Below are 72089 nucleotides of genomic sequence, written 5' to 3' on the forward strand. Positions count from 1 at the left end.
GCATAGTCATAGAGGTTAGCTATAAAACAGGTCGAGCAAATTTAAAACATTTTACTCCAAAAATGGAGCCATTTATTTGTGACATGTCAAAAGAATTGCACAGAAATATAAAAAGTTGATGCCATACTGTGCTGTACGTATACTGCTTGTTTTACAATGTGTATGTGTGTTCAGGAAGGAAGGAAAGATTATAGTAAACCCTGTCTGTTTTCTCTAAGAAGAGTCTGGCTGTGTCTGACAGCCAGATTTTTCTGTGAGGAGTCTGGATGTATCTGACAGCCAGATTTCCCTATGAGGAGTCTGGCTGTGTTTGACAGCCAGATTTCTCTGTGAGGAGTCTGGCTGTGTCTGGCAGCGAGATATCTCTATGAGGAGTCTGTTTGTATCTGACACTTCACAGCAATATGGGAACTAGTTGGACGTTTTAAATCTATGGGTGACCCACAAGTAGATCCAGGGAGCAAAATTCAGCTGAAGCAATAGTCAGTACACTCTGCTTAACCATGCATGTGTTGAATGAGGAATGTAGCGCTAGGGCTATATGAGGGTTGCGATCCTAGGCACTAGTTACATGAGTACCCCTGGTTGTATGTGCAATGTTATGTATACAGGTGCCAGGAATGCAGTAACGCAATGGGGGCCACTCAATGGTGACTCTTACAGAGTTTATTTTGCAGCAATAGGGAGTTAACGGTATTGAGGGGATAACCACAATGTAATACAATAGACTTGGCTGGAACAAATCAATATACAGTTGATGATTTGCAAAATAATGTGCAGTAACTTAAGACTCTAAGCAACAGATTCCTCAAACATTAATCTAATGTCAGTCTATTGTCAGGGAAACGTCAGTGTTACCCACTATCTTATGACTGTATTCCCCCTGCAAGATAACTCAAAATAGTTAATCTATTGATACAGTCAGTTTGCAATATACTATGGCACCAATCCAATTTGTACAAATAGGTTTCCCTTGTAAATACCGTACGTGATGCAAGAAGCAATGGCCCTACCCACTTGGCTTATGAGCTGGAGCCAATGTGCTGCTCTCAATCTTCGGTCTGCAGTGTTCGGCCTTTGGCATTTGACCGGTAGAGTCTGGTCTTCTGTAATGGGTATTCAGTATTTCTTGCTTGAGCGGTGAAGTCTGGTTCTCTTGAATGTGTATTCGGTATTTGGTCTTTGGATTCTCCCTGCAGTCAACATGGCTCAGGTTCTCGCAAGGCTCTGCTCGCTCCAAGGTGACTTTGGTACAATGGACACTGGCCTGATCTGCTGGGCTCATTTCTGCTTATGCCAACTCCTCCCCTTTTCTGGCCTCCTGAACTTTTATATTTTGTAACTGCGCCACAGCTGTCACCCAACCCGGTGTCCGCTTCAAACTCTTCCCTTGAGGAAACACTCTCGTCATGCTTTAGTTCCGGTAGGTTCTGTTTAACCAGCAGGTGTTGATGTTTGTTTGGAATATGAGTGTCGTGTCCAGGGATATGGGGTACTCGGTCCCAGGCAGTGTATGTCTGGGGAACATCACGCTGGTGGCCGTTGTCCGGTTCCATGCCCTGGGCCCTTTTTATGATGGGGGTGTATTTGCAAGGGATTAGGTTAATGTTCATATGTGATGCTACGTGCGATGTTTCGGCTATGGGGATGGAACCGCCGCTGTAGAATATCACTACTGGGGCTGGTGTTATTTGCAGCCTGGTTGGTAGGCCCTCCGCAAGCAGGGCCGGGTCCCAGAGGATGGGTGATGTGATAAATGTTAGAAGAAGGGAGTCCACACCAAAGTTCAGTGCAACTGGTCTTTACTCACTGCTGGTTGGTGATAACTGGTTGCCCGAGGCCGGCTGGTTTCACCTCCAGGTCCCCTTCGTTCCAATGCAAGTTTGGTTCTCTGGTACCTTCTTCCCCTGCACCTGTCTCTGGTAAATGGGTCCCAGTGGCGTAGAGTAACTGGGGGACCCTGTCCGGTGGTTTGTCCACTTCTGTCCGCCTGACGGTAGCGTGAACCCTGTGGGGCTGGAGTCTCTGGTCCTGTCCCCGGTTCTCCCTTTGCTACTGAGTCTTCAGATTTTTAGGGTCAGCGAGGTCCTTGATGGTTCCCTTGCTGTGCAGGTGATAACAGGTCGGCTTGGAGCTCTTTCCTGTTCTAGGGTCCTGTACTCCGTCGGTGCGTAGTTCCGGGAGTACTGCACCGTACTCCACCGGCAACCACTCTCCTGGGAACCAGGTCACTGTTAATCCGAGTCAGGATGTCACTTTGTTTTCACCTTTACACTACTCAACTCACTGTCAACTCCAGACTGACTTCTCTCCACAGTCCGCCCCTCCCACATGGTCAACTAGTGGACTAGACTGGCTCCACCTCAAAGCGGCCATCCATTGGTCCGACCCTAGCTAAGTACAATTGTATGGGGGAATGTTGGGGAAAACTGGGTTTACCTGAGTTTTTGGTTTTACCGGCACTGGATCTCCGGGTCCATAAGGGGGTAAGCCCTGCATCCTTGTGGGCATGCAGAACCTTGTAGCACCCTGATGGCTTCAGGGGCGCTACATAAGCAGCAACTGTTTGCCATCACCTTACATTCCTTTTTCCTTTTAACTCCTAGGACCTCAGGGGAGGGGCGTTTTATTTTTTGGGAGTGTTCCTAACTTTGCCAGCAGTTGAGCACATTCTCATACTTTCTGCCAATGTTCAAATGAATTCACCATGCGCATATCTGGAGAGTGGGATACCAAGACTGGGATGCTCAGTTCTACCAAGTTTTCCTGGGGTGGCCCTGTAGAAACATTTGGAATTTCAGATGGGGATTTTGCTTAAGGTATACTTTCTGCCTCAACTGTAGGTGAGGTTGCCACCTCATGTAGTCCAATGGGTATTGCAAACCATTTATTATCAATGTCAGTAGTCTTTCTGGCAGCAGCATTTGATGCTTCTTCAGAGGCTCAGCCATTTGCTTTTCTTCCTCAGATGTACAGGAGTAGAGCATGTTATAATGTAATATCCCGCCAGGTGCTTCCTCCTCTTTTGGTCGAACCTCATATACCGGGTTGTCAGGGTGAATTATTTTATTACTCGATGGGGAATAACCTGCAACCGATAGTTCAGCTTGTTCTTAAGGTGCTTAGCTCAGACCAATGTGTTGCCCAGGGATGGGGGGTACTCAGAGCCGGGCCAATGGGGTCACTTCTAGAGATATCACAGTGGCGTGACCCGGTCTGTGATTCCAGGCTCCACAACAAAAGGGGAATATGTAAAGGGGGGGATTGTCTGTGACGCCACCCATGGGTTGCAGTGATGAGATGGTGGCACCGCCACTGCCTCGGGGGACCGTGCCCGGGACTGATGGTGTGGGGCAGCAAGGTGGGATACCCTCCATGGATAGGGGAGTTGTAGTCCAGGGGCCCAATTGGGAGTTGTGGTGGTGGCCGGGATTGCAGGGCGCAGGAATCTCACAGTTTGGTTGTCTTGGTGTTGGATGAAGCTAGGCTGATGTGTGTGGTCAGAAAACACAGAGTCCTTTGTAAACCAACTTGACAAATGGCCGGTCACCGTTGGCGGGTGTCTTCGGGTCCCACACCCAGATGTACAGCCAGGGGCCCTTCCTTCCACACTCCCTGTCTGTCTCTCTCTTGTCTGGACTAGTCCGTTTGAACAGCCTCCGGATTGGGTCCCTCTCCCGGCACCGGCGGGCTACAACCCTGTCCCAGTCGCCTCAGGTTCCCCGCTGCCGGATCTCCGTCGCCTGTGGCCCTCACAGCCACCTAGTCCGGTAGTCCAGGGCTCCAACCCCGGCTACCACTTTCTCCAGGGAGCTGCAAGCCTCTCCTGTCAGCTTTCCACTGACTACAGCACAACTGAACTAAATTCTGCTCTGTCACTTCCTTAACTCCCCTCGCCCCCTCCCTTTTCCTTGGGAGGGGGTGAGTAGGGCCTGATTGGCTGCTGTACATCTGTGTGTGATTGTGTAGCTGCCAAGGAGAATTAACTCTTTCTGTGACTACCTGGTTTTACACCTGACCTCCCGGTGGAAGAAGCTTGTCCTGCAATGGAGTGACATCCAGATGATCTAACATGCAAAGTGTTTGCTCCACCATCCGTCTCAGTGTCTGTAGTTGATGTCGATGTCCTAACACCTAGTTACTAGTACTGACACATGTGTAATCTTCTTTAGGATTGATTTCCAGCTTGGTGATCTCTTGGCCACTTCGACCAAACAATAGCATGTAGGGTCTGTACCCAATGGTAGTCTGGCCTTGATTGTTGTACACCCAGATTAGTACTGAGACTAATTTGGGCTACTTAATTTTCTGATCCTCCTCCAGAGTCCTTAGCATCTACAACAGTATCCTATTTCATAGACTCCATTCCCATGAGCATGGTAAGTTGTTGTTCGAGACTTGTTGATGCCATAGAGTCAATGCGACTCGATGAGTGAACTTGTTCGGAAAAGGTTTGCCAATTTCAAAGTCGGTATGAGCCTTGGCGCGTTCGGCTCTTGATTGGATTTCCAAACACTTTTGTCAAAAGGTGGCAATGTTTGGTTTTGTTAGGTAAATGTTTGTGGCTTTTCTAATACCTTACTATTACTTTGGCTACGATAGTGGTGCTGTCTGATGAGCGGGGGGATGTGTTTGATGAGGAGAGGGGGTGAGGAGAAGTCAGAGGAGCGGAAGAAATTTTTTTCCTTACCTTTGTGTGTGTGTATAGTCCGGCAGCCAATCAATGCGCAGAAACCATCCACAACGTTCATTCACAAGGGCTTGTGTCATAGGCTGCCTAAGTCACATGTCCCTCTGCATATAAAATGCAGAAATATGGCGTTGGTGCCATTTTTTGATTTCTAAAGCTCAGGAACATTGCTGCCCCCGCTGCTGCTAGACAGCTTAGCAAGGGGTTTAATCATAGGTAGTTGAGTTAGTTAGGACGGAGGGTGATAGGGTAGCATAGGGAAGTGCAGGAACGTGCAGTGTAGGGAAAGGTGTGTGCAACAAATCGACATTTCATCATCTAATTGTGTGCTCCAGCTCAAACTTGCTATATCCTTATCTAAATAGTGGAAAATCAGTGCTCCAGCTAAAAATTGCTATATTGTCATGTAAATACTGGTAATTCTGCGGTGGAGCTAAAAATTGCTCTTTTATTATCTAAATAGTGGCCATTTTGTGGTCAAGCTTAAAAAATTGCTATTTCATTGTCTAAATAGTGGAAAATCAGTGCCCCAGATAAAAAATTACAATTTCCTCAATAGTGGTCATTCTGTACTTCAACTAAAAATTGCTATTTCATTACCTAGATATTGCAAAATCTGTGCTCCAGGTCAAAATGATCATTTAATCACCTAAATAGTGATTGTTAATTTAGTGATAGGTGTCCGACAGTTGTAAAACAACTGGTTAAAAGAGGGAAAGGGTATATAAAACATGAGTGGGAAATCCCGAGGTTGTGGTGGAAGGGGAAATATGCGTGGTTTTCGAGGTGTACATGGAGTAGGTGCTAAAGTTCCTGAAAGCTCTACTGAACAGGATTCTCTGATGCCGGCAGTAAGAGTGTGGGGGTCAGAAAACTGTTAGTATGTGATTTACATACACACGGTCATGTGCCAACTAGACATGCGTAGCCTTGCACAATGACAATGAATTAAGCGAGGTTGCACAGGTCTAGTGGGAATATGGCCAGATGTATACAAATTGTATACTTGCGCTCACATGACCGTGTACTCTTGCCACTAGCATGGGAGAATCCTAAAAGTGTGTAGTGTGCACTGTGAGAATTCAAAAACCTGCAGTCACCTAGAGTGACTGCAAACTTTTATCTAAAACCTGGACAAGCCCTTTAATGATAAAATTAAGCAATGTAGCATGCCAATCCTAACAGCGTGTAATATAGTCACTGTAAGGATTCAGCTCTGCTTATTGGTCCTACATAGGTAGATCATCACATAGCCACGTCACTTATTTTCATACTTATGGTCATATAACAATTGTCTTTTCTTCCTACTCTACTAAATTTTTCACTGAACATTGAGAGAATTAGGAAGAGCAGCTCGCCGGCATGTGAATGTGTGTCGCCCCCGCGTGAGCAGCCGAGCTGCTTGGATCCGGTGGCTCGAGAGGGCTCCGGACCCAGTGGTCGTACAGCTCCTCAAACCAAGAGGGGTTATGTACAGGGGATGGTGTGGAAAGTTTGTGACGCCACCCGTGGTGCGTGGTAAGGTGGAGTAACACCGCTGCAATTGGAAGTACCCAGTGGCGATGTTGCGGGCAGCCAGGTGTTTAACCCCTCCACGGGTAGGTAGATGCCCCGGGACTTGGTGAATGTGACGGGGGTGTGCCGTTGGGACGGTAAGGGTCACTTGCGTACTCACTAAGTCCAATAACGCTGACACCGACAACTGTAGTAAACCAAAGTTCTGGACACCGCTGACGCTTAGAGCGAGCACGCCTGGATCCCGTGCCTGTTTGTGTTGCCTGTTAGTCTGTGACCTTTTGTCGTGGCACCTTGTCTTCTAGTTGGTCCCTTTAGCCTGAAACTGATTGGGTCCCGCTCCCCAGTGTGGCTAACTGGGTGAGCTTGCTCTCAAGGTTCACTTTTTGGTTTTTCTGGACCGTGTAGTGGAAAGTCCTATCCCCCTCGTTGCGCTAGTAGCCCAATTTTAGAGCAGGTGGAGAACGGATCTTGAAGGCTCCGTCCTCGTCGGGTAAATTGTCAGGTTGCCTGAAGCTACTCCCTGACCTAGGGTCCACGTACCCTGTCGTGCCCTGGCCCCTGCCCGGTGATGGCACAAGGCCACCGGCTGTCCTTCTCAACAGTCCGTGCCCCTTGACACGATCCCCTGCGACCGGGTTCCAGCTCTACCAGGCCCAGACCAACGTCTGCCACCTAGTAGTACTAAGGAGCCCAGCTCCTGACCTTTATTCTTTAGAGTCACTCCACAACTCAACTGACTCCTGACACTCCTCACCCCCCTTACCAACCCCCCAAGTGGGCGACCCTATTCCACTCAGGCCGTCCACTGGTGTGTCTGGTGGGTGAGGTGCAGAGTGTTCCAAGGATTTTGATTAACCTGTTCTTGGCAACACCAAAGGTGAGGGTTTTTGGCAGTCCTTGGACTTAGGACATAGGCCTTAAGGGTCTAGGAGTCCCACTACCTAACAATGTTAATACAATGTGTATGAGGCCCTCATTTATGTGTGATTCAGGGTGCATCTAATTTTGGCACTTCTTGCATTGTCTGCATAGGCTTTTGCAAGGTTCAGTGTCCCTCCATCATAAATTAAACAGGATGTGTCTGACCATGTCATACACTTTTTGCTGGGGATTATAGCTTTTTTGTTTTTTTTGCTTGCATCATTTGACAATATAAAACAATACTCCCTTTTTAAATAGTAGGTAAAATGTTTAGTTAAATGTTGGACCATGAGGAAGGCGTGAATGAACGCTGAAACGCATAGTCCGGTGTGACTATCACCCCCATTATTTTGCCCCACACTGTGGAATGTTGGATTTTAATGGAATTGTGAAATAAAGTTTACAGTTAGGTCCAGAAATATTTGGACAGTGACACAATTTTCGCGAGTTGGGCTCTGCATGCCACCACATTGGATTTGAAATGAAATCTCGACAACAGAATTCAAGTGCAGATTGTAACGTTTCATTTGAAGGTTTGAACAAAAATATCTGATAGAAATTGTAGGAATTGGACACATTTCTTTACAAACACTCCACATTTTAGGAGGTCAAAAGTATTTGGACAAATAAACCAAACCCAAACAAAATATTTTTATTTTCAATATTTTGTTGCGAATCCTTTGGAGGCAATCACTGCCTTAAGTCTGGAACCCATGGACATCACCAAACGCTGGGTTTCCTCCTTCTTAATGCTTTGCCAGGCCTTTACAGCCGCAGCCTTCAGGTCTTGCTTGTTTGTGGGTCTTTCCGTCTTAAGTCTGGATTTGAGCAAGTGAAATGCATGCTCAATTGGGTTAAGATCTGGTGATTGACCTGGCCATTGCAGAATGTTCCACTTTTTTGCACTCATGAACTCCTGGGTAGCTTTGGCTGTTTGCTTGGGGTCATTGTCCATCTGTACTATGAAGCGCCGTCCAATCAACTTTGCGGCATTTGGCTGAATCTGGGCTGAAAGTATATCCCGGTACACTTCAGAATTCATCCGGCTACTCTTGTCTGCTGTTATGTCATCAATAAACACAAGTGACCCAGTGCCATTGAAAGCCATGCATGCCCATGCCATCACGTTGCCTCCACCATGTTTTACAGAGGATGTGGTGTGCCTTGGATCATGTGCCGTTCCCTTTCTTCTCCAAACTTTTTTCTTCCCATCATTCTGGTACAGGTTGATCTTTGTCTCATCTGTCCATAGAATACTTTTCCAGAACTGAGCTGGCTTCATGAGGTGTTTTTCAGCAAATTTAACTCTGGCCTGTCTATCTTTGGAATTGATGAATGGTTTGCATCTAGTTGTGAACCCTTTGTATTTACTTTCATGGAGTCTTCTCTTTACTGTTGACTTAGAGACAGATACACCTACTTCACTGAGAGTGTTCTGGACTTCAGTTGATGTTGTGAACGGGTTCTTCTTCACCAAAGAAAGTATGCGGCGATCATCCACCACTGTTGTCATCCGTGGACGCCCAGGCCTTTTTGAGTTCCCAAGCTCACCAGTCAATTCCTTTTTTCTCAGAATGTACCAGACTGTTAATTTTGCTACTCCAAGCATGACTGCTATCTCTCTGATGGATTTTTTTCTTTTTTTTCAGCCTCAGGATGTTCTGCTTCACCTCAATTGAGAGTTCCTTAGACCGCATGTTGTCTGGTCACAGCAACAGCTTCCAAATGCAAAACCACACACCTGTAATCAACCCCAGACCTTTTAACTACTTCATTGATTACAGGTTAACGAGGGACACGCCTTCAGAGTTAATTGCAGCCCTTAGAGTCCCTTGTCCAATTGCTTTTGGTCCCTTGAAAAAGAGGAGGCTATGCATTACAGAGCTATGATTCCTAAACCCTTTCTCCGATTTGGATGTGAAAACTCTCATATTGCAGCTGGGAGTGTGCACTTTCAGCCCATATTATATATATAATTGTAATTCTGAACATGTTTTTGTAAACAGCTAAAATAACAAAACTTGTGTCACTGTCCAAATATTTCTGGCCCTGACTGTATATATTTTTTTACATGAAGATAAGGATTTTTCTGACGTGCTTTTCCGCTGGATTTTGTATTTTTTTTCTCATCATTTGATAAGTATGTGATACATTCTCATTGATCATATATCCCAAGTGTGCAAGAATATAAGGAAACAAACATAAAACTGAAGGTTGGACCGCAATATTTGTTTTTCCTGGTGGAGAAAGGGATCAGCAGCATACGTAAGTGAATATATGTAAGTATATCGTATATTCTTTTTTTGGGAGCGTTCGTACAATGCAACAGATTAGTTGAGATTAGTTTGCTTGGGTCTCTGGATTCAACAATGATCATTTTTTGTAAACTAGCACCATCTGGTGGTCACATCATGGAAATAAATATTTTCGTTTTTGTCCAATAATGATGACACTGTATATTTTTTAAACATTATTGTCACCGTAGAAGGCACCTTCACACCTGAGACACAAGGAGCAGTTTGATCCCGAGGAGTCGGCCAAATACATTAGAGATACAGAAATTGTTTGTATGTAGTGATTGCTTTATTTGTGCAACTAAATATTAAGATAACGGAACCATCATTTTTCTCCAGGGCATTTTCTTACATTTTTATTTTTCTGTTGATCCACAATTCAAAAAAATGTTCAAATTTATTGAGGCGACTGTGAAGTAATTCTGACGTTTTGACCCCGCCTGCGTCTTAGTCAAGAGTCGCATATTACCAGCCACAGCGCTGCTGCGCTGGCTAAACCCAGGAGGACCTTTATCTTCAAGGTATTCTACCAACGCTATTAATCCACTCAAATTTCAATATCCCAGGCACCCATCTTTAAGCGACTCTTGACTAAGACCCATGCGGGGTCGAAACGTCGGAATGATTTCACAGTCGCCTCAATAAATTAGAGAAATTTTTTGCATCACAATCTATGAGTGCAGTGAATTTATTTATTATCTTGGATTGGACCCATTTTCACTTGCACCACCACCCACTTGTCTTTGTGCAGACCATTTTTTTTTATCTGATCCACAATTCAAAGGCAAAGTCTGATTCTCATTGGTTGATATTCAGTAAATTTAAATTGAAAATTACTTTTTTCAGTTTCAATTTTTTTCAGTGACCATTGAAGGTTTTGAGGGTAGAATTGCTTTTCAATGAATGACAGGAGCCTTAGCGCGCATGCGCAGATTAGTGATGATCTAGTTGAACCTTTTGGAGCACCAGCGCCTTCAGATGACAAGTCCTATAATGTGCTGCCGGTCAGTTGAAGGTGCCAGCTCTACAAAGGTTCGGGTCGATCAGCATGTATGCTCAAGCTCCTGTCAATCATTAAAACACAACTCCAGTGACCTCCTCTTGGCATTTTGCCAAATTCTGGCCCCGAATGAAAGTAACAAACAGGAAGCAGAGGCTACAGGACAGCAAAGGGTTATGTGACCCACACAGGGATGCGCTCATAGAAATAGCACTGGTGTTAAAAGTATATGAGAAAAGTGATTGTTGGGAAAAGTTATGACTTATAAACAGGGGTTAAATATTAGTGGAAAACCCCTTTAATGTGTAGAGATTGGCATGATCCAAGGTGAGGTTAGAACAGTTGATTATACCTGATTTTATTATTTCTTTAACCATCCCTGCCACTTTAAAATCTACCTATTAAAATATACAGAAAATGTACTAAGCTGTCACGGTGGCTGGGGAGAGCAGGTGACCGGGGCTCTTAGACTGGCCATCAGACTAGAGGACCCTAACTGTCCCTTATCTCAGAGGTACCTCTGAAGGTGAAGATGCCTGAGTCGCCAACCTGACCCTACTCTTGAGCAGCCCTGATCTTAAAGTCCCCACCTACCCCTCCGGGACAGGAGTGTGATAAAACCAATAGAGAAAGACAGACAGGGGAAACCAAAACTCTATCTCACACCACGTTCACGCAAGATATCAACCAATAAAAGGTTAGGAGGAAAATAAGAGTAGGGAGGAAATAACAAGATGATGAGAGAATTCCACAGCAGCTCCAAGTGTAACACCCTGGGGTTGAGGGGTTTTTACACGACTCGTTGCCTGGCCGGGGTGCAGATCCTCTGCATTGTCACGGGCTGGCCTAGCCTGGTTTCATTACCCCGAGGCGTACAGAAGGGAGGGAAGGCGGTGGATGGGATTAAGGATGGAGGATGGGGGTGGTAGCGACGGTTAGGAAAGTTTTATTATCGTGACGCCACCTGTGGTACGCGGCCAGGGATGGGCCGCCACTTCGGGTGCTGTACTCTGGGGCTGATGGTGAAGGTCGCAGCCGGGATGGTGTTGCTCCCCACAGGCGGAGCGGGGTTAGCCCGGGGAGGATGATGGAGGATGGACGGGTGGTGGTGGTAGTCTCCGTTGGCGCCACAGCGCTCGGCGACGGTGCCGGCAAATGAGAGGCAGAGGCAGGGGCTGCGGTTCCAGGTCTTTTACTCACTGGTGGTTCAGGCTCTGCCCCAGAGTATCGGTCTCCGCCACGATGGGCTCCAGCAGATCCCGGATAGTCGGTGGTCACCGCCGGTGCCCGTGTAAGTGTTTCTGGTGAAGTGTCCCCCATTTGCTATCCGGGACCCAGGCTGAGCCTCCAGCTCCAAGCCACGGGCCCCATGAAGAAAGAAAAACACTCGACTCCTGTTGTCTGTGTGAGATGTTATCCCAAGCTGTGCCCGGGAAAGTCTGCTCTAGTGAGATGGTTGCGCCTACTTCTTACCCCAAGTGGTGCCCGCCCCCAGTGGTTGTCCTAGTGACCGGGAAAGTGCCATGCCCGCCACCCTGTCTGCCCTAGTCCACCCCCCCTGTGGGAAAGCACCTTACTGTTGTATGTGTGTGTTTTGTGAAGACACCGGCAGTTAACCCCCTGCTAACTCAGAATGGATATTACCCCATAAAGGAGGTGTAATACCTGGCACCTGAAGCCCAGGGCGCCACACAAGCACCACGCAATATAATCACTAGCAAGACTGGGACACACCAGCAGACAGACCTACACAGCAGTAAGCTATAGTCGGCATGAGAAGTGAAATTCCACCATCTTAAAAAGGCGGGGAGTAAATCTGTTAGATTTCCAACATGTGATCCTAGAGGTAACTAGCAGGCTAGCAGAGAATTACTCTTGCTAGCCCGATCATTAATGAGCACACAGCTGTTTGACGCCCAAGCCTCCTTGTTCAACCAGAGAAACCACAGTGTACAGTGGAATCTGTAGTGTAAACGCGTCTCATGCCGCCATGACACTTGTCAAGTTTTGAGCAAAACTCTATCTGTGTGACGTTAGCTCCCCCTAATGGTGGCGACTAGTAGTTTTATTTTTTTATCATGAGAATACAAGCAAAATATTTGTAACTCTTTGCAAGAGATTTATCAATGTACATACATTGATATTTCATTCACACCAAGTGACATATTTTTCTTTTTCACCTCCCCCCTACACAAAAAACAAGTAATAACCATAACAAGGCTACAGCTTCACCATTATATATTGTATCAATGTACAATTCTGTTATTTTGTGCGATCAGTACAATCCGCTCTAACCATTTATCATTTCTGTGTAAATACTGAAGAAATCGCACAAATGAAAATAGTAATTTCTAACAATCAGTCTGAACAAAGAGCTGTCAACATGTCTAGGGTTATTCATATATTTTAGTATTTTCAAGGCTAATTATTTCCATAAATGATTTAGGTGTTTTAGATCATTTTTTGGTGTAAATGTTTAGGTGTAAATCTCATTAGAAGTATTTAATAGGTAAACATATTGCAATATGAAATGGACTTTCTAGTGGGAAAGAGGCTTTGACATATTAGCAGTAATATTTTGCTCTCTTCTTTACTATTATTTACTATTTTGAACTCTTCTGTCTAAACTCATTATAAATGCATCACTTAATGGCTTTTGACATATAGTTTTATGTATAAAGCTGTATGTTACAGGTTATAACAGTCTTTGGGAAGTTTTGGTACATTTTTTTTTACCAGCTCTTTATCCCTTCAGCCCCAGGGCGTTTTCCGTTTTTGCGTTGGTTTTTTCTTGCTCCCCTTCTTCCGAGAGCTGTACCTTTTTTATTTTTTTGTCAAACTTGCCATATGAGGGCTTGTTTTTTGCCGGACGAGTTGTACTTTTAAATGAAACCATAAGTTTTACCATATAGTGTACTGGAAAACAGCAAAAAAATCCAAGTGTGGAAAAACTGCAAAAAAAGTGTGATCGCACAATAGTTTTTGGGATATTTTATTCACCGTGTTCACTATATGGTTAAACCAGACCTGGGCAAGGGGCGGCCCGCGGGCCACATCCGGCCCGCCTACTCTCTGTGACCGGCCCGCCTGGCTCAGGGCGTCCTTGCTGGCCGGTCACTGATGAGAGCTCTGACCTGTTGTCCGGGGCTCCAGGCTCCTGGAGGCGCGTGGTCAGATTGCCCTCATCAGTGCCCGGGCAAATGCCGGGGCCCTGGAGAGCCGGGGGGGCCCACTCGGCCTCGTCAGTTCTGGTGACCCTTTGCCAGGGCCCACTCGCCTTAGTTCTGCTGCCCCCGGGCCGAGTTCCGGGGACCGCAGTCCTCGGCAGGAATCTGCAGCGCCGTCCCTTTAAGGAGCAAAGACTTCCTGGTTGAACTTAATTTGTGGGCGGAGCTACCGGCCGGCATCCTGCTCATCCCACAGATGAGAGTTGCAGTGCCAGCCAGCGACCCCCAGCACAGTGCTTCTGTCAGGCTCTGTGTGGGCCCCCTCTCCACCGTGACCTGAGCGGTATGTGCCCTCCCCACCCCCCGATTTATGGGCCCTGGTGAGCTGTATGGGCTCTTCTCCCCCTAGGTGTATTCCCTGCAAACCCCCCCCCCCCACTCCACGGTGCCGTATGTGCTGGGCCCCAGAGCCGCGTGTGTGTCTGTCTGTATGTATATATGTAGCTGAACTATGTGTGTATGTATCTATATATGTAGCAGAGCTATGTGTGTATGTATGTAGCAGAGCTATGTGTGTATGTATGTAGCAGAGCTATGTGTGTATGTAGCAGAGCAATGTGTATGTATGTATATATGTAGCAGAGCTATGTGTGTCTGTATGTAGCAGGGCTATGTGTGTCTGTATGTAGCAGAGCTATGTGTGTCTGTATGTAGCAGTGCTATGTGTGTATGTAGCAGAGCTATGTGTGTCTGTATGTAGCAGAGCTATGTGTGTCTGTATGTAGCAGTGCTATGTGTGTATGTAGCAGTGCTATGTGTGTATGTATGTAGCAGAGCTATGTGTGTATGTATGTAGCAGAGCTATGTGTGTCTGTATGTAGCAGAGCTATGTGTGTCTGTATGTAGCAGTGCTATGTGTGTATGTAGCAGTGCTATGTGTGTATGTATGTAGCAGAGCTATGTGTGTATGTATGTAGCAGAGCTATGTGTGTCTGTATGTAGCAGAGCTATGTGTGTCTGTATGTAGCAGTGCTATGTGTGTATGTAGCAGTGCTATGTGTGTATGTATGTAGCAGAGCTATGTGTGTATGTAGCAGAGCTATGTGTGTCTGTATGTAGCAGAGCTATGTGTGTATGTAGCAGTGCTATGTGTGTATGTATGTAGCAGAGCTATGTGTGTATGTATGTAGCAGAGCTATGTGTGTCTGTATGTAGCAGAGCTATGTGTGTCTGTATGTAGCAGTGCTATGTGTGTATGTAGCAGTGCTATGTGTGTATGTATGTAGCAGAGCTATGTGTGTATGTATGTAGCAGTGCTATGTGTGTATGTAGCAGAGCTATGTGTGTCTGTATGTAGCAGAGCTATGTGTGTCTGTATGTAGCAGTGCTATGTGTGTATGTAGCAGTGCTATGTGTGTATGTATGTAGCAGAGCTATGTGTGTATGTATGTAGCAGAGCTATGTGTGTCTGTATGTAGCAGAGCTATGTGTGTCTGTATGTAGCAGTGCTATGTGTGTATGTAGCAGTGCTATGTGTGTATGTATGTAGCAGAGCTATGTGTGTATGTATGTAGCAGAGCTATGTGTGTCTGTATGTAGCAGAGCTATGTGTGTCTGTATGTAGCAGTGCTATGTGTGTATGTAGCAGTGCTATGTGTGTATGTATGTAGCAGAGCTATGTGTGTCTGTATGTAGCAGAGCTATGTGTGTCTGTATGTAGCAGAGCTATGTGTGTCTGTATGTAGCAGAGCTATGTGTGTCTGTATGTAGCAGAGCTATGTATGTAGCAGAGCTATATGTGTCTGTATGTAGCAGAGCTATGTGTATGTATATAGCAGAACTATGTATGTAGCAGAGCTATGTGTGTATGTATGTAGCAGAGCTATGTATGTAGCAGAGCTATGTGTGTATGTATGTAGCAGAGCTATGTGTGTATGTATGTAGCAGAGCTATGTGTGTATGTATGTAGCAGAGCTATGTGTGTATGTAGCAGAGCTATGTATGTATGTACAGAGCTATGTGTGTCTGTAGCAGAGCTATGTGTGTCTGTAGCAGAGCTATGCTTTTTGTAGCAGAGCTATGTGTGTCTGTATGTATGCAGCAGAGCTGTGTGTCTGTAGGCATGTATAATGTGTATCTATGTATGTCAGTGTATATGTCTGTATAGATGTGTCCGTTCTATATGTATTTTTGTAAGTTTGTCTTTAAATATGTATGTGTACGTATGTGTGTCTGCGTGTTGATGGGGCCCACTGGGACTCTTCCGCCCGGGGCCCACAAAAACCTGGAGCCGGCCCTGACCCTCATCACACGCTGCGTGTCGGGTAGGAAACAGAGGATAGATCCTGAAGCTCCGCACAGTGTAGGCAGCGGAACGCAGGAATCTCTCCTCTGTTCCTTGCCCGACACTTTTCTCTGTGACACACGCGCACCCTGATATCGTCAGTACGGCGCGCGTGTGTCATTTGAAAAGTTCCCGCCCGGCAGGAGAAGCTGCAGAGGCGGGGGCCGTATGGAGAGAGGCAGCGGCGGGGGCTCCTAGGAATACAGCGTCGGCGCAGCCTGGCCATGTGAAGGAGAAGCAGCTCAGCGGGGGGCTCGTACGGAGGTGTCTGAGGACGGGAACGATAAGAAGAGAGGTGAGTGGTTACTAGTAACCTGCGGGGACAATGGGGGCGGGCAGGCGGGGGGCTGGGGGAGAGGGGTAACTTTTGACAAATATTTGGGGTGTAGTGGTTTAGTATATGGGAATGTAGTTTTACAGGTGTGGTATATGGGGGGGTGTAGTTGTTACGGGGGGCTGTCTGATAATAACCGAAAGGAGTATCAGACAGTCAGGGTCCACCGTGCAAAGACTTTGCTGCAGACTATGGCAGAGTGCAATACCTCTGTTAACTCACAGAAGGATATAATAAGTAAGTAAAGCAATTCCTCCCTTACTTGGAGGGTGTGTGGAATGATCTCTGTTAATAATCACAGAGACAAAGGCAATGTGTGCGAAATGGCACCTACCTAGGTCCGCTCTTCTAGTGGTGCAAAAGAGACGAACAGCAGCGTAAGCCGCACAAAGCTCCTACCTGCGTTCGCTCCACTAGTGTGCGAGGACACGAACCACTAGATATGGCACCTGCCTAGGTCCGCTCTTCTAGTGGTGCAAAAGAGACGAACAGCAGCGTAAGCCGCACAAAGCTCCTACCTCTGTTCGCTCCCCTAGTGTGCGAGGATACGAACAACTGCCAGACGCAGCATAAGGAACGTTACCCTAGCGGCAACGTCCACCTACGAGTAGAATCACAAGGCCCAGCCAGACCATGTGCCTCAGGCACCTGCCTATGTCCGCTCCCCTAAGAGGTAAGGATACGGACAGCAGCCGAAGCTGTAAGGTATAAGAACGCTACCCTGCCGGTAGCGCTCACCTAGCATAGACAGAGGAATGCCTAGAGGAACGCGCACAGAGCGTCTACTCATATGCATGAACCAAGAGGACTGAGCACCATGCGGCGTGTGTCAGGGTCTTATATAGACTCTGTGCCTCATCCAAGATGGAGGACACCAGAGCCAATCCGCTGCCAGAACGACAGGAGTGACGTCATGCTGGCCTATCACCGAGCAAGACGTCACAAGCACATGACCAGCGACCAATCGGCATAGAAGGTGTCAGAGACATGTGACCTCGTGTCAGCGATGATGTCACCCGCACATGTGCAATGGCTCCAAGATTGGACTTAGTCTCCGGCGCTCGCACATGTGCAGTAGCAAGAAATCTGGACTTAGTCTCCAGCGCTCGCACATGTGCAGTAGCAAGAAATCTGGACTTAGTCTCCAGCGCTCGCACATGTGCAGTAGCAAGAAATCTGGACTTAGTCTCCAGCGCTCGCACATGTGCAGTAGCAAGAAATCTGGACATAGTCTCCAGTGCTCGCAGCAACCGTAACAGTAGTGGTGTAGTTTTATAGGTGTGTAGTGGTGTAGTATAATACAGGTGTATATAGGAGTGTAGTATAATACTACACCCCTATATACACCTGTATTATGCTACACCACTACACCCCTATATACACCTGTAATATACTACACCCCTATATACACCTGTATTATACTACACCACTACACCCTTATATACACCTGTATTATACTACACCCCTATATACACCTGTATTATACTACACCCCTATATACACCTGTATTATACTACACCACTACACCCCTATATACACCTGTATTATACAGGTGTATATAGGGGTGTAGTATAATACAGGTGTATATAGGGGTGTAGTGGTGTAGTATATTACAGGTGTATATAAGGGTGTAGTGGTGTAGTATATTACAGGTGTATATGGGGTGTAGTATATTACAGGTGTAGTGGTGTAGTATAATACAGGTGTTTATAGGGGTGTAGTGGTGTAGTATAATACAGGTGTAGTATATAGGAGTGTAGTATAATACAAGTGTAGTATATAGGGGTGTAGTGATGTAATATAATACAAGTGTAGTATATAGGGGTGTAGTGATGTAGTATAATACAAGTGTAGTATATAGGGGTGTAGTGATGTAGTATAATACAAGTGTAGTATATAGGGGTGTAGTGATGTAGTATAATACAAGTGTAGTATATAGGGGTGTAGTGATGTAGTATAATACAAGTGTAGTATATAGGGGTGTAGTGATGTAGTATAATACAAGTGTAGTATATAGGGGTGTAGTGATGTAGGTTATCACAGGTGTAGTATATAGTGATGTAGCATATTACAGGTGTATATAGGGGTGTAGTGATGTAATATATAGTGGTATGGTATATAGAGGTGTAGTTTATTACAGGTGTAGTGTATACTGATGTATATTACAGGTGTAGTATGTGGCGGGTGTAGTGATGTAGTATATGGGGATTGTGTGTGTATGTATACATTGTGTGTATGTGTATATATATCATACACGCACAGTATATATGCGTGTTTGTGTGTGTGTGTATATATATATATATATATATATATATATATATATATATATAATGTAGAACCGAGTTAATTATATTAGTCCGGCCCTCTAAAACCATCCCAATTTCTCATGCGGCCCCATGGGAAAATTAATTGCCCACCCCTGGGTTAAACTGATGTGTCATTGTGATGCCTCAGGTCGGTGCGAATTTGTAGACACCAAACATGTATAGGTTTACTTGTATCTAAGGGGTTAAAAAAATTCACAAGATTGTCCAATAAAAGTGGTGCACGTTTTGCGCCATTTCCTAAACCCGTAGCGTTCTCATTTTTCAGGATCTATGGCTCAGTGATGGCTTATTTTTTTGTGTCTCGAGGTGAGGTTTCTAATGGTACTATTTTTGCGCAGATGCTACATTTTGATTGCCTGTTATTGCATTTTGCGCAAAACTTGCGGCGACCAAAAAACGTAGTTTTGGCGTTTGGAATTTTTTGTCGCTACGCCGTTTACTGATCAGATTAATTGATTTTAAAGTTTGATAGATCAGGCGCTTCTGAATGCGGCAATACCAAAAATGTGTATATTTTTTAGTTTTTTAACCCTTTAATTTTCAATGGGGCGAAAGGGGGGTGATTTGAACTTTTAGTTTTTTTTTTTTAAACTTTTTTTAACTTTTTTTTATTTTACTAGTCCCCCCCTAGGGGGCTATATAGATCAACAATCTGATCGCTCTGCCCTATCTGTAGATCTCAGCTACAGAGCCGAGACCTGCAGATATGGCTGCTTTACTCTCCGTGCTGGCACTATGCCAGCACTGAGAGAAAGTGACTCATGTTAGCTGCAGGCGTCATCACATAACCCTGTGCTACCATGGTAACCACCGAAAGTCATGTGATCACGCATGTGACTTCCGGTGGGGGCGGTGGTAAGTGAAAATAATGGCGCGCGCATATATGAGGTTAAAAATTGCGGGTGGAATGCGATTCCACTCGCAACATGCAGGCATACATGTCAGCTGTTGAAAACAGCTGATATGTGCATGCATCGCCGCGACCTGCCCACGGCAGAGGGCGGGGATTAACCTCATATGATCCATGACGAATATATCTGTCATTGGTCGTGAAGGGGTTAAAGAAAGAAAGGAGTTCAAAGTCTTCCAGCCTGTCAAATCTGTTTATAGGGGGTGAGAGTTCACTCTTTGGACAAAGAACTGCTTGGGGGTTTGGATTCTGGGAGTGTCTGCATTGGGGGGTTTGGCTAAGGTGGGTGGAGTCTGGGAGTATCTGCATTGGGGGGTTTGGGTAAGGTGGGTGGATTCTGGGAGTGTCTGCATTTACTATGCAGTTATATATTCTACTATTTACTATCATGTAAGAAATGCCTAAATTTATGGATGGTACATCTAGAATTCTGAGGGCTATAAAAGAGAAGGTGTGCATTTAATTTTTGGAGAGCTTTGTAAATCACATGCCTGCGTATTTCTTTAATTCTCATCGGCATCATAGAATGAATACCAGAAACTTTTAATTGAAGTGAGAATTACTTCAACACCAGCAAATATATATTTCTGGTCCAAAACTAATGTTATGTTTTTATGAATGGATCGAAGGTAGAGGTGTACTAGGAATTCAACAGAAGGGAAAAAAACACATGTGGCTGGGCTCTCCCCATTCTTGGGATCACATTGGGCGTACCTACAGTAACAAATAATGTCTCACTATCTAGTGGAGAGGGTATAATTATTAATTTTGGGAATGTCCTTTTCATATAAATCACTATACCAGACCAATGTTCACTGCTATACAGTAAAACCTCCTCCATAGGAAATATTCCCAGCTGTGTATACTGTACTAAGTAATAGTGCCTCTCTTTTTGACCGCTATATTGTAATAGCATGTGCCCCTTTGCAGGTTATAAGTCCCTCCTTATGAAGTAATACTGCCCCGAGTGTCTTTCATAAAGTAATAATGCTCCACATGCCACTTATAGGGTAATAATGCCATGAGCATTCCCTTTTAAGTTATTAATACCCCAAGCACCCCTTAAATTGTCATATTTTGAACTGGAGTCTTTGAGCAATGGGAAGCCAGTGAAGGGATTGGCAGAGTGGTGAGGCTGGGGAATAGCGAGGGGAGAGGTGGACTAAGCGGGCCGCAGAGTTTAGGATACTTTGGAGGGGTGCAAGAGTGTTGGAAGGGAGGCCACGGAATAGGAGGTTACAGTAGTCAAGGCGGGAAATAATGAGGGCATGCACCAATGTTTTTGCTGATTCTTGGTTAAGGAAAGCACGAATCCAGGAGATATTTTTTAATTGTTGTCAGCATGAGGTGAAAAGGGCTTGGATGTGTGGCTTGAAGGATAGAGCAGAGTCTAGGGTTACTCCGAGGCAATGAGCTTGTGAGACTGGGGAGAGTGAGCAGCCATCAACTTTGATGGATAGGCTTGTTGGATGGGATGAGTGAGTAGCAGGAATGACAATGAAGTCTGTTTTGTCCATGTTAAGCTTTAGGAATCTCGCAGAGAAGAAAGATGAAATAGCAGACAGACATTGTGGGATTCTGGTTAGTAGGGAGGTGATGTCAGGTCTAGAGAGGTAGATCTGCGTATCATCAGCATAGAGATGATACTGAAAGCCGTGGGACTCTATGAGCTGTCCCAGGACGAAGGTGTAGATGGAGAACAGCAGGGGTCCAAGAACTGAACCTTGGGGAACACCAACGGATAGAGGGTGAGATGACGAAGTGGTGTATTAATATATGTGTTTGCTCTTGTGAAGCAATAATGTCTCTTTAGTGCCCAATTTTATAGTAATCATTTCCTTTAGGTGCCCTTAACAAGTAGTAATGCCTCCAGTGCCCCTTTAATAAACTATATTGTCTTAAGAGCCACTACAAAGTATTAATGCCACCTAATGTTCTTGTCCCCCACCACTTCCCCTGTTCTTTCCTAGCTGTGGACTGTTGTAGTGTAGATAGAACTGCTGGAGCATGGAAAAAGCAAGAAACGGCCAAATGATTACCGTATACTGATTTGTTCATAGAAAATTGCTGCATGATCACTTGCGACCAGCAGATGGGGTCTGCTACCCACTGTCTGTCCATACACAGAGCTGTGCACCTCTGATCCTTGGTGATGTCTTATGCCATTTAGCATGCAAGTAAAAGAATACACCATCAGGTGAGGGCCACTTTGTTTTTATTTGCCTGACATTTTTTGGATTGTGAGTCTTGTTAGAGTCATGTTAGTTTGTGTTATCTCTTCTATACAAGGATAGAAAGAAAGCACCATGGAATAAATGGCGCAATAATAATAATAATAATAATAATAATAATAAAAAATAGACCTGTGTAATATGTGCATGCAAGAAGACTTACGGTATATGATGGGATTTTGACGGCAGAGCAAACAAGTAAATTTTCTCCTTTTAGACACACTTTCATTAAGACACCAGGGCAGCAGTGCAACGCTATTTACCTACAAATTAACCCTATATCTGCTGGTAAATAACATTTTCCGAGGTGACTTTTTAAAGCAGATATGTAAATGTAAAAATTCCATAATATAATTCTTCCGACAGAGGTGTATGTAATGACACGTAGCTCAGCTTCACTCCCCCTCCACCCACACTGACTGCCATGAGATGACAGCTGGAGTTGTTTGTAATCACACTCAGCTCTGCTCTATACTACACAGTAGGTGCAGAGATCAGGGCTGAGTGAAGGTCCATCATTACGTCTCACCAGAGAAGGCATTTACTTCTAACCTTCTGGGGGTGTGTTATTTTTCTCTCCTGCAAGATGCTACCTGTTTATGATTGGTCAACATGCAGTTGAAAAAGTACACAACCTAAGAGAAGAATCTTCGGTAATGCCCCGTTAGGCTTATGATAAATGAGAGTATCTTTGCTATGGAGAGAAGAAAATAAAGAAAATATATACAGTACAGACCAAAAGTTTGGACACACCTTCTCATCTCTAGAACAACTGTTAAGAGGAGACTTTGTGCTGCAGGCCTTCATGGTAAAATACCTGCTTAGAAATCACTGCTAAGGACAGGCAACAAGCAGAAGAGACTTGTTTGGGCTAAAGAACACAAGGAATGGACATTAGACCAGTGGAAATCTGTGCTTTGGTCTGATGAGTCCAAATTTGAGATCTTTGGATTCAACCACCGTATCTTTGTAGAAAAGGTGAACGGATGGACTCTACATGCCTGGTTCCCACCGTGAAGCATGGAGGAGGAGGTGTGATGATGTGGGGGTGCTTTTTTGGTGACACTGTTGGGGATTTATTCAAAATTGAAGGCATATTAAACCAGCATGGCTACCACAGCATCTTGGAGCGGCATGCTATTCCATCTGGTTTAGTTGGACCATCATTTATTTTTCAACAGGACAATGACCCCAAACACACCTCCAGGCTGTGTAAGGGCTATTTGACTAAGAAGGAGAGTGATGGGATGCTATGCCAGATGACCTGGCCTCCACAGTCACCAGACCTGAACCCAATCAAGATGATTTGGGGTGAACTGGACCGCAGAGTGAAGGCAAAAGTGTCAACAAGTGCTAACCATTTCTGGGAACTCCTTCAAGACTGTTGGAAAACCATTTCCGGTGACTACCTCTTGAATCTCATCAAGAGAATGCCAAGAGTGTGCAAAGCAGTAATCAAATCAAAAGGTGGCTACTTTGAAGAACCTAGAATATAAGACATATTTTCAGTTGTTTCACACTTTTTTAAGTATTTCATTCCACATGTTTTCATTCGTAGTTTTGATGTCTTCAATGGGAATCTACAAATTTTAGAGTCATGAAAATAAAGAAAACTCTTTGAATGAGAAAAGGTGTGTCCAAACTTTTGGTCTATACTGTATATATTTTTATTCAGATCTTATCACACCAGTGTAAGTTGTGCTGCTACAGATGGAACAAACATTTCTGTTCAATAGAGACAAATTCCTCCACAGAGGCCCGAAAATAGAGATTCTATATCCGGCATGGAGTGAAGCCAGGGGCGGTAGATATGGTGGAAGGGAGAGCAAAAGTAAGGTTAAGAGAATTCTCACCCAGCATGGAAATGGTCTTTAACTCCTTCATCTCAGAAGGGAAAGTACATATGCAAGGCAACAGTCAAATAAACTCTACAGCAGGCCTGCGATTGATTAAACGCTGAGACCTTCTGACTCCAAATCCCCCAGAGGTAACACCACGGCGCATCTGTGGCGCCCCTGAGGCTTCCGTCCCCACAGGACATTGCACCCATCCAGCGGTGTGATGTCCCATTCTGGGTAAGGAAAGGAGTGAACGTCGGTCCCCAGGCAAATCTACACAACACCCATTGTTAGGTACACACTGGGACCAGGGATAGTGGCAGCAACCCTCCCATGCTGCATGCTGGGAGGGGCCGTAAGACCCATCCCTGCTCCTATAGGGTACAGCTTAGCAACTGGGGAGGTGGGAGGAGCCACCAGAGTGCAGTCAGAGAAAGGAAGGTCAAGTGTAGGGAGTTGAAGAGAGTGAAGGGAAGGAGGAGGAGGTCTGCAGGAGGCAGACGAGAAGGAGAAGCAGAAGAAAAGCTCTAGTCAGACAGGAGCTAAGAAACGAAAGTGACGCTTCCTGGTGAAGACCCTGGGACTCAGAGGGTCCAGGTGACACCAAGCAGGGAACGGAGGGATTCCAGGGCCACGGATAGCTGGTGAGCTGTGGTGGCCTGTTCCACAGGAACATCGGTGGAGGGATCAAGCTGCAACAGGGGACGGTCCCTAGAAACAGAAGGAGTGAAAAATCATCTCCAACAGTGAAAACCGAGGCCCAGGGAAAGTTGCAAACTCCCCGGGCCACAGCCCACAGCAGAACCTCTAGAAAGGGGGCAAGTAACCGACAGGCGATCTCCCAGCCTGGAGGCTGTAGTGGAGGCCGAGCAGGTTCATCCTAAAAGAGCTAGGCTTAAGGAGACAGCTGAAGACAGAGACACTTTAGAGAGAAGGGTACCGGCTTTCATTCCAGAAATCACCCAGAAACGGCGGAGGTCCCTGACAGTGGGTTCCAGCCGTCCGAAGGCACCAGTGTGCACCTACCAGGAAGTGTGGGTAAAGATCTTAGAATTGCACCCTCTGGTGTTGTCTCAATTATTGTCGCCTGCATAGACTTCCATCACACCATAGACTCTCACACGCACCAACTGTGCCCCGGGGTACCGCTCCACCTGTGGGGAGCAGTACCATCCTTGCTGCCATTCCATCACCCCGGAGGCCTCATACAGCAGCGGCGGCTTAATAGCCGCAAACCACAGGTGGCGTCACGAACACAAACTTTATTCACCAGCCATATTTAACTGACACCCACCAGGGCCACGGAGTCGGGCCCCGCCATCACTGACGACCCCCGGACTAGTCCGGCCCGGCACCGGGTGTCCCATAGCCCTGGGGTGGGCGAGTCACATCACACTCATGACAGTTTTGTGGTCACTATTCCATGAAGTGGCCAGTTTTAAATGCTCAAACTGGCAAATTGTCCTCTATAAATATGACAATACATTTCTAATGTATAATCACTATACATAATATTCTCCGTTCTGCTGCCTCCATCTCTGTAATTGGTTCCTCATCTTCATCTTCAAAATGTTCTGTGCACAAGCAAGAGGAGCATTGGGGAACATCGTAACCAATCCACCCTTATCTTTTTCTGCCAGGATGGACACACCACCATCATCATCTATGGTGATCCATGCCACACCAATGGAAAGGCATGAGTGCAATGGCCAAAACTTTCCACAACACTTCACGTGCCTCCATTTTTAAAGTTGAAGTTGTGGCACTGATCTTAAAGACAGAAGCAGCAGAACGGAGCACAATACATATATTAACTATACATTAGTAATCTATAATCACTTTTAATAAAGGGTCCCTTTTAGAGGTGAGTGAACCCAAGGTTCGGAGTTTGTATAAAACACAGACTTTTAAAAAAAAAACAAAAAGCAGAGTTCGGGTTCCCCAAGAAGTGATATGTTTATGGCTCTTTGCTTGATTCCTAAAACTGAACATGGACAAAACAGAATTCATTATCTTTCCTCCTCCTCATTCAACCCCCCCACCTGACATATCCATCAATGTCAATGGCTGCTCACTTTTCCCAGTCCCACGTGCTCGCTGCCTGGGAGTAACTCTAGATTCTGATCTCTCTTTCAAGCCACACATCCAAGCCGTCTTCACCTCCTGCCACCTCCAACTCTAAAATATTTCCCGGATCCATACATTCCTTTCCCAAGAAGCTGCAAAAACCCTAGTACATGCCCTTATTATCTCCCACCTGGGTTATTGCAACCTCCTGCTCTGTATCCTCACCCATCCCCTGTAGACTGTGAGCCCTCACGGGCAGGACCTCTCTCCCCCTGTAGACTGTGAGCCCTCGCGGGCAGGGACCTCTCTCCTCCTGTAGACTGTGAGCCCTCACCGGCAGGGACCTCTCTCCTCCTGTACCTGGTATTGTTTATGATTATTGTACTTGTCCCTATTATGTATACCCCTTCCACATGTAAAGTGCCATGGAATAAATGGCACTATAATAATACATAATAATAATAATAATGTGGGTGAAGATCCGAACTGCCCAAATAGTGATTTCCATTGAGATTCAGGTCAAGTACGGGTCCCAAACCAAACTCTATCTAAAGTCCGGCTGATCCCAACCAAACCGAACTTCCATGGGTCCGCTAATCTCTAGTTCCTTTATCTTCTTTCAATCAGAACCAGATAGTTGATGCAGGTAATTTCTATAAAGTAATAGCCGTATTTGCTTTATTTGATCTTTATTTACCCCTTTTCTTCCATTGTTGAGTGTGCATTTTGTTCCTGCAGTGCAGCATATGTGGCATTGACTACAGTGACACGGTATTAATGTTTTCTGATGACATTACCGTGCTAATGTCAATGTCAGACTCCTTCATATGTGGGTGAATATCAACATGAATCCCTGACTCTTTGCACTTCTGTAACAATGAAGAGATGTTGTTTTCTGTCAGTCGAAGATACCTGTGGTAAAAACATGTAATTGTAATCTCATACATATACATACAAACAATTGTCATTATATTCTTTAGAATGGAGGAATTTGATTATCGGATTGTGTGATAACATGCTCCCTGTATACAGCTGCATTGGCTCATATAGACTCACTATTATCTATATACATGTTGTTTCCCAAGTCATTGTCTTGACCCTTTGCAAATATACAATGGGAGCTAAATACAATTCTAAAGATAAGCCAATTGAAGGCACTTCAAGGGATCCCTTAAAGTAACACTAAACTCTACAAATGCAAAAAAATTACAAATATACAAGCAGTTTCTGTCAAACGATGTCTGGCTTAAAACTCGCTGAGTGTCAGGACTACTTCTGATGCCGTTCACACAGCAGAGTCACACAATCCACATGATGCTGCTTTTGAGTTGCCCAGACAGGCACGGGAGTGGACCAGCTGTGCTCTTTTTAGTAATTGGGCTTGCAGGAGTTCATTTCTGCTAGCCTGTGGATTACTGCATGAATTACATGTTGCAGGAGAGCCATCACAGTCACCTGCGCCCATTTTATGATGGTGGAGCCTGTTCCCCCATGCCGATGATAGCTTTATGCGATCCCGTTCCTTGTGCTTTGATATCCTTTTGCTGGTTAATATCTGTGTTCTGTGGAAATACTCTTATTGTCTGATTATTTCCTCCCTTCTGTTAGTTTCCTCCTGATCACGTGTTGTCTATACCTCTGTGAGTGATTACTGGGAGTTTGAGTTTTGATTTTCCCCTCATCTTTATATTTGTGTGGGATTAATCACTCCTGTCCCAGCCCTCTCATGGGTGGAGGGAGGCGGGCCACTAGACCAGGGTTGTTCAGAAGCTAGGGTAAGGAAGGCGGCCCAAACATTGTCACCATCAGATGTACCTTTGGGATCAGAGCCAGATAGGGTTCTCCTTGCCTGAATTCCAGTTTAGGCTCCAATGTTCCTAGTGATCCCTTCACACTCCGTGACAATTTCCTCCCTTAATCTCTTAATCAGCCATATCCCGTTCCTTGTTTTTCCTGTACTGTGTGTGGCTGTAAGACAACTAACTTCAGCAGAATCTTCCCCCCACTGCATTGTCTGTACTAGGACAAAATATTGTTAAGCCCTGCCCACCGTTCAATGGAACGATTGCTTTAGTTGGCCATCACTCTACATAGCTGCTTGCAGAATGAATTAGAATTGAATTATTCAGTGATCTAGGTCTGATGGATATGTCTGTAACTTCCTTTGAACTTTCACACAAGTCTGTTTAGAGGAAAGTTCAGAAGAATGAAGACACTGTCATCCAGACAAGATCAATGAAGGATTCACTGTTAAAGGGGTATTCTCAAGTTAGTATTGTTTACTACAGTAATTAGAGTGCATGGAAATAAGCAAATTTGCAATTGACTTGCTTTTGCTATCTGTTGCATTAAGAGCTTTTATCTTTCATAGTGTGCAGTTTGTTTCCATAGAGCTCAGCCACTATTGCCTGCCCAGAGGATGGCTATACCATGCACAACAGATACATCACAGGAGAAGGGGTAACACCTAATATTCCAGCCAGCTCTCTCCAACACACTGATTTCTGCTCTACTACTCTCAAGAACTGTGACTCAGGTAGGAGTCCCTGCCCTGCCAGAAGCCAGAAAATAAAGAGACTGTAATAATTTGTATTGTGCATCAGAGTTTAAAATGCTTGAGTTTAGCTTTGGCTGTTTGAGTCATGCCCGAGAACCCCGATGCTCGATCGAGGACACTTGTTTTTCACTACTGCCTATCTCTGATAAGCTGTAGATGAGGCAGGTAATCTCTACTGCGCACTACACTTTAAGCAGGCATTACACACTGCGATATCGGTCCCGATATTGCTAGTGTGGGTACCCGCCCCCATCTGTTGCGTGACACGGGAAAATCGCTGCCCGTGCCGCACAACATCGCCCAGACCCGTCACACATACTTACCTGCCCGGCGACGTCGCTGTGACCGGCGAACCACCTCCTTTCTAAGGGGGCGGTCCGTGCGGCGTCACAGCGACGTCACTGAGCGGCCGCCCAATAGCAGCGGAGGGGCGGAGCTGAGCGGGACGTAACATCCCGCCCACCTCCTTCCTTCCGCATAGCGGCCGGGAGGCAGGTAAGGAGAGCTTCCTCGTTCCTGCGGTGTCACACGGAGCGATGTGTGCTGCCGCAGGAACGAGGAACAACCTCGTTTCTGCTGCAGTAACGATTTTTGAGAATGGACCCCCATGTCACCGATGAGCGATTTTGCAAGTTTTTGCAACGATGCAAAATCGCTCATCGGTTTCACATGCAACGGCATCGCTAATGCGGCCGGATGTGCGTCACCAATTCCGTGACCCCAACGAGTTCGCATTAGCGATGTCGTAGCGTGTAAAGCCCCCTTTAGAATGGAGAGGATTTGTAACAAGAGATAAACTGCAAAGTTGCTTATTTTTACAATCACTTTGCAGTTGTACCCATTTGTGATAATGAGAAAACCCCTAAGCACATATCAACAGATGGCCCCCTGTCAATCATACACAATGGATGGTGGATTGGTGATAAATAGGAAAAAGCTTAAAATTACAGGTGGCAAAGGCAGATCCAAAAAAGCAACAAGATGTATAATCTGGGTCTCATTTACCTGCATCTTAATGCATCGTCTGGTGTTATATAGGAATTTAAGGGTTTCTTACACTGGTCTTGCCAGGCTTTGAAAATCAGTTCTCGTAGTCTCTTCTTAAATGCTAAATCAGTAGATGAAGGATTACACTGAAACATATCTACAGATGATTTACGTGGCAGTGGAAATATGAGATCGAGTTCTTGGATGGAGATTCTTCTAAGCTTTGGCTCTAGCCGTCTGGTTGCACTTTCTCTATGGTGTTGGCTGAAACTTTTGGGCAAGGTAGAACTTTTTGATGTTACTCCATGGGCAGGTCTTCGAGCATTCATATCCATACTTATATCCATACCACTGAAAGTTACAATCTTCTTGTTCCTTTTATCTGCAATAAAAATAATAATAAACTGTTACAAAAAAATTCAGTGTTGTTTTTACATAAAAAATAATACAAAAAAAAAAATGGAAAATGGTTTGAGAGCTCAGGGGCTGAATTAGCTCCTCGGCAATGGTTGATGTTGCTGAGAGGGTTGTACAGAAGGGTGTGTGGATTAAGTTGAAGAAGAAAAGACAGCTAGATCCCTACAGTCACATGATGCACGGACATATAGACTGTTTTTCCTGTGTGGTTGTTAGAATAAGGGAGCACTCTATCCAGGATTTTAGATTCAATAATTGGTACTATTTTAAAGGCATTTCATTATTTTCTGGGCAACCCCTTTAAGCCTCTTTTTGATTCACATACATGTTTATTGCTTTAATATATTCTACTTTGAAGTGGAACCTGTCATATGATTAAAGGGAATCTGTCAGCAGTTTTTTGCTATGTAATCTAAAGAGAGCATGTTGCAAGGGTTAACATTCAGATTACAGCCCTGTGACTCTTATTTCAAAGTGTGTTTTTTGTTTACCTGCAATGTTAGTTTAAGCCTCTTATCTTTACCATTAGTGGGTCTCAGCAGCACTGAGTTGTAGTCCAACTCCACCCCCCTTCTGTGATTAGCAGCTTCTGTCTATAGAAATTTACACTGAAAGCCTGGCGTGGGCGTGGCAGCTTATTAAACTCAGCTACATGCGAAAAAATAAAATCTTTAACACTAGAACTACTGAGGTAGTCATTTTGACTACTTTGCACCATGTATTTCTATATAGGTGTCACGAGTCCAGTAGTTCTAGTGTTAATTATATTAGAATGGCTGTACTCCATAATCTAAGTGATACATAGTTGGATTCAGAATCTCTTTGTCTTCATCATGCTGCTCTCAGATGAGGTAGCAAAAACCTACTGACAGTTTCCCTTTAATGCTGTCTAAACTGTGAGCAGCATGAATCAGAGCTTGGCTGAACTATTGCACCCATGTACTGTATGTATTTCTCTATAATCCTTGAGGGTTTTAGAGAAAATATAACTTAAAGTTCTGAGGACTATAGGGAGAGATTGGACTTATCGGGGTCTACCCTGGCCGGCTCTCCCCAGCAGCACCTCTACAGATGATTGACAGATCCCAAGGAAGAGACCTTCCAGCACCTGGTGGAGCCGGACTAGCCTCATTTCTGGCTAAAGTGCGTGGTCAGATCTTCAAAGTATATTTTTTTATAATACTGGAGCATTTCAAAGAAATATATACCGTAAGTGGCTGCAATCATACAGAGAGGCTGTGGTTTGTAATGTTGGGCAACATAGTGACACAGTTTAAATTGCGGCAAGGACAATATCTGCTAGGATTTTGCATATTCTCCCTATGTTTGCTAGGGTTATCTCTGGTTTCCTCCCACACTATGATCAAGGAAGTAGATTGTGACAGTGTGCAGATCTAGCAGAGCTCAGTTGTTGATCTGTGTATAACCACGCCCACAACACAGTGTTCTTTGTGTATATGTATAGTATCAGGGAGTTACTAATCAGTGCTGTGGGCATAGTTGGACTAGGAGGCAAAAGGACAGTTGCCCTGTAGTGATAATCTCCTGCTGATAAAACACTGATTGTATTCAAACAGCAAAGCACAGCCAGGAGGTGAGATAGCATTGCTTCTAATACATGGTGCTCTCAGATTACATAGCAAAAAACTGCTGACAGATTCCCTTTAAGGGATTAACCTGCAGTCCATGTGGGGTCAGCTACTGAGCTTGCTCCATACATCCGCACCAGAAATAGGTTGTACTATTATGTTCTGTGAAGGGAAAGGGTTAATGCAGCTTCCATATATGAGCTAAATGTCGAATACCAAGAATTATTAACATTTACAATATAGACAGCTAATTTAAGTGTATTGATTACCTTTAATAACTTTGATTGCATTTTTTTGTTGTAAAGACAAATATTCTTTTCGGGATCCATCACAAGCTGCCATTGACGGATTTTATTCTCATTATGTGTCTTTAATAATTTAGTCAGCCCAGTTCCCCTACAGGTTCGATAATTAATGTAGAAATACTCAGTACTAATATTAAATATAATAAACATCACACGTCAATTAACCTATTAGATCGATGTTGATGCAAGCTAATTAGCGATTCATGTATTAATGAACCATGCTGTTCAAGTCTCGGGCAATCTATGGAAGGCTCCCAGAATAGGAGGAGATGGAGAGAGCTCATGGACACCTTCAAAATTTGGCAGATTTTACGGGCACTGCTGAAACCACCTGAAATTTCCAGGAAACCAGAAATTCTGAAAATTTTCTTCAGTGATGGATAAGACGTCATGTCCACAAGCTCTGTCAAGTGCAAGCTTTGTTCAGAGTGTGGCTAGGACATTCAATGACGTCAAGTATGGCAGTATGGTTAGGTGTGCCAGGAGTAATCAGCTTCTGTGGTGCCCCATTACCTGGTCGCCACAACAGCATTGCCCTCCCAAAGGGTTAATGCTGAGCCTGGAGGTAATTGGGAGGTCTATTGGCCAGTAAGTTTAACATCCAACGCAGTTCTCCCTCCGGCCAGCAGGGGTAGCTCTGAACCTGGAATTCCAGGGAGCATTCCTTAAGTCTGACTTGAGGAAGGAAGTAGTGTTCAGTCTGTAGAGAGAAGTGATAGCAAGCAGACGCAGAGTGTGCTGTCCTGTGGATCTGGGGCCTAGAGCTGGAGCAGCTTGGCCCAGGGAAGCAGGAGTAGCAGAGAGGCACAGAAGAGACTCGGACATCGGAGTCTGTGGCCACCAGGGCCTAAAATACTGCCTGGTAGCCGAATCCGAAGGGCAGGAGAGCTGCAAGCACCTGGCCCATAAACAGCCCGAAGGTACAGCTGCATCATCAGGGCCCGGTGTGGACTCCAGCAGAGAAGCACCAGAGAGGGCCTGCGCAGCCTACCACAGAGGGAAAGGGACGTACCACCGGTCCCAGCAGCAAGAAGGCCATTGCTAAATCCAGAGAGCAGGGTCTTATAATAGTAAAGAAAAGAACAGGAGTAGGCCTCATACTCAGCTGGCCAAAAAGATCACCCCAAGTACTTCCAGGCCGACCGGATCCCCTTCACCACCTGTGACGGTCTCCCAGGACTGGACTGTTCTTAAAGTAAAAGAGGAGAAGGTAAAGAGACTGTTGTTTGTGCCTGTTTCTTTCATTGCCTGTCGGCCCTGCACCGTGTTATCCACACAACACCATAGACTTTCACGAGCACAAACAGTGTCCCCGGGGCACCGCTCCACCTGTGGGGAGCAGTACCACCATTGCTGCCATATCATCACCCCGGAGGCCTCACACAGCAGCGGCGGCTTAATAGCCGCAAACCATAGATGGCGTCACGAAACAAATACTTTAATTGCTCCCAAGTCACCAGCCATAGTTAAACTGACACCCACCAGGGCCACGGAGTCGGGCCCCGCCACCACTGACGTCCCCCGGACTAGTCTGGCCCGGCACCGGGTGTCCCATAGCCCTGGGGTGGGCGAGTCACTTCCCCAAGGGGCCATTGGATGAGCACCACATCTTACTAAAACTCCCAGCTTACTGCTGGGAGTTGCCAGTTATAGTTTTTACTTGCTCTGGTTCTCTCCTGTTATTCAGCTCCTGTTCAACCTGTTTGATTCATGTTTCTGAGATTGGCTCATGTTTATATTATCCTTCTGCCTAAGTATTCTATTCTTGTTCCTGATCTCCTGGTTTTGATGCAGCTTTCTGACTACCCTCTGCCAGCTCGCTCCACTGGCCAGCAGTAGCATTATTGTGCTGCCCCAGTGCCAGCAGCCGGGCTGCTCAGATCCAGATCCGCAGTGGTTCGAGGGGTCTCCGGACCCGGAGGTTCGTGCGGCCCCTCGATAAAAGGGGGTTATGTACAGGGGGACTAGAAAGTTTGTGACACTACCCACGGTGCGTGGTAATGTGAAAGACCACCGCTGCCGTTGGGGAGCCCGGTTACGATGGTGTGGCAGCCTGATGTTTAACCCCCCCGTGGGTAGGGGGTTTGTGTCCCGGGGCCCGTTAGATGGATGGTGTTTGGGTGCCATGGGGGATAGGAACAGGGGTTTTCAGTGTACTCACTCAGTCCAGGAAATAACAAGACCGACAGCTTGTAAACCAGAATTCTGAGCACCACTGCAGCTGGTAGGGAGCACGCTGGGTCCGTGCTCTTGGTGTTGCTGTTAGCCTGTAGCCCTGTGCTTGGTACCTTTGTCTCTGTTGGACCCGTGGGTATAAAACTCTCCGGGTCCCGCTCATCCGTATGGCTAACGGAGTGAGCTTGCTCTCAGGGTTCATGCGTAGGATTTATTTGTACTGTATTGGGAAAGTCCTATCCCATCAGTGCGCTAGTACTCCAATTTTGGAGCGGGTTGGGGATGACACTTGAAGTCTTTACCCCCGTTGGGTAAATTACCGGAGCGCGTGAAGCTACTCTCCGGCCTGGGGTCCACAGACCCCGTCATGCCCTGGCCCCTGCCCGGTGATAGCTCAAGGCCACCGGCTGCCCTCCTCGGCGGTCCGTGCCCCTTGACACTACCTCCCTGCGACCGGGGTTCCAGCTCCTACTAGGCCCAGACCAACGTCTGCCACCTAGTACTACAGGAGCCTAGCTCCGTGACCTCTCCTCACGAGGGTCACCACTCCACCTCCTCTCCTTTCGCTCCCTACTGCTCAACTGTCACTTCCCTCACTTTCCCCTCACCAACCCCCCATGTGGGCGGCCCTATTCCCTTCAGGCCCCCCAATGGTGTGTCGTCTGGGTAAAGTGCAAAGTGTTTCTAGGATTTTGATTGGCTAAGCTGTTAGCAACACCAAAGAACTAGGACCCATAACCAAGGAGGGTGGATACCGTGCAGAAGGGCAGGTTGCACGATACCCTGCGACGACCTGATAGGCCAGGGGGTCACACTATGGAATCAACCAAAAGGCCGCCATGTACAGTAAGTTCAGATCCCTATACAAAGATTAAAAAGTGAAAGCCAAGGCCCCCCTAAAATCTACTAGACGGAGTAGTAGAAAGCTTTTCCATAGAAGCCCGATAAAAAGTTGTCAGCCTTTATTTGACAGTGCTCCTGTTACGCTATGTACAGGGAAGTACCAAGCGAAAGTGAAGGGAAACCCTGTGTCTAGTCAAGGAGGAAATGGTGACTTCTGACTAAAGCTACCGCTGGTCCTTGGAGTCCCTCACCACAACCTCTGTACCGAGCTAGATACCTGACCCTAGGTCACCACCAGTGGGCTCCTATTTACAGCATTCTAACATGCTGTATATAAGAGCCCAGGCCGCTGTGTAGAACGTAAAAATTACTTTATAATACTCACCTAAACGGACAGGGTGGTGCAGACTGGTCGAATGGGTGGCTCCGATCTCTGGGTGTGGCACCTCCTCTTTCGGCTATCTTTGTCCTCCTTTTTCTGAAGCCTGGGTGCATGACGCGTCCTACGTCATCCACACTAGCCGGCATTGAGGTCCTGAGCAGGTGCACTACAATATTTTGATCTGCCTTGCTCAGGACCTCAATGCCGGCTAGTGTGGATGACACAGAACGCGTCATGCACCTGTGACACCCTGGACCCCAGGGGTCACAGGTCACTACACAACACCATACACCCCCCCTTCCCTGGACAGGTTACACCAGTCAAACATTAAACCCTTGTTGCCTCCCTCCAGGCTTGATGTCTACACCAGGTGGGGTGGAGCCAGGCTGTTGGCCCCGCCCACCGAGGAGTTCACAGACCTGGAGGCGGGAAAAACACAGACAGTCAGAGAGTCCCGTTGTGGGCAGTAGAGTGAGAGGAGTGAAACTGTCGGTGTCTGGGTTGGAGCCCGGGCACCTCCAGCAAGGTCGGCAGACGGTGGTGGCCGTCTGCAGGAGTTGGCGAAGGTCAGCGGAACCGTAGGACTGGAGTCGGGCGGTGGCCCGCCGGTACTGAATCGGGGAGCCGATTGGAGCCAAGCACCAGGCAGGGTACTCAGACCCCGAATAGGCTTAAAGCCAACCTCTAGTCCAATATTCTGATTGCGGTCTGGACCTCAGGGGTTCATTCCCAACCAAGTCCCGAGTGAAGGCAAAAGCCCAACCGTTCCGGATAAGTGCCACCGCCAAGGGCCAGAGATCCACAGGGCCAGCGTCTGCGGGCAAAAGGGCTCCTCCGGCACGTATACGTCGGGGAGCAGACTACCGGTGCCCAGGCATTGGAGTCAACATACAAAACACAGTTGCAGGGAAACGACAGCCACCATCAACCCATCCAGGGAGAACACCGCAGCTGGCTGCGGGCCCCGTCCATCCAGCCATTTGGTTTACCAGAGACTCTGTCCATCTGTGTCTGAGTGAGAACACCTGTGCCACCCGGCACTGTGCTGCGCTGCACCACAACCCTGCACCCTGTCAAAACCCATCCTACGGAGTCCTCATCCCTTCTATCGGGCCCCGGGACCACCAGCCCCTACCCACGGAGGGGTCAATGTCGCGGGCAGAGGAGGGAACGCCGCTGCACTCACTAACGCTCAGGTCTGGCGCTGCTGCTGCTTGGTAGCTCGAGCGGTGGGCCGGATCCGGGGACTCGAGCGGCGCTCCTCGCCTGTGAGTGAAAGGGGGGAGGTGATTTGGTTTGGGGATTTAGTCCGTGACGCCACCCATGGGTTGTGGTGAAGATGGGCACCACCGCTGCTGGTGACGGGGGATCCCGGGAGCAATGGTGGGGAGCAGCTGGGATGTTGTTTACCCCCTCCGTGGGTAGGGGTTGGTGGTCCCGGGGCCCGGTGAGGTGATGGGGCTGCAGGGCCGGTGAGGTGCAGGGTTGCAGGGGCAGCGCGGCACAGTGCCAGATGGCACAGATGTACTCACTCAGCAAATGAGGCACAAAGTCTCCGGTAAACCAAACGGCTGGATGGACGGGTCCCGCAGCCGGCTGCTGTATCTCTCCCTGGACAGGTGATGGTGGCTGTCTCTCCCTGCACCTTAGTGTTCTTGTTTGACTACTGTGGCTTCCCAGCGGTAGTCCGCTCCCTGGTGTATGAGTGCCGGAGCAGCCCGTTGTGCTCGCAGGCGCTGGCCCTTGGGTCTCTAGCTGTTAGTGGTGGCTGTATACCCTCACGGTGTGGACGGTTGCCTTCAATCGGGACTTTTGCTGTTAGGAAACCCCAGGGGTTCCAGTCACATTCGGATTTGACTGTTGTCGGCGGCTCCAAGCCTGGTCGGGGTCCGATGGCCCTGCCTGTGTGTGCTGGCTTCACTTCGCTCCCCGGTCGGTACCGGCGGGCCAACGCCCGACCCTGGTGCTACGGTTTTGCGTTGCTCCACTACTCCTGCAGACGGCCACCACCGTCTGCCAACCTTGCTGTCAGTGCCTGGGCTCCGACCCAGACACCCAAGTGTTTACTCCTCTCCTTTCACTGCTCAACACTAAACTGTCACTTTTCTCGCCTCCAGGCCTGCGAACTCCTTGGTGGGTGGGGCCAACCGCCTTGGCCCCGCCCCCACCTGGTGTGGACATCAGACTCTGGAGGGAGGCAACACCTAGCTGCTCCCCGTCACCAGCGGCGGTGGTGCCCACCATCACCACAACCCGTGGGGGGCGTTACGAACTCTATCTATCCCTAAACCAATCCAAATCCCCTTTTCACTCGTGGGCGAGGAGCGCTGCTCGAGCCCCGGGTCCGGCCCGCTCGAGCCACCGAGGAGAAGGCACCGGATCAGAGCGCGATCTCCCCGTGGAGCCCCCGCGACGGGGATGCTGGCCCCTGCCCCCGACACACCCAAGCCTTAGAAGAAGGAGGACAAAGATGGCCGAAAGAGGAGGCGCCGGTATCGGAGAACGGAGACACCCATCTGACCAGTCTGCACTGGACCACCCCTTAGGTGAGTATTATAAAGTGATTTTTATGTTCTACACAGCAGTCTAGGCTCTTATATACAGGATGTTAGAATGCTGTATATAAGAGCCCCCTTGTGGTGGCAGCAGCTTATAGGACTCAAATCTGGTGACAGATTCCCTTTAAAAATGATATATTTCATATTCTTTACTAATACTATAATAAAATTATGAGATAATATTCTAATTAATTTCGTAAGCGTTTCTTTATACGCTCATTGTCATCCTTCACCCTTATTTATCAGCATTTTTTCTTCTGGATATAATTGTTTGTGTTGTAAAGTTCCAATTTATTTTAGTCATTTACATTTGTTCTCGCAACCTTCAATTCTGAACTGTTTTATCCAATATTATGTCCTTGTTCTCTGTTGTTACTTGAAATAAAGATGTCCATGATTTTGCAAAGAATTTAACTTTTCATTGTCTGGAGGTTTTTTTAGAATCATGGTTCAGTACTGAATGCTTTTCTTTTAGCTTTGTTCACATCCTGTTTTAGCTTTCTGTCTGGGGTATACAGTACAGTGTAACCTTGGTTAACGAGAACAATCCGTTCTGGGAGTGTGTTGTTAACCAAGTTACTCGTTCAGCAAAGGAACATTTCCCATAAGAAATCATTGCAATGCAGACAATTCGTTCCACAACTTGTTAAATATCCCATCCTGGTCCCCTATTGTGCCATTCTACACACGCACAAACACACGCACAAACACACACACAAACACACGCACACACGCACACACATATTATGCTCCACTTACCTTCCGTTCCATCGCCGGCCTCCTGGGACTTGCTGTTCGCTGGTACGGGATGTGTATCGGGTAACCATCATAACGAGGGAGGAACTTCCACTGCCAGAGCGCTGACGTCAAAGACAGGAGCCGCTTGCCTCTGATTGGCCAGCGCACTGCCTTTGAGTAGCGGCTGACAGGGGAAGTTCCTGCCTCGTCACGATGCTTGCCGAATGCCGATACACATCCTATACCGGCGAACTACAGGACCCAGGAGGATGGCGATGGAACGGAAGGTACACATATTATGGTCACCTTACCTTCCATTCCATCGCCGGCCTCATGGTTCTTGTAGTTCGCTCGTTAGGCAAAATACTCGCTAACTGGGTTACTCGTTAAGTGAGGTTCCAATGTATTTTAGAACTCCCCCCAAATAGTCCCCTTTTTAGCTCTACCTAGTACTGGAAACCTATACATCTGGAGCTTTACTAAGTGTCTTAACTACTCAACTGTAGAACTCAACTTTTACTGGTTTGGAGGAAATAATATTTAGCAGTTACTGAGTTGATCAACACTCTTGGTAGTTAGATTATTTCAAGGGCTACTCTCAAAATCATTACTTTTCCCCTATCCATTTGACCCATATCGAACTCAAGAATGGGATTTTAAATCCCAAGAACTGGGCTGCGCTGAGCCCTGTCTTGAATGAATCAGAAGCGGCTTCATTCATTGTCTCTGGGTCTGCTGGAAATAGCTGAGTGCTGTATTCTGCTTTCTTCAGTAGTCCCATAGATAATGAGTTGAGTGGAGGTTGAGTATCTACAGTGTGTGAGGTAGTGACCACCAATGTCGTAAATGGTCACTATGTGTCACAATGGAGAAGGTCCCCTGCAAAATGAACCTGAAACTGTTACTATGTTCCACAAGTCTTGGTATTGTATTTAAGGGTCAGGTTCCCTTTAAGAATAGCCAGTGTGCTGGATAGGTCTGGTTAATCACATACCTCGCCCATGGATGTTTTTGACATGTTACTGGTAGGCCACATGATTCTTTAATGGAGTCTGTTGTTTAGCACATGGCAGACTGTGTGGAGTCTGTGAGCAGTGTGTGGAGCAGCACTGTAGGAGAAGCAGCATAAGAGAGAGTGCTAATCTCTGACAGGCAGGAGCCTCTGTGTATGGAACATAGCTGAGGGACGTCAGCCTGTGTTGAGGGACTGGCAGAAGCCAGACTGAGAGAAAGCATTGTTGACCTTAGGGAGAACAACATATCCACTGCGGAGACACCATCACGTGTTTCTCAACGCAGTGATTCTAGAGCAAAGCCCCCTGGGAAGTATGCAAATGAGAAAGCCGCGGAGACACCATCACATGTTTCTCAACGCTGGCAGGAAACTAGCCAGGTCTTTCACCGGGAAGGAACAACCACGGGAAGGGCAGTCTCCAGTCAAGGAGACCACCTATACCAAACATGGTATCCATCCACAGACAGCCGTTTCGGGGTATTTGCCCCTCATCAGTGTGGAGTAGGAATCTGGCTACTACTCCACACTGATGAGGGGCAAATACCCCGAAACGGCTGTCTGTGGATAGATACCATGTTTGGTATAGGTGGTCTCCTTGACTGGAGACTGCCCTTCCCGTGGTTGTTCCTTCCCGGTGAAAGACCTGGCTAGTTTCGTGCCAGCGTTGAGAAACATGTGATGGTGTCTCCGCGGCTTTCTCATTTGCATACTTCCCAGGGGGCTTTGCTCTAGAATCACTGCGTTGAGAAACACGTGATGGTGTCTCCGCAGTGGATATGTTGATCTCCCTAAGGTCAACAATGCTTGCTTAAGTAGTCTTTTACTAGGCATTGCCCCCACTAGCCAGATTCCTACTCCACACTGATGAGGGGCAAATACCCCGAAACGGCTGTCTGTGGATGGATACCATGTTTGGTATAGGTGGTCTCCTTGACTGGAGACTGCCCTTCCCGTGGTTGTTCCTTCCCGGTGAAAGACCTGGCTAGTTTCCTGCCAGCGTTGAGAAACATGTGATGGTGTCTCCGCGGCTTTCTCATTTGCCAGACTGAGAGAGACTGCCAGTAGGCAGTGTGTGTGTGTAAGCTGCCAGGCTTCCATGAAGAAACCTCATGGAGAGGTGTGTGGACTCACTTTAGTGAATGTGTGGAGAGACTGCTAAATCTCTTGAGAAGAACGGACTGAGAATCTGTGCATTAATCCTTAGTGGGGTCAGTGTGATCACTGGGTGAGTCCACAGTTAAACAGACTGTAATACTGTGCATATTCCTTTAAGCTGGAAGAGGCGTTTGTGTATAAGTTGTAAATGTGGTTTATGTGGCTTCAAAAACACCAACTGGACTTTTAAATGGAAAAGTGTTCCTGTGTGCTTCAGTTATAATAGCCAAGTGAGTGTCCCCCAATACATTCAGTGAGCGCAGCCTCACACATGGCATGCAAAAGTTTGGGCACCCCTGGCCAAAAATACTGTTATTGTAAACAATTAAGCAAGCTGAAGATGAAATAATCTATAAAAGGTATGAAGTTAAAGATGACTCATTTCCTTTGTATTTTAGGCTATTTTTATTTTTTAATCTCTTACATTTTTAACATAAACAAAAAAGGAAAATGTGTCAGTGCAAAGGTTTGTACACCTTGCATGGTAAGTACCTAGTAGCACACCCTTTGCCAAGTATCACAACTTGTAAACGTTTTTTTTGTAGCAGCCAAGAGTCTTTTGATTTTTGTTTGAGGGTTTTTTCTGCCATTCTTCCTGGCTCATTTTGCATGCACTGCTTATTTGAGGTCTAGCCACAGATTTTCAATAATGTTCAGGTCAGTGGACTGTGAGGGCCAATGTAAACCTCAGTTTGCACCTTTTGAGGTAGTTTATCGTGGATTTTGACTAGTATTTACAATCATTATCCATTTGTAGAAGCCATCCTCTTTTCAATTTCAGATTTCTACAGATGGTGCTGTGTCGATCAAGAATTTTTTCAAAAATGTAATTGAATCCATTCTTCCCTCTACCTATGAAATTAAGCCCAGTGCCACTGTCTGCAACACAACCACAAAGCATGATTGATCTACCCCATGCTTAATGGTTGGCGAGATATTCTTTTGCTGAAATTCTGTGCCCTTTTTTCTCGACCTACACTTTTGATCATTGTGGCCAAAGAATTCTATTTTTTAAGTTCATCAATCTACAGGACTTGTTTCTAAAATGCATTAGGCTTGTTTAGATATTTTTTTTGGTGAAGGACACAGGAGAGGTTTTCTTCTGTTGACTCTTCCATGAAGACCATATTTAAGCAGGTGTCTCTGAACAGTAGACCCATATATCACAACTCCAGAGTCTGTTAAATCCTCCTGAAGGTATTTTGGTCTGTTAATTTGGTGATTTAATTTTTACACCATATTCCTGCACCCAATTTACACTTCCTTGCAGAAAACCCCACATAAAAACTGCATGTGGTATCATGTGGTAGTGATATGATTTTTTTTTTTGCCAGGAGGTGTAGATTGGGTGCAAGAATATAGTGAATTTCAGCACCAAATCTACATTTCTTGGCAAAAAAAAACGGCTGTTTTCTGCCAGGAGATGCAAGTCTCACCTGAGGTGAGGTCACTGAGTTTACTGAGGTCCTCTGATGTCAGTATACCTGTGATACCGGTGGAGGACCATGGGAACCTCTGGCTGTGACTGCAACTTAGCTGAAGGATGTTACTGCTGATCGCAGGGCTCACTTAGTCTCTGCCTGAACCTCACAGCATGCGGTCATGTTCGATGGCCGCTTGGTGTGAGTTCAGATGTAGCAGAGCTGGAATCATCATGGGACCTTGTGTGGATTACCTGCAGGGGTGGTTTGTGGGTTAATAAAGTGCTGAAAGAGGAGGCTTTTTTGTCTTTTATTTCAAATAAAGGATTTTTTCGGTGTTTGTGTTTATTTACTTTCACTTACAGATTAGTAATGGAGGAGTCTCATAGATGCCTCCCATTACTAATCTAGGGCTTAGTGGCAGCTGTGAGCTGCGATTAACCCCTTATTACCCTGATTGCCACTGTAAAGTCACATCTAATGGATGCGGCAATTTCAGGCGGCTGCAGGCCGCTATTTTTAGGCTGGGGGGCCCAATAAGCATGGATCTCTCCAGCCTGAGTATACTAGCCCCCAGCTGTTGGACTTTATCATGGCTGGGTATCAAAATTGGGGGGATCGCAAGCTGTTTTTTTAAATTATTTATTTAAATAATTAAGAAAAAAAAAAGGTTTGTCTTAATTTGATAGACAGCCAAGATAAGTGCACGGCTGGGGGTGCAGCTTGAAACTATATGCTTTATCTTTGCTGGGTATCATAATATGGGGGGACTCTAAGACATTTGTTTTATTTATTTTTTAATTTTTAACCCACGATACTGACCCACAGACACCGCCTGTGATTGGATGCAGGCAGATGCTGTTACACAGGCTGGGGGCGTGTCTGACTGCAAACAAGCACAGACACCAGGACAGCCAGTGGGCAGGTGAAGCAGTATATATGCATTAGTGATAATTAGTGTCCCTGGAAAAAGAATGAGAGGCCGCAGGAGGAGTTACAGTTGCGCTGGAGCCTTGGTAAGTATGAAGCGCTTGCTTCATTCTTATTTTCTTTATTTTTTCTTTATTTTTTTTATTGAGTTGCTAGACCCAGCTCATTAGCTGTAATTCCTTGAGAATTCAAGGACTAGCTCAGCACTCGGGTACGTTTGAAACCACGCGGATCCAGACTTTTATAGTCCAGAGCCGCCAATCACTAGTGAAGACCCTTTCAACTTTTTGAGAGTTGGGTGGCGGACATCATCTCTGAAAATAGGGTCCCACAGCTGCACCCCAACAGTTTGAGCAGCACTCTTAGAAAAGTCAATGCCCTGAAATCACAGGGGATGTGTAGCATCTAACATTGTCACTGAGCAGGGCCAGCTCCAGGATTTTGTGGGCCCCGAGCGAAGTCTCAGCAGGCCCCATGCACACATACAAACAAACAAACAGATACGTACACATACAAGCATACGTACATATACATATTTGAAGGCAAATTCCACAAAATACATATAAACAGACAAACATATATACGCACAGTCATATACACTGACTTGCATAGATATACACATTATATATGCACACACAGACACATTAGAAATAATATTAATATGGCGAAGACGGCAGCAGCCTCACTCACCTTCCTGCTTGTCTCTAACCAGCTCCTCCTGGGCATGTGGCTGTGCATGCTGTGCTGCGTGATGGACATCACTTTAACAGACCTAGCTGTGCACAGTGAGACTGCTGTATATACATCACAGGCAAGACTGGGGGCAACAGTATGTACATCACAGGGGAGGCTGGTGGCTACAGTATATACATCACGGGAGGGGCTGGGGGCTACAGTTTATACATCACAGGAGGGACTGGAGCTACAGTATGTACATCACAGGGGAGGCTGGGGGCTACAGTATCTACATCACAGGAGGGGCTGGGGCTACAGTAAATAAATCACAGGGTAGGCTGGGGGCTACAGTATATACATGACAGGGGAGGCTGGGAGCTACAGTTTATGCATCACAAGAGGGGCTGGGGCTACAGTATGTACACATCACAGGAGGGGTTGGGGGCTACAGTATATACATGACAGGAGGGGATGGGGCTACAGAATATACATCACAAGTGGGGCTGAGGCTATAATATATACATCAAAAAGGCTGGGGCACAGTATATACATCACAGGAGAGGCTTGGGGCATAGACATTATTGGGGGGACATCCACATTACTGGGGGGAGGCATACACGTTACTGAGAGGCATATATGTTACCGAAGGGCATACACATTACTGAGGGGCATACACATTACTGAGGGGCATACACGTTACTAAGGGGCATACATATTACTGAGAGAATTACACTTTACTGCGGGGCATACACATTACTAGGGGGGGCATACACATTACCAGGGGGCATACACATTACTGGGGGGCATAGAAATTACTAGGTGGGCATACATATTACTAGAGGGCATACACACTACCGGGAGGCATAGATGTTACTGGGGGGCATGCACATTACTGAGGAGCATACACGTCATTGGGGAAGGGGTCATACAGCTCTGGGGGCACATACAGTTCTCGTGTTGGACACATACAGCTCTGGGGGGCCCATACAGCTCTGGGGGCACATACAGCTTTTGGTGTTGGGGCTCATACAGCTCTAGGGGGGCCCAAACAGCTTTAGTGGCATATATAGCTCTGGTGTTGGGGCCCATACAGCTCTAGTGTTGGGGCCCATGCAGCTCTGGTGGGGTCCCCATACAGCTCTGGTGGGTGGGCCCCATAAAACTCTGGTGGGTGGGCCCCATACAGCTCTGGTGGAGGGACCCCATAAAGCTCTGATGGGGAGGCTTCATACAGCTCTGGTGAGGGAGGCTGGGGGCATACTGTTCTGGGGGAGCCATACTGCTCTGGTGGACTTATACTGCTCTGGCAGGCCCATACAGCAATGGGGTAAGGGGGGACGGGGGGGGGCACATACAGCACTGAGCCTGGGTGATGTTGCCTGGCGCTGCTGCTCCTCCCTCTCTAGTCTCTTCATCTGTGGGACAGGAGTGCAGCACGTCGCGTGGTAACTCCGCTCACAGATGAACTTCTATACATGTGCACCAAAGTGTTCAGCAGTGAACTCTGGGGTGCAGGTTCCGGGTTTAAAAAGCCGACAGCCAGGAAAGTGCGGATGCCGACCTGAAAACTGCGGTCCCTGGAACTTGGCCTGGGGACCGCAGAACTGATCACCGCCCCTGACTATGGCGAGTGGCCTTCCCCCTGGTTGCCCAGGGCCCTGGAACTTGCTTGATTATATTCTCTTTTTCAGCGATATTCATGGACCCCAGACCTTCTGGGAGGGTCTTTTGGAAAAATGCTCAAATTTCCCAATGACTTCCATTATACTCATTACTTGAGTCGAACACCTGAGCACTCCAACTTGCTTGATTCGAGTAACGAGCACCTAAGCATTTTAGTGCTTGCTCATCACTAAAGTTCATAAATACATTATCTCATTATCTGTATTTCAAAATGGTGCCACTAATCAATACAACTCATGCTGCAAACAATAAGCCCTTTAAAAAAAATAAAATAAATTAAACTTAAGATGTTTCACCCTGAAGGCCCATAATAGGAAAGACTTGAAGGGGTTAAATATATAAGGTTATAATGTTCCTCAAAGGACATATGGGGAAACGTGTAGTGCATAATATATAGGCTTTCCCTCCTGGGTGGAGTATAATAATTCTTCCACTATTCTTATTGCCGGCTTTTATCTCACCTGTGCTACTTATATTGTGAACTGGTTGATGAAGGGTGCTGAAAATATTGTGCAGGTGATCAGAAGACAACGCAGTAGATTTTTCATCTTCTTGATGATTTTCAAAGAGAGCAACGCTGCTTGGTTTCTTAATGTAAATTTATAAAAAAGAAATAAAAAAAATTAAAAACATCAGTGATGGATACAGAAACAGAAAACAAGAATTGAAAGCTACAATGTGTAATAATGGCAGAATGGCAGATTTATCAGGTGTAGGCACAATGAATATTGAGGTACGACTACTGGTGTTGTAGGTGCAGTGTACAAATACAACTAATATCTCTTGTTCTGATAATTGGCTAGGGACTGTATCCGTGTATCTAAGGCGTTGTTACACTACCATCATGTAGGTATGATCGATTTGTTTTTAAATAGCTCCCAATGATGAATCCAATTGAAATATAATGATGCATGATAGGTTTCCAAAGAAGATTCCGGGGTGTTTACACAATAAATAAGAATATTAGTGCTGTCTATGCAATTTTTGCTATCTATAACTCACTGAAATGAAAATGAAGCAAAAAGACCTGAGCATAATAGTGGATCCCAGATTCAACATAAGCTAACAATGCGGTGCTGCAGCTAAAAAAAGCCAACAAAATTCTAGGATGTACAAGATAAGCATTCAATCTAGATCAAGAGAGGTAATTATTCCCATATACTCTGCCCTGGTCAGACCCCACCTGCAAAACTGTGTACAGTCTGGGCACAGCAATTCAAGAAAGACATCGATATACAGTCATATGAAAAGGTTTGGGCACCCCTATTAATGTTAACCTTTTTTCTTTATAACAATTTGGGGTTTTGCAACAGCTATTTCAGTTTCATATATCTAATAACTGATGGACTGAGTAATATTTCTGGATTAAAATGAGGTTTATTGTACTAACAGAAAATGTGCAATCCGCATTGAAACAAAATTTGACCGGTGCAAAGGTATGGGCACCTCAACATAAAAGTGACATTAATATTTTGTAGATCCTCCTTTTGCAAAAATAACAGCCTCTAGTCGCTTCCTGTAGCTTTTAATGAGTTCCTGGATGAAGGTATATTTGACCATTTCTGTTTACAAAACAATTCCAGTTCAGTTAAGTTTGATGGTCGCCGAGCATGGACAGCATGCTTCACATCATCCCACAGATGTTCAATGATATTCAGGTCTGGGGACTGGGATGGCCATTCCAGAACATTGTAATTGTTCCTCTGCATGAATGCCTGAGTAGATTTGAAGCGGTGTTTTGGATCATTGTCTTGCTGAAATATCCATCCCCTGTGTAACTTCAACTTCGTCACTGATTCTTGCACATTATTGTCAAGAATCTGCTGATACTGAGTTGAATCCATGCGACCCTCAACTTTAACAAGATTCCCGGTGCCTGCATTGGACACACAGCCCCAAAGCATGATGGAACCTCCACCAAATTTTACTGTGGGTAGCAAGTGCTTTTCTTGGAATGCCGTGTTTTTTTGCCTCCATGCATAACGCCTTTTTGTATGACCAAACAACTCAATCTTTGTTTCATCAGTCCACAGGACCTTCTTCCAAAATGTAACTGGCTTGTCCAAATGTGCTTTTGCATACCTCAGGCGACTCTGTTTGTGGCGTGCTTGCAGAAACTGCTTCTTTCCCATCACTCTCCCATACAGCTTCTCCTTGTGCAACGTGCGCTGTATTGTTGACCGATGCACATTGACACCATCTGCAGCAAGATGATGCTGCAGGTCTTTGGAGGTGGTCTGTGGATTGTCCTTGACTTGTCTCACCATTCTATTTCTCTGCCTTTCTGATATTTTTCTTGGCCTGCCACTTCTGGGCGTAACAAGAACTGTACCTGTGTTCTTCCATTTCCTTACTATGTTCCTCACAGTGGAAACTGACAGTTTAAATCTCTGAGACAACTTTTTGTATCCTGCCCCTGAACAACTGTGTTGAATAATCTTTGTTTTCAGATCATTTGAGAGTTGTTTTGAGGAGCCCATGATGACACTCTTCATAGGAGATTCAAATAGAACAACTTGCAAGTGGCCACCTTAAATACCTTTTCTCATGATTGGATACACCTGCCTATGAAGTTCAAAGCTCAATGAGGTTACAAAACCAATTTAGTGCTTTAGTAAGTCAGTAAAAAGTAGTTAGGAGTGTTCAAATCAAGAAATTGATAAGGGTGCCCATACTTTTGCACCGGTCAAATTTTGTTTAAATGCGGATTGCACATTTTCTGTTAGTACAATAAACCTCATTTCAATCCAGAAATATCACTCAGTCCATCAGTTATTAGATATATGAAACTGAAATAGCTGTTGCAAAAACCCAAATTGTTATAAAGAAAAAAAGGTTAATATTAATAGGGGTGCCCAAACGTTTTCATATGACTGTATTGGAGCAAGTCCAGAGAAGAGCAACTAAGATGGTTGAAGGTCTGCAAACCATGTCCTATGAAGACCGGATAAAAGAACTAGGGAATGTTTAGTTTGAAAAAGAGAAGGTTGAGAGGAGACTTAATAGCGGTCTACAGATATCTGAAAGGTAGTCACAGTGCAGAGGGAACTACCCTATTCTCATTAGCACAAGGAAGTACAAGAAACAAGTAGTCAGAGTAGAACAGGCAACCACGGGAGGTGCTGAACTCTCCATCAATGGAAATGTTCAAGCGGAAACTGGATAAACATATAGCTGGGATGATTAGGATAACCTGCACTCACAGTGGGTTGGACCCAATGGCCCTTGAGGTCCCTTCCAACTCTATCATTCTATGATTCTATGAACAGAGCCAATATGAAGAAAGCCTAAAACATGCAAACCAATAACATGTGCAAGCCCATAATGCAGGCTGTTGAGCTCAAAGAGACTCTTTAGGTGGTTTCATTGCGTAATGCATGGCTGCTTTACTATACCTAGACACCACTTCTATGCCTATAGCTGCCGCCGTTCTCAAGTTAATGGCAGTGGACAGGATATGGGTGGACACACTGTATGATCATCAATGGATAGTAGTACTCAATATCTGTACTCCCACCATGAGCATATGGAATACACTCCATGCCAAGGAGACTCTGTGTGCGGATGTGACTTTGGGAGGGGGGTATGACACAGGTTTCTTTAGGCTGGTGTCGTCACCTCGCTGGCAATTTTCATCGTAGACAGTCAGTAACACACACAACACCAGAGTTCGCATAGCCAACCAGAATCGTTCACTTTTATTTACCTCACCATCATGACAGACATGGCCTTCCTTTCCTTCCTCTTAGTGTGGGGTACTGCTTCTTGACCTGTCCTCCCCATCTTGGATCTTGTCTTCAAACTCCGGGGTCTGTGTCCCCTTCCCCCTAACTCCGTTCATCTTTGACCGATTCTGGGCTGCGACAGCTCTATAGTTGGATGTTGCCCTAAGATCATCAGGAGTGAGCCGTAGGCTCCGGACCTCTCGAGGTTATCTCAGGGTCTCCTGACTAACCCTAGCCCCAAAACGGCATCTTTTCACACTTGAACCCTATTCTCTACTGGTCCCCTCTCAAGCCTTCTCTCCAGTTCTCTTTTCCACCATCTGCCACTCCTCGCTTCCACTACCTTAACCCTATCTTATCTAACATCTAATCTAAAGTTGACTCACTGCTAGATGGCAGCAATTGATAGACACATACATCGTATAATATTCAACAATCTATAAAACAACTTACATGTATACTGTACTACAGTACCAGACAGAAAGAATACCGTGCTTAGCAGAACTCTATTTCCCCATCAGTGTTTATCCAGAACAGTTATGAGTGTGACTGTGCCTGATACTGTAACTCAGCCCTGTTTCCTTGCCTATGTTAAGCTTTTGTACCATGGTCATGTGACGCCCTGGCCTATCAGGATGTCACAGGGTATTGTGCAATCTGCCCTTCTGTGCAATATCCACCTCCTCCTTGGTTAGGGGTCCCTAACCATTGGTGTTGCCAAGAGCAGCTAATCAAAATCCTAGGAACACTCTGCACCACACCCACCAGACACACCAGTGGACGGCCTGAGTGGAATAGGGTCGCCCACTTGGGAGGTTGGTAAAGGGAAGGTGGGAAGGTCAGGAGTGTCAGGAGACAGTCAGTTAGCTAGTGACTCTCAAGAGGAGAGGTCACGGAGCGGTGAAAAGCGGAGCTGGGCTTCTTGAGACTACTAGGTAGCAGACGTTGGTCTGGGCCTGGTAAAAGCTGGAAGCCCGGTAGCAGGGGATCGTGACAAGGGGCTCGGACTGTCGATGAGGACAGCCAGCGGTCTTGTGCCATCACCGGGCAGGGGCCATTGCACGACGGGGTACATGGACCCTAGGTCAGGAAGAAGCTTCAGGTGTCCTGACAATTTACCCGACGAGGACGTAGACTTCAAGATTCGTTCTCTACCCGCTCCAAAATCGGGGTACTAGCGCATTGAGGGGGATAGGGCTTTCCACTCACACGGTCCAGAAAATCCCAAGCGTGAACCCTGAGAGCAAGCTCACCCAGTTAGCCAAACTGGTGAGCGGTACCCGACCAGTTTTATACTCAAGGGACCAACAAGAGAAACTAGGTGCCAAGGTATAGGCCACAGACTAACAGGCAACACCAACGGGCATGGGATCCAGGCGTGCTCCCTCCAAGCGGCAGCGGTGTCCAGAACTTTGGTTTACCACAGTTGGTGTCAGTGTTATTGGACTGAGTACACAAACAACCCCTTACCGTCCCAACGGCACCTCCCCGTCGCACTCATTGAGTCCCGGGGCATTCCCCCTACCCGTGGAGGGGTTATAACATCTTGCTGCCCGCACCATCGCCACCGGGTACTCCCCATTGCAACGGTGGTACTCCATCTTACCACGCACCATGGGTGGCGTCACGAACTGACCTTACAATCCCCTGTAAATAATCCCCCTTTATTCCGAGTGGCTGCGCGACCCTGATCCCCGGGTCCGGAGATCCCTCGAGCTACAGCGGATCCGGATCCGAGCAGCCTCGGTGGCTGAAGCGGGGGCGGCACAGTCATATATTTAGTTGGGGTAGGGAGGCTGGAATAAGGATTGTGCTTTAGATCTACTTTATATTCAAAACCTGGAATGGATGCCCAAAAAAAGAGGCTCACTTCTGCATTTAGCTATAAAATACTGTAAGTTGCAACAGCACTGCAAATTGTTTATACAGCCTTTCCGCATTCGTAAACCAGCTTACTAGAATGACCAGCCCACTACATTAGTATATCAGTCTTTTAGTATCACAGCCCAACTGCATTTGTAAACCATCCATTTAAGGGGAATCTTTCAGCAGGTTTTTATTATGTAATCTGGGAGCAGTATAATATAGGAGCAGATACCCTAATTCCAGTGATGTGTCCCTTATTAAGCTGTGTGCTGTAGTTTCAATAAAATCAATGTTTTATCAGCAGGTGATCATCACTGCAGGACTAGAACTCACTTGCAGTGACTTCAGGCTGATTTGTGTAACTATCATGCAAGTGACACCGAAAAATATAGTGCACATCGCGACATAATGCAACACAAGGGGTACACTGGGGACACTTTAACAATGGTGAACCCTAGCGCTAGTGAGGGGAAGATGGGACACTTCCTTCACTCCCATGGAGCTGTACCCTACACTCTTAACCAGTCCCTATACAGGTTCTACACCTGTCGCCCAACAGGATACCTGAGACCCTGGCAGACTCTGTAATAGCCTTGGATAGTGAGCTGGCAGGAGATGGGCACAAGCCCCACCGCTGCACTACTAAAACACCAAGGCAAAGAAAAACAGTGGGAAACACTACAAAAGACTGCTGCCTGTCAGCACCAAGACTGCAGCCTACACAGCAACTTGCAGAAAGAGCTCCACTAGCTCCTTCCACCTCCAGACCAAGCATCCAAATGAGTAAGAGAATAAATGGCACCCTCTACTGGGAGCAGAGGGTATATAAAGGGACTGGGAGTGGTCCAAACTGGAAACACCGGGGAAGGTAATGAGAATTCTTGCAGGCAAGGAATACTGACATTAATGCTCTCCTCCCCAAAGGAAAGGGAATCCATTTAATCTGCAGAGTCTAAAGGCAAAAAGACTCTGGCCCAGAACCTGTCACTAGTCTATACAACAAGAAGATGATTGACAGTAACCCTGCCTGCAACACTTATAGCCAACTTGCAGACAATGTACAGTGTACACAGGATGCTGGCAATCAGCGGTGTGGGCGTCATTATACAAAGCTTTCTGAGCCCTGCTACATTCACAACAAAGAAAACAGGGATTCTATCAAAATTGCACCAAGCAATCCAGCAAATGATCCAACCCTGAAATCAGGGTCTCTGTCCATACATCATGCTGCTCTTAATTACATCGCAAAATCCTGATGACAGGTTCCCTTTACTAGTGAGGGCACTAATATGAGGGGCTGCTGATAAGTCTTTGACTTTGTGATGGATTCTTTTTTTGTTTCTGTGGTAACGAATGTTACAGCACATGAAACCCTTATGTGTCTAATTTATGTTTTCAAAATTCTATGTTTGTTGCTTATGGCAACAGTATTCTACGCACGCGGGAAAACAAAATGGCAGAGTCTAATGCGATATTCACAGAGAGCAAGAGCAGAGAAGGGATAAAATTCTTGTTTCTACAAGGAAAGTCCGTGAAGGATATTCATGGTGATATGTCGCAGACATTGGGGGATCAATGCCCTTCATATTCCACAGTTAAGAACTGGGTTGCCAAATTTAAAACGGGCCACTTCAGCACCAATGATGAGGAACATCCTGGACGACCGAGAGTGGTTGTTGTTCCAGAGATCGTCGATGCTGTGTACAACCTCATACGGGAGAATCCATGAATTTCAGCCAAAGCAAAAGCAGACATCATGGGGATTTCCCGTGAACGTGTTTCTGTCATTATCCATGAACATTTGGACATGAGGAAGCTATCTGCAAAGTGGGTCCCCAAATGTTTGACAACAGATCAGAGAAGCGTGCGAGTGAAAACTTCCCGATCCATTTGTCAGCGTTTCTGGACTGATAAGAACTTCCTGGATTGACTGGTCACTATGGATGAGACCTGGATTTATTTGTATGACCCAGAAAACAAGGAGCAGTCAAAAGAGCAGAGGCACAGTGGTTCTCCTCGTCCAAAGAAGTTCAGGGTGCAAAACTCAGCCACTAAGATCATGGCGTCGGTGTTCTGGGATAAGGAGGGCGTGTTGCTAGTGGACTACCTTCAAAAGGGTTCCTGTTGTGAATGTTAGTTATGTTTTGGCTGCTGGGAGGCTCCCTCTGGTGGCCAGGAATGGTTTGGACTTGGACCAGGTGTGTTGTGCAGTGGGTGTTTCCCTTGCTAACGCTCTGCTTATTTAAATCCTGGTCTGATTGCAGGCTGTTGTCGGATGTCAGTTGTTCTTTGTATCTCCAGCCTGCTTAATCCTGCTCTACACCACATCTACTCCAGATAAGTGCTTGCTCTTTATTTATTGTCTGGTTCTTTTGTTTATCTGGGTTTGTCATTTGCTGTGGTTATTTTCAGTTTATTTGCTTGCAGGGATTTTTTCCCCTCAGTGGCTTTTTGGGGAACTCCCTGCAGTTCTGTGTGGAGTATAGCTCCTTTGGGTCCATGTGTTTGTGGCTTGTTGACTTTGTTATGATTCTTGTTTTCTGTTCATTGGTATGACAAGGGCACCTGGTATAGGACGGAGTTCAGATCGTGCGATCTGAGGGCCTTTTTGTACTATCAGGAAGTTGGTATTTTGCAGGGCTTTTCTCTGGCCACCATCAGTCCCTTTCCTGTCCTTTCCTATTTTAGTCAGCAGGGGCCTCACCTTTTGCTAATCCTGTCATCTACCTGTGTATTGTGTTTTTCCTATATCACCGCAGTCTTTGAATGTGGGGAGATAGCTATTCTTGTCTATTTTCTGAGGCAGAGAGTTATTCATCTTTCCTACCTTTAGGATAGTTAGTTCTCCGGCTGGGTTCGCGGTGCTCAGGATGTTAGTTCACCCCTTGGCTACTTCTAGTTGTGATGGTTAGTAAGGGGATGGCGGCCAGATTAGTTGCCAATGCTCTTGTCACCTCTTGCCAATGATTGTGGTGGTCTTCCATGGTTCCGGATCATAACAGGTTCCACCATCATTGCAAGGTATTACACTGAACTTTTGGACCGATTGAAGGCAGCTCTGAAGGCCAAAAGGTGCGGCAAGCTGTCCAAAGGAATCTTGTTCCTGCAATACAACGCCTACGCTCACACTGCACAAGCGACCACGGAAAAACTGGCACTGCTGGGCTTCCAGCTGGTTGACTACCCACCTTATTCACCAGATCTAGCTCCCTCCGACTATTATTTGTTTACAAACCTGAAGAAACACCTCAAGGGTACCAAATTTCACACCATTCCTGATGCCATGGCTGCTACAGATGCCTGGTTTGAGGCACAACCGAAATTCTTCTTTTTACTAAGCTTACAGAACTTTAAATACCGATGTAAGAAGTGTGATGACATCAGTGGAGAGTATGTGGAATAAATGTAAAGTTTCATCATCCTATTGCGTTTCTTTCTGGGTAAAGCCAAAGATTTATCAGCAGCCCCTTGTATCCCTGATGATTGACTCTTTTTATATGACTTAATTATTGTACCTTATAAATGTTGTTAAGTCCAGATTTTGAAACATTTGATGCATCTGCAAGTTTTGCCAGGTTTTTCCTTATCTTCATCTCTTCTCGTTTCAGTAGATTATCATTGTGTGACCTCATGGATTCTAGACAGTGGTTGAGTTTCTTAAACTGGAAAACAAAGCTCTTAATTAGCATTATTATTATGAGTATTTTCACTCGGTAAATAAGTTTTTATTTATTTTTATGTATATTAGATTGTTGTAATTTATTATGAAGACACGTCTGATCAAAGTGGGTTCAGATACTGGGACCTTCAAGGTAGGACAGTACTTAGATTTGGTCTGCACTTTAATGAAGATGTGATTGGGTATAGGAGCGCTCAGAGCAATGAAGTTGTTCAATGCTAAAACATTTTTCTTGGCCAAATAGAATTAGTTTTCCAGGACTTAAAGGAGCCTGTTAGTAATATTATTGTACTTATTATTTGTCTGCCCCCAAAAAATGATGCTTTTTTTGTAAAGATCTCTGGTGCAAGTCATGATAAATCTAGACTATATGTCATGTGCAAATTAGGTTGAAGATACACAGGGGGCATGTCACTGCACTTTGACGGCTTCTTCCATACGTTCAGTGGTCCAGTCAGGGCTTCCATCCAAACCCCCACCAAAACTGGATTCATACGTATGTGCTGATGGGGTCAATGATGATAGTGATGCAAACAGAGTTATCGTGTGCTCTGTCGTGCACCATTTTCAGGACTGATGGGTGTGTGAGCAAACTCCCTGGTGCTGAAATTCTGCTCTCAGTGAATGACTATGGCATTTAAAAGGATAACAGAGATAGCGCTGATCACTGAAGTTAAAGTCAGATGACAACCTTGTCATGTAGCCAGCATCAGCTTTATGTGGAGTGGGCTCAGCTCCTGAGCCCGCTCCAAACACCCTGACATGCTACATGACATAAAGACACAAAATGAAGCGTAAAGGGGTTAATATCAATCAATATCAATCATGACTATCAAAACTATTAAAAAATAGCATAATATGTATCTTATACATAGTATGATGAAAATGAAAAAAAAAATGGCAGAATTAAGTGGAGTATGATGCCCTCACAGTGCCCCTCCTTCATTATGATGCCCTCACAGTGCCCCTCCTTCATTATGATGCCCTCACAGTGCCCCTCCTTCATTATGATGCCCTCACAGTGCCCCTCCTTCATTATGATGCCCTCACAGTGCCCCTCCTTCATTATGATGCCCTCACAGTGCCCCTTCCTTCATTATGATGCCCTCAAATCTGGGAGTATCCTGCTGGATCTAGGATGACTGGGAGGTATGGGGGATCTTTTGTAGGATATAGATAATATACCTAATACATAATATACATATACAGGAGATAGACAGGTGGAAGTATTGTAGCCTTTATATATATATATATATATATATATATATATATATATAGATAGATAGATATGACTAAATGCGTGGAAGCACATACCGTATATGTATTTTCTCATTTGGAGATCTTCCAAATTTATGCTTTATTTTACAGATGCATCATTAGTACATGGACACTTTCTGCTCCAATACCTGAATGGATTCTCTATTATTAGAAACTCGCACTGCTTTTGCCCTGTTGCGCTGTAGCCCGTGCCTCGCTGCACCTCTCATGTTCATCCCCTCTGCATAGGACGAATCTCTGGTGAATGAAAGATCGTATCATCCTCCATGTGTACCGATGGCTACCATAGTGGGTGAGAACTGTACGTTCCTCCGCTCTTCATTGTTAGGAATGTGCTGTGCTACCATGGCAACAAGTATGCAGATACAGACAACTGTGACATCAAAGAGAGGAAATATCTATCTATCTATCCCTCTATCTATCTATCTAATATCTATCTATCTATCTATCTATCTATCTATCTATCCCTCTATCTATCTATCTGTCTATCTATCTATCTATCTATCTATCTATCTATCTATCTATCTATCTATCTATCTATCTATCTATCTATCCCTCTATCTATCTATCTATCTGTCTGTCTATCTATCTATCTATCTATCTATCTAATATCTATCTATCTAATATCTATCTATCTATCTATCTATCTATCTATCTATCTATCTATCTATCTATCTATCTATCTATCTATCTATCTATCTATCTATCCCTCTATCTATCTATCTATCTATCTATCTATCTATCTATCCCTCTATCTATCTATCTGTCTATCTATCTATCTATCTATCTATCTATCTTTTGACACATAAATAAATTATATGGTATATATAGAATAATCATATTTGTCAGGGGCCCATCAGTTAAATTCATCCTAGGGGTCCACCGAATGTAAATATCACGCGACCCTGATTCACATATTCCTAGCCGACACATTTTCCCTTGAGAAAAAAAGTTGGCTGCAGCTACATCTCCAATGAAGTATATGGGGGGGAATTCATAGGATTTCATTCACTCAAATTGTATAGATCCTAGAGAGGCCATTTATCTTTTGGCTGTTCCTGTTCAGCCCATGGACCGGGCCAGCCAAAGGGCTGGAAACAGTGACATACCACCTGTGAGTTGGGGGAGCCCAGCCACGTTATCATACACCCAGTGTCTTAATTTCAACAACATTGGATTGGGGAGCTATTGGATCCCTGCTCCACCAATCATTCTGTGCATGCGAGTCTCAATGCAGAAGATGTGACTATGACACTAGATCAAACTTGATTCACGGGGCTTAATTTCTCACACAGAACAGACTTGATCAGCGCATCTAAGGTACGTCGGTGAGGTGATTAGTACTTGTGGGTATGTGTTTCATTGACAGTCAGCACTTGTTGGTAGAAACTATGGGGGCATCATACTGTGTGTCTGGCTATGTGGCCATTGTACTGTGTGGGGGGCTTCAGAGTCATCGTACTGTGTAGATGGCTCTGGGGGCCATCATATGGTGTGGCGTGCTGTGGAGTCATCATACTGTGTAGATGGCTCTGGGGGCCATCATATGGTGTGGCGTGCTGTGGAGTCATCATACTGTGTAGATGGCTCTGGGGGCCATCATTCTGTATGAAGGACTGTGGGAAATCATAATTTATATGTGAGATCCAGAGAAGGACATATCATTGGTGCAGACTGTGCAGCCGCACAGGGGCCCAAGAGGTAAGAGGGCCATTTCTACCTCCAAAGCAGGTGAAATTGTGCATTGTGATGAGCTCTTAGGCTGCAAAGGGCCCATATATTGTTCTTACACAGGGGCCTTCTTCGGTCTGTGTCCACCAATGGTAGTATTGTCGCGGGCGGAGGGGACGCGCTCGCCACGCTCGGGTCCGCGGCTGCTGCTGCTGCTCGGTGGCTCGAGCGGTGGGCCAGACCCGGGAACACGAGCAGCGCTCCTCGCCCACGAGTGAAAAGGGGGTGGTTTGTTTTGGGAGATAGTTCGTGACGCCACCCACGGGTTGTGGTGATTATAGGCACCACCGCTGCTGGTGATGGGGATCCTGGGAGAGATGGTAGGGAGCAGCTAGGATGTTGTCCCCTCCGTGTGTAGGGGTTGGTGATCCCGGGGCCCGGTGGTGTAACGAGGAGGCTGGATGGCTGGGGTGCAGGGTTGCAGGGGCAGCGCGGCGCGGTGCCGGATGGCACTGTTGTACTCACTCAGACACAGATGCACAGAGTCTCTTGTAAACCAAACGGCTGGATGGACGGGCCTGTAACCGGCTGCAGTGTTTGTGCTCTCCCCGGACAGTGTGATGGTGGCTGTCTTTCCCTGCACCTTGTTAGGATGTTGTGCATATCGTTTGTTTTCTTCATATTGTATTTTAATCCATGTACCTGCAATGTGCTGTGATATATTTGAAGCCAGTGGATCAAGAGTTAATTCTGAGGATCTCAGCAAGAATCTACACCTGTTTGTTTTAGAGGACTTTTTCATGTATGGGTATAAAGAGGACTCAGTTTACATAGTAAAGCCACTTGACAAAGGCTACACTCCTGTAGCCGAAACGCGTCGCTGTTGTGTCAGTATCCATGTAGGACATTGTCTTAACTGTTCATATGTTTATATGATCGTTTTTACTGGAAACCAAGCAGAATAAAGCATCTGGAAATTTACTGGCATACCTCTCCTTCTTGCGCTGGGCAGAACTCTTCTTTCTTCATTATACACAGGTAGCAGCACCTGCAGCCCGAGCAGCAGAAGGAAATTCGAGCACATGGAATGGGTGAGCTGAAAGTTTTTCTCTTTATTATACTGTGTGGGTGGCTCTAAAGGCTGCTTTACACGGTACGACTGATTGTGCAATTTCACAATCGATCGTACCCGCCCCCGTCCTTTTTGCGTCACGGGCAAATTGCTGCCCGTGTCACACAAAGTCAGTTACCCCTGTCACACATACTTACCTCTCGTGCGACCACACTGTGGGCGGCGAACGTCCACTTCCTGGAGTGGGAGGGACGTTCGGCGTCATAGTGGCGTCACACGGCCGCCGGCCAATGGAAGCGGAGGGGCGGAGATGAGCGGGACGTAAACATCCCGCCCACCTCCTTCCTTCACATAGCCGGCGGCGGCCGTGTGATGCAGTTGAGCTGCTGTTCATCGTTCCCGGGGTGTCACACGGAGCAATGTGTGCTACCCCGGAAACGATGAACAACTAAATTAAACGATATTATGGAACCTAGCGAGCAGTACACGACTCACGATTTGTGAGCGATACTGCGTCGCTAGGAGATGTCACACAGGCCAGCATAGCCAGCGATGACGGATGTGCGTCACAAAAACCGTGACCCCGACGATCTATCGCACGATTGATTGTCTGGTGTAAAGCAGCCTTAAGAGTCATCAGACTGTATGCGTACATTGAGGGGGCCATCATACTGTGTGTGTGTGTGTGTGGGGCTATTGGGCCATTATACTGTGTGGGTGGCCGTAAGAATCATCAGACTGTGTGGGTACAGTGTGGGACCATCATACTGTGTGTGTGGGGCTATTGGGCCATTATACTGTGTGCGTGGCTCTAAAGGTGTTTTTACACGCTACGACATCACTAAAGCGATATCGTTGGGGTCACGGATTTTATGACGCAAATCCGGCCGCGTTAGCGATGTCATTGCGTATGACACATATTAGCGATTTTGAATCGTTGCAAAAACGTTCAAAATCGCTAATATCGGTGACATCCCCCCCTGATCTCAATTATCGTTGCTGCTGCAGTTACGATGTTGTTCGTTGTTCCTGCGGCAGCACACATCGCTATGTGTGACACCGCAGGAACGAGGAGCCTCACATTACCTGCATCCACCGGCAATGAGGAAGGAAGGAGGTGGGCGGGATGTTCGTCCTGCTCATCTCCGCCCCTCCGCTTTGATTGGGCGGCCGCTTAATGACTTCGCTGTGACACCAAACGAACAACCCCCTTAAAAAGGAGGCGGTTCGCCGGTCACAGCAACGTCGCTAGGCAGGTAAGTAGTGTGACGGGTCCGGGCGATGTTGTGCGCCACAGGCAGCGATTTGCCCGTGTCGCACAGCCGATGGGGGCGGGTAGGCTCGCTAGCGATATCGGTAACGATATTGCAGTGGCCTTAAGAGTCATCAGACTGTGTGGGTACAGTGTGGGGCCATCATACTGTGTGTGGGGCTATTGGACCATTATACTGTGTGGGTGTCTCTAAGAGTCATCAGATTGTGTGGGTACAGTGTGGGGCCATCATACTTTGTGTGTTGGGCTATTGGGCCATTATACAGTGTGGGTGGCTGTAAGAGTCATCAGATTGTGTGGGGCAATGATATAGTGTGGGGGGCTGTGAGGCACATTGTAAATTAGATTTTTTTAGCAATATTTACAAACTTTCTCATGTTTCCACTAAACCAGTCAAAACCTATGCGCTCATGGCATCATCATCATCATCTTCATCATCACCTATGGCATGGCATCATCACAGTGCCAACACAGGCACTGACTTTTCCTAGATGATTTCACTTTAGGGAAACCTCATTGGTTGTTTTTGTGAGTGGGCTTTGCAGTTGTTCTTGCAGAGGTGGCCTTCACTTTGTACTGTTACATATGGAGAGCAGGTGGCTTTCCAGAAGAAGCCACTTGAAGAATGAGCATGTCACTTATTTTAACCGCTGCACTGTTTCCGAACCCTGAAGCCGTTAAGAGAATTTCATAAGGTGGAACATACCGTAGCTGTAGAAATAGACATGTACCAAACATCAAAAACCCATACATTAATATATTGCGAGTAAACAAAAAAATTCCAAGACTGAACATGAAATTCTTACTTTAAAATTCTCATCAGACTGTATGAAGTTCATTGCAATATCATGGCGAACTTCTTAGAGGGTGCATAGCCTTAAGGGTGCAAAGCTGCACATCAACCACCACCACAGAAAAGTGCTCCAGCAGGCAGGTGACCTGGTGACCAATGCTGTGTGGATGAGTCCGCATGGCTTCAGGCCACACCACTCCAAAAGCACAGTACAATATCAACAAGCACTGAAAAGAAGTGACATGCTCATTCTTCAGGTGGCTTCCACTGAAAAGTTGCACGCTCTCTATATTTACCATGCCATGTAGGGGACACAGTCAGCATGTGGAAGAAAGTCCTCTGGTCAGATGAGATCAAATTAGAACTTTTTGGGCTACATGTAAAGTGCTATGTGTGGCAGAAAACTAACCTTGCACATCGCCCTTAAAACACCCTCCCCACCGTCACACATGGTGGTGGCAGCATCATGCTGTGGGGAGATGTTTCATCAGCAGGGACAGGAAGCTGGTTAGAGTTGATGGAAGATGGATGGAGATAAATACAGGGCAATCCTAGAGGAAAACCTGTTAGAGGCTGCTAAAGACTTGAGACTTGGGTGTAGGTTCACTTTCCAGCAGGACAATGACCCTAAACATCCTGCCAGAGCTACAAAGGATGGTTCAGAGCAAAGCATTTTCATTTGTTTGAATGGCCCAGTCATAGTTTTCCACCACACATAACATTTTGAATACTGCCCAAAAAGTTCCACTTTGGTTTCATCTGACCAAAGCACCTTCTTCCATATGCTTGCTTTGTCCTCTACATGGCTTTTGCAAACTGTAAACAGGACTTCTCATGGCTTGCTTTCAAAAATGGCTTTCTTCATGCCATTCTTCAATGAAAGCCAGATTTGTGCAGTATACAACTAATAGTTATCCTGTTGACAGATTCTCACAATTTTATGCCTGACCTGTCTGGTGTGTTTCTTGGTTTTCATAATGCTGTTTAATCTCTACAATCTCAACAAACCTCTGAGGCCTCCAAAGAACAGCTGTAGTTATACTGAGGATAAATTAACCCACGTAGACTCAATTTACTAATTAGGTGACTTCTGGAGGCTATTGGTCACTCAGGATTTTATTTAGGAGTATCAGTCTACAGGGGGATGAATACAAATGCACGCCACAATTTTTAGATTTATATGTTTAAAATATATTTTTAAAAATGTATGATTTAATTTACACTTCACAAATACTTGCTACTGTTGGTATTTAATATAATACATTTAAGTGTGTGGATGTAATGTGAAAAATGTGGAAAAATTTGCAAGGTATGAATACTTTTTCAAGGCACTGTACACTTTTTTGATATTCACTATAAGACTTTTTGTGGACTAACCTTTTTAAATAGAGTCTGTCATCGTTTTTTTTCTTCTACCCCATCTGCGGGACACATGATATAGGGATAGAGACCCTGAGTCCAGTGATATCACTTATGGGGTTGCTTTGCTGTAGTATTAATTAAATTATATTTTTATCTGCTGCTCATCTTCCAGTTCTCTGAAGGCTCTGTATAACCCCCCCACACCACTGATTGGCAGCTTTCTGCCTATGCACAGTGCACACAGAAATCTCAGGTCAGCTCATATTAGTTGAATATTTCTTTATCATTGCTGATCAGTTTGAAGCACTTACATGCTGTAAATTCCGTGTCTTGTATTTGATAACCTAAAACAACTTTACTTGTATGCAAAAGGAATACAGAGGGCGATTTGACCTTGCACAAAGTAGGGCAACCTCAGCAGTACTCATATAGATGTGTGATTCATTATCGGAGAGGTCTGCACTGTCAGACGGGTGGACAAGACGACCCAGGTGGCAGTCCTTAGATTCTTGTCTAACACAAGCAAAAATGTCCAGACAGAGTGCTGAATCCATATGTCATAGGGGAACTCTTCTTCTATCCAAGTGTCAACACATGTTTTGAAAGCAAAATCCCATCTGTAAATAATTAAGCCTATAAGAATGACAGTAACTTTGTGGGTCTATGAATAAACAGTGCGGGGAAGGTATTATTATACCATAAGGACACATGTGCATGAGTTCATTTGCATACATTGCAATTTGCCACTCAAATAAAGATGGTAATAAATTGATAATTGGGATGTAATAATAACACTTGTCCACTGGAAGATATTATATTAAAACTTGGCATCTAGGTATGCATTTTACATTGGCTCAATGTACAGTAATCTCTCCCCCCCCAAAAAATATATATGTGTTTACGGTTCGGGGTTCCATTGTGCCTCGAACTGGTCCAGTCCCGTCATTGACTCCCATATTGGGGTCAGTCAGCTCCGCAGCGCCACCCGGCTGTTGCTTGAGGAATCAGGTGGCTAGAGTTTTGTACCCTCCTGAGCCCAAGTGCTCTTGCAGACAAACTGAGCATGTGCACGATGTCATCAATGACAAGGCGACCACTGATTGGTCATCAGTGACATCAGCGATGAAGTGGCAGCCGCTGATTGGTCATCATGACATCAGCCGTGACGTGGCAGCCTCTGTATGACTGCAGCCGACGCCATGTGGCATGGGCCAGGGAGGTGGCTATAAAAGATCTGTAGCTCCGCCTATCGGGACGTGAGCATCACATACCTGGTGGCTATCCAGGCTGTCAGACTGATTGGGTTCAGGCGCCATTTGTAGTGTTTGTGGCAGGTGTTTGTATGGATCTTTCTTTGAGTACCCGATAACGCTAACCAGGTGATCCACGTGGTCTGACGTGCTCCTTCGCATGTGACCAGTAGTCTGCAGTGCCAGTGGCAGACTTGTGTGTATGTGCCAGTGTGCAAGTGATTTTAGGGCAGGCACTTGTACCAGGTATTCGTGTCTCGGTACAGCTGTGTTTCGGTACGGTGAGGGTCAGGGTCTTTATGGTCTAACGTGCCTCCTACGCACGTGACCAGTCTGCAGCATCAGTGGCAGACTTGTGTGTATGTGTGCCAGCCCTGGGTACCCAGTGAGGCTAACTGGGTGGCCCACTCATTCTAACGTGTCCTCTACGCACGTGACCGATTCCTTTGTATCTGTATGCGGTCTGACGTGCCCCTGTACGCACGTGACCGGTTCAGTGGTATGTTCCAGGTTTCCCAGTGACGCTAACTGGGTTACCTTTCGGTCTGTCGTGTCCCTACACACGTGACCGATACCTGTTGCATTTCCTTCGGTTTTAACGTGTCCCTACACACGTTAGCATTACTCGTACACCTGTGAGGTTAACAGGGACACACTATACGTTGGGGTGTGCCCTTAAAACATTCCCTTTGTTTTCTTTGGTTCTCCTGAGTTGCTGTATTTCGTCCTCCTGTCCCTTAGTGGCTTTAATACCTGCCCGGTGGACTTTGGGCAACGATTGATATTGTGGCGCCCTGGACAAGCCAGGCCGTCACAGGTACTGCAACATCACACCCCACACCCCGGCTAGGCATACCGAAGTCAGACAAAAATCCTTGTTGCCTCCCTCCAGGGGCTGATGTCCACACAAGGGGGTGGAGCCAGGTGGTTGGCCCCACCCACCGAGGAGTTCACAGTCCTGGAGGCGGGAAAGGAAGGCAGATCAGTTAGGGAAGTTGAAGAGTGAAGTGGTAGTGGAGCAGACTGACCGTGTCCGGGTGCGTGGCCCGGGCACATACAGCAAGGTTGGCAGACGGTGGTGACCGTCTGCAGGCGAGGCTGATTGACGTGAACCGTAAGGACCGGGGACGGGCGGTGGCCAGCCGGTACCGGATCGGGGAGCGAAGAGAAGCCAGCACCATTCGGCAGGGCCTACGGACCCCGACCAGGCTTGGAGTCACCGTAAAACTGGTCAAATCCGTTAGCGAAGGGAACCTCCGGGGTTTCCTAGCAGTCAAGACCCGATTGAAGGCTACCGCTCAAACCGTAAAGGGAAATACAGTCACCGCCAAGGCTACAGTTCCCAGGGCCAGAGCCTGCGGGCAAAAGGGGCTCCCTGAGCATCCATCCAAGCTGGGGAGCGGGAAGCCACTAGAACCAAGAACTTAACACAGGTGCAGGGAAAGGCAGTCACCGCCAACCTACCGGGAGAAGAACCACCGCAGCTGTCTGTGGGACCCGTCCATCCAGCCGGCACCTCGCCAGGCCCCGTAACCCACCTGCCATTCCTCCCTCATCGGGCCCCGGGACAACCAACCCCCCTACCCGCGGAGGGGAAGAACAACATCCAAGCTGCTCCCTGTCATCGCTCCCGGGATCCCCGTCCAGAGCAGCGGTGGTGTCACAACCTCACCACAACCGTGGGTGGCGTCACGAACAATAAATCCCCAAAAACATTCCCCTTTTCACTCACGGGCGAGGAGCGCCGCTCGAGTCCCCGGATCCGGTCCACCGCTCGAGCCACCGAGCAGCCAGCGAAGTAGCAGCAGTGCCGGACCCGAGCGTGGTGAGAGCAGCGTCCCCTCCTCCGCCCGCGACAATATCATATTATTTTATATTCAATCGTCCCCTCCGTAATAATATGTATCCTGAATCAATATCCATGTCTGTGTCCTGGTGCCAGCCTGTGTTCCTGTATCCTGACGCTGTGTCCAAGTCTTGGTGTCAGCCTGTTCTCGTATACTGAAACTGTGCACATTTCCTGGTGCCAGCCTGTGTTCCTGTATCCTGAACTCGTGCCTGTGGCCTGGTACCAAATAGAGTTGAGCGCGGTTCGTGGTTCTCCAGTTCGCGGTTCGAGTGATTTTGGGGGGTGTTCTAGATCGAACTAGAACTCAAGCTTTTTGCTAAACATTCGTTAGCTCGAGTTACGTTCGAGAACGGTTCTAATTACTAGCTGGCTTTTCACTGTAATAGTGTAAGTCACTCTGTGACTCACACTATTATGAAATTTCAGCGTATAGCGTGCGGGGACTGCGTGTTCAGATCACTGCTGCTGGGATAATGGCGACCGCCATTTTTTTTTTTCTTTTCTTCCTTCCATCCCTAAGCGTGCGTGTAGTGGGGCAGGGCAGCATGTCAGCCAATCCCAGACACACACACAGACACTAAGTGGACTTTTTGCCTGAGAAGCAAGGGCATGTGTCATAGGCTGTAAATGTCACATGTCCTTGCATTATAAAAATGGACATTTTGTTCCAGCACGGCATTATCTGCCTTCTGCGTCTGGGTGTCAGTCACCTCTCACGAAACTCCTGTCGCCGATCCTGCTGTGTACGCTATACACACAGCGTTCTACAGATTAGGGACAGAATTTTATTTCAGCCCTTGTAAGGGCTAATTACAGCTGGCTCAGAGCCATAGGTGACAGTCAGGTCCGTGCAGGGCCGGATTATAGGCTGGGCAGACGGGGCTTCAGCCCAGGGGCCCCCACCACAAGAGCTTCTGAGGGGGCCCCCACCACCATCTGTGTGGCCGCCATTTTATTAACGCCGCAGTGTTCATGACCGCACTGTACCTTTAAAGATTTTCAATCCCGGCCGGCACTGTGCTGCAGACACTCCCACTGCACGCTGTGTGGGCTGCGTCTGCATGGATGACGTCACCGCGCGCCTGCTGTTGCTGCTTCTTCGTGCTGTAGAGGAGCTTGTGGGAGGACCGGAGCAGAGGCCTCTGTGGATGACGGTGAGTGTGACGTCATCCATCATGGTGCCTGGCAGGAGGTTGCAGTGAGGAGGGAGCAGGATGGGATTCCATAGTGTCAGCGGCAGCTCTGGCGGCAGGACCAGTGTGAGTTATTGCAGGAGTGTGAACTGCTGCAGATCAGGTCGGGCTGTCAGTGCCGGGTCATTGGCCTCATCACTCCCCTGCAATAACTCACACTGAGCTCCAGCACAAACATCACTACACAGATCCTGCACTGATCACATCTGAGCCTGCAGCACACATTATACTATATGGCCCATATTACATATAGAATATGTGAGGTGCTGTAGGCCCAGGTGTGATCAGTGCAGGACATTGTATATCTGTTCACATGGTATACCACATCCAGTGTACAGAGTAGTGTGATATACTGTGTACATGGTATACCATGTCCAGTGTACAGAGCAGTGTGATATACTGTGTACATGGTATACCACATCCAGTGTACAGAGCAGTGTGATATACTGTGTACATTATATACCACATCCAGTGTACAGAGCAGTGTGATATACTGTGTACATGGTATACCACATCCAGTGTACAGAGCAGTGTGATATACTGTGTACATTATATACCACATCCAGTGTACAGAGCAGTGTGATATACTGTGTACATGGTATACCACATCCAGTGTACAGAACAGTGTGATATACTGTGTACATGGTACACCACATCCAGTGTACAGAGCAGTGTGATAAACTGTGTACATGGTATACCACATCCAGTGTACAGAGCAGTGTGATATACTGTGTACATGGTATACCACATCCAGTGTACAGAGTAGTGTGATATACTGTGTACACACATCAGATGGTATATAATGTGTATATTGTATATCTGGTGTCTGTATCACAGTAAACCCGGTACTATGTGAGGATGCCTAACAGTATCTGGGTCTGTACTGTGCTATATACTGGCTGTAAACTACATGAGGATTCCTAATACTATTTGGCTCTGCACTGTGCTATATAGGGGCTGTGTACTACGTGAAGGTGCTTAATATTATCTGGTCTGCTCTGTGCTGTATAGGGGCTGTGTACTATGTGAGGATGCCTAATGCTATCTGGGTCTGCACTGTGCTATATAGGGGCTGTGTACTACATAAGGGTGCCTAATGCTATATGGGCCTGCATTGTGTTATATGGGGGCTGTATAAGACATGAGGGTTCCTACTGCTATATGGGTCTGCATTGTACTATATAGGGGCTGCTTAATGTAATATGGGGGTTGCATAGTTACATATGGGGGTTGCATAGTTACATATGGGGGCTGCAAAGTGCCATATGGGGGCTGAATAGTGCCATATGGGGGCTGAATAGTGCCATATGGGGGCTGCATAGTGCCATATGGGGGCTGCATAGTGCCATATGGGGGCTGCATAGTGCCATATGGGGGCTGCATAATGCTACATGGAGGTTACATAATACTATATGGAGGACTATGGGAGCTTCACACAACTATTCCCCCAGAGTTGTATGTCCCCTCCACCCCAGAGCTGTATACCCCCAGAGCTGCATGTCACCCCCCCACCTCAGAGCTGTTTGTCCCCCCACTTCAGAGCCACTGTCCCCCTCTAGAGCTGTATGCCCCCATTGATATATACCCCTTTCCTCAGTAATATGTATGCCCCCCAGTAATGTGTATGTCCCCAGCCTCTCTTGTGATGTATATACAGAAGTGTTAGTGTTCTCTATATGCGGCCATGTCTGTTAGTGTCGGCCACCAATCAGCGTTGCACAGACACGTGCCCAGGAGGAGCTGGATGGAGACAAGCGGGGAGGTGAATGAGGCTGTTGCCGGCTTCATAATATTAGAAATATATATACAAATTTAAAAATGTGTCTGTGTGTGCATGTATGATGTGTATCTGTGTATGATCTGTGTATGTCATCTATGTATGTCAGTGTATATGACTGTGTCTAGATTTATGTCTGTTTATATGTGTTTTTGTGAATTTCTCTTTAAATATATATGTGTACATATGCCTGTATGTGTATGTATCTGTGCATGTCTATGTGTGGATGGGGCCCACTAGGACTCTTTCGCCCAGGGCCTACAAAAACCTGGAGCCGGCCCTGCGTGTACCAGTCATGTATTCTCCTGTACACAGTACAGGGGCGTACCTTTGGAAGGCATGTGGCATATTTGTCCCTGCACAGCAATCAGGGGGGCACCATTGGAAAGTGTGAGGCAGCAGTATGGTGGGAGAAAATTGTAAGTGGACAGTATTGGGAAAGAAAAGTGTGAGGGGCATAGTATAGCGACTGTGTAGTGGGGGGGGATAAGCAGTACAGAGAAGTAGCAGCATGGTGGCCAGTGTGAGGGCACAGTATGGAGGGCACAGTATGCGGAGAAGGGGGAATGTGAGACTGAGGTACAGTATAGTGACTGGATAATGAAGCAGGTAGGCAGTATAGAGAAGGGGCGGCATGGTGGCCAGTGTGAGGGCACAGTATGGAGGTACAGTATTTATATCTAAATGCTACAGTTCGTGCTCTACTGTTATGGCTAAAAATGTTAACGTTATTGGGCCCCCACCAGATTTTATGCCCAGGGGCCCCCACCAACCTTAATCTGGCCCTGGGTCCGTGGAAACAGTTTTTAACAGCTACAGATAACAGCGTCTGTGTAGCTAAGCTCAGGGACTTCCTTGCTGCATTTCACCATTAGGAGGGATAGAAAGTGAGGCTTCCTTTCCTCTACACTGACTCACAACCCGGCCACTGTACCCTCCTGCCCTTTTTAAGAAAGCCATTTTAATTGCAGAGTGCTGCCAGTTAGTGCCATCCAAAGAGTGGCTGCTGTCCTCCATTATTGTGGCACTTGTGCCAAGCAAGTCCCACCACCTCTGCATTCTCCCCTCCTGCACATTTTGCAAAGCCATTTTAATTGAAAAGAGTGCTGACAGTTAGTGGCATCCAAAAAGTGGCTGTTGGACTCTATTAGTGTCCCACTGGTGCCAAGAAATTTCCAGCACCTCTGCATTGCACCCTCAAGCTCATTTTTAATAAGCTATAATAATAGCAAAAATGCTGCAACTTAGTGCCATCCAAAAAATGGCTGCTGTACTCCATTTGTGCCCCACTGGGGCCAAGCAATTTCCAGCACCTCTGCATTACTCCCTCCTGCTCATTTTTAATAAGCTATAATAATAGCAAAAATGCTGAAACTTAGTGGCATCCAAAAAGTGGCTGTTGTACTCCATTTGTGCCCCACTGGTGGCAAGTAATTTCCAGCACCTCTGCATTACACCCTCCTGCTCATTTTGCTACGCAAATTTTATAGCAAACTCATGGAATTCCTTGAAAAAACAAAAAACTGAGCTGTGACAAATGTTCAATAAACATGCAACATTACAAGCATGTGAATTGCAGCCTCAAGACTAGAAAAAAACCAAGGAGAAAATTGTAGAAAAAATACCCTGACTATAAAAAAATAAATTGCAAGTGCTTAATAAACAGGGTACTTAGTATATACATTTTTGCAAAAAGGTAAGAAGCTGTCTCACCTCGTCACGGTGTACCCATCTGAGACAGTCCCTAACCTACTAAAGTTAAAAACATATTCTGTACCTGACTAGTGTCATGTCAAAACTTCAATATGGATGGTAAAGTGGTTAGCTGGGTCCCAGATTAAATACACAGCAAAAAGTGAGAAGCAGGTAATTGTTCAGCCTCAGTATCAGGAGGGCTGCACCCCCAACTTGCATTAAAGCAAGATAACAGACAGAAAAACAAAAAAACTGAGCTGTGACAAATGTTCAATAAACATGCAACATTACAAGCATGTGAATTGCAGCCTCAAGACTAGAAAAAAACCAAGGAGAAAATTGTAGAAAAAATACCCTGACTATAAAAAAATAAATTGCAAGTGCTTAATAAACAGGGTACTTAGTATATACATTTTTGCAAAAAGGTAAGAAGCTGTCTCACCTCGTCACGGTGTACCCATCTGAGACAGTCCCTAACCTACTAAAGTTAAAAACATATTCTGTACCTGACTAGTGTCATGTCAAAACTTCAATATGGATGGTAAAGTGGTTAGCTGGGTCCCAGATTAAATACACAGCAAAAAGTGAGAAGCAGGTAATTGTTCAGCCTCAGTATCAGGAGGGCTGCACCCCCAACTTGCATTAAAGCAAGATAACAGACAGAAAAACCAAAAAACTGAGCTGTGACAAATGTTCAATAAACATGCAACATTACAAGCATGTTAATTGCAGCCTCAAGACTAGAAAAAAACCAAGGAGAAAATTGTAGAAAAAATACCCTGACTATAAAAAAATAAATTGCAAGTGCTTAATAAACAGGGTACTTAGTATATACATTTTTGCAAAAAGGTAAGAAGCTGTCTCACCTCGTCACGGTGTACCCATCTGAGACAGTCCCTAACCTACTAAAGTTAAAAACATATTCTGTACCTGACTAGTGTCATGTCAAAACTTCAATATGGATGGTAAAGTGGTTAGCTGGGTCCCAGATTAAATACACAGCAAAAAGTGAGAAGCAGGTAATTGTTCAGCCTCAGTATCAGGAGGGCTGCACCCCCAACTTGCATTAAAGCAAGATAACAGACAGAAAAACCAAAAAAACTGAGCTGTGACAAATGTTCAATAAACATGCAACATTACAAGCATGTGAATTGCAGCCTCAAGACTAGAAAAAAAACAAGGAGAAAATTGTAGAAAACACAAAATTTCTACAATTTTTTCCTTGTTTTTTTTCATGGAATTCCTTGCTGCATTTCATCATTAGGAGGGATAGAAAGTGAGGCTTCCTTTACTGTCCTGGTACCCACAGAACACGGCCACTGTACCCACCTGCCCACTTTTGCCACGCTATTTAAGTTGCCCAAAGAGCTGACTCTTTTTCTGCAATCCTAAAATTGTTTGGAATACTAAGTTAGTGTTCCTTTGCTGCCAAGCAAGGTGCAACACATGTGCATTCTACACTCCTTTCCATTTGTGGAACGCAATTATTAACTGTAGGTAGTCCAGCCAATCTTTGACGAAGGTGCAGGCATGGATATAATGTTTCCTTCATCCAATGGTGGTTCTCTCGATGTCTGACAGCTCAACAATACCATCTGTTTTCACTTACAAAACAAGTGACGACCTGCCAATCACACTCCCGCTTACGGGTAATGGGGTGGAAGTTCAGTGTGAAAAAGCATGTGTGACTGCTGTCCCCACAGTCACAGAGGATGAAGAGCACACAGATGCACTTGATGGGGCAGGCGGTGGTTGCACAGCCCGCTAGGCCGCATTGTAGCACAGTGAAATTCCCATTGCGACTTATGCTTCATTTTAAGTCTTGTATTTGGTGGGCTCCCCAGTATGCAACAAAACCACGCAACATGAAAAGCACTCTATGCAGTTGGGTTGATAAATGATTGTTTAACTTTCCCAAAACAAACAATAAGACCCATGCATAAAATTGAAATAATAGAACAATGTATTCAGTTGCCTACTACTTGCTAATCCCTCTGCGTAGCAGCAGTAATTGTGTGTTTGTGTGTGTGTGTGTGCGAACACGACTTACTAGTGGCGCATCACAAGAGCTTCCCAGTTATCTAACTAAACATAGACAAAACACATCACCCCCCCTGAATACCCTTGTTAGTTGAAGCCTCACAGATAAGGCAGATGATAACAGTGTAAATGCTTTAAACTGTACGTGACAATTTGACAGTGCAGAGGCAGCAAGTCTCATTGTCTATATAGTCGTCCTACCCAGAACAGATATGTGTTTTGATAATAAAACAAAGTGTTGCGTGCACGCATTACTGTCTGGGCACAGCCTACCGTACCCGGGTACTGTGATGTCCATTTGCCATAAATACAGACTTTACGCTCCTCTTATGGTAAACAGTATAGACAGCACAGGAAGAATGTTGGTCTGTGGCACAGGATGCTGCTCACTGGCGTTACGGTACTCCTCACCAAACTCCAAAACGACTCCCCTCACAATTGAACAAAGTGTTTCCGCAGTTGCTCCTTGCTGTAACACACACCTTTATCTTTTCA

At 46.1% G+C, this 72089-nt stretch overlaps 1 protein-coding gene across 2 annotated transcripts; it reads right to left on the bottom strand.

Annotated features, from left to right (window-relative positions):
* Positions 1–26321: 26321 nt before the first annotated feature.
* Positions 26322–55940, bottom strand: C10H16orf78 (chromosome 10 C16orf78 homolog). Of its 2 annotated transcripts, none has more exons than XM_075326790.1 (5): positions 55748–55940; positions 54178–54324; positions 45533–45659; positions 29204–29567; positions 26322–26553 (listed from the first exon to the last, which is right to left on the bottom strand). In XM_075326790.1, exons 1-5 carry the CDS (start codon positions 55832–55834, stop codon positions 26400–26402), a joined length of 879 nt encoding a protein of 292 aa, XP_075182905.1. In that variant the 5' UTR covers positions 55835–55940; the 3' UTR covers positions 26322–26399. The 2 variants fall into 2 exon arrangements, with proteins under 2 accessions (XP_075182905.1, XP_075182906.1); XM_075326791.1 differs by lacking the exon at positions 55748–55940 and adding an exon at positions 55656–55743.
* Positions 55941–72089: the final 16149 nt, after the last annotated feature.

This window comes from Anomaloglossus baeobatrachus, chromosome 10 (assembly GCF_048569485.1).
Source record: "Anomaloglossus baeobatrachus isolate aAnoBae1 chromosome 10, aAnoBae1.hap1, whole genome shotgun sequence".
Classification (NCBI taxonomy): Eukaryota; Metazoa; Chordata; class Amphibia; order Anura; family Aromobatidae; genus Anomaloglossus; species Anomaloglossus baeobatrachus.

Excerpts from the sequence above, each read along its gene's own strand:
- C10H16orf78 (XM_075326790.1), bottom strand. The coding sequence starts at position 55,834 with ATGAACATGAGAGGTGCAGCGAGGCACGGGCTACAGCGCAACAGGGCA. Across the intron at positions 54,325-55,747 it reads ATAATAGAGAATCCATTCAG|TTTAAGAAACTCAACCACTG; the intron begins GTATTGGAGCAG and ends TTTGTTTTCCAG. Across the intron at positions 45,660-54,177 it reads GACTTAACAACATTTATAAG|AAACCAAGCAGCGTTGCTCT; the intron begins GTACAATAATTA and ends ATTTACATTAAG.